Below are 72,089 nucleotides of genomic sequence, written 5' to 3'. Positions count from 1 at the left end.
CACTACTGAGCCTCATTTTGACTTGTTTTAAGGACATTACATCAAAGTTGTATCAGCCTGTAGTGTGGTTTTCCACTTTCATTTTGAGCGTGACGCCAAATCCAGACCTCCATGGGTTGATAAATTGGATTTCCATTGATTATTTTTGTGTGATTTTGTTGTCAACACATTCAACTATGTAAATAAAAAAGTATTTAATAAGATTATTTCTTTCATTCAGATCTAGGATGTGTTGTTTAAGTGTTCCCTTTATTTTTTTGAGCAGTATATATAAAAACATTTTAGAACCGGTACCGCTTACTTTCAGACAAGTCATGAGATGTCCGATTTTCAGGATGTCTCATGGTCTGACAAACACCTCTCCAAGCTCTGCCACCTTTCAGATGTGGAAGTGCGACAAAGGCGGATGCGGTTGATGCAAAAAAACAGATATCGCTAGCTTAAACTGACAGATTTTGATGGGGATTTTTATTATGTTACATCGACTCTGGCGGGTTGGTTAAGTTTCATTATGTCAGAAGTCTCTTAACATGAGTTTCTTCTCTAGGGGGTCCATTACTGTGGTGTGATAGTGTTGGCGACCATTTAAATTGATAATTTTTTTTACAAAATAAACACACCAGCCTTCTGTAGCACTGTTCCCAAAGACCAGCACTCCATTCATTGTGTTCTTTATGTTAGACCATAAAGAACACAATTGAACTAATTTTGCACTGGTGGCTGCGTTGGTTGATTTTGGAATTTTAAATGCTCCCTGATTTTCTAGTGATTATTAGCGAGCTGAACAGTCAAAAAGCTGCATGAATATAGGGCCATTATCATATCTACACAGTTTTAAATTGGTTTTTTAGTGATTTTAAAGTATATTGAGTTTGTTCCCACCACGGTCCGCATGTTTGATACCCCTGTGTTAGACTGTGAGAACGTCCCTAAGTGTCTCTACTGTATGGGCCTCTTTGTTGGACTTCATTAAAATGATTCCTGTAGAGACTGGACTGGTTTCATAAAGTTCTTGTTTAGAGAGGAGATGAGAAAGAGGAGAGGAAACAGAGGAGAGTAAAATGAACAAAGAGAGGCTGGTGAGAGACTGCACATGATTCTCTACTGACAGGGCCTCTTTCGAATAGCATCCATTACTTGTTTGACCATCAGGGCAAACGTCATCAGTGTAAAGTCATGTGAAGTTATGGTCATGTATTGGGGTCGGATTCACCTCTAATTAGTAAATTCAGAGGATGAATTGGAAATTGCCGGAATTAATTCAAAATGTGCACATTAGTTTCTATGAGGAATTTTCAACTAGTGATATTAATTTCAACTTACCTCCTAAATTGAGTGAATTGAGATGGAATTGACACACAACACTGGCAGATAACCTCAGATAACTTCACACTGAAACTTTTTAGAAAGAAAACAAAATCCTGGCTGTATGAACTCATACATTATTCAAGTCTTCTCAGCATAATGGGTAATGAAGTCAATTTGTGGTTGAATGTGAATCTCCCCAATGTCTCCCCATGCTCTACAGTAAACTACAGTACAAACGTAATGGACTCACATGGCCTCATATTCAGTTCCTTGTAGACAGAGGTCAGGGCTTGCCTAGAGTAGACCACAGAGGCCCTGTAGTAAACTTCTCATTGTCATGGCGATATCATATCATAACCTAATGGGACCACCTCATCTCTGTCTCACAGCTGGTCTGTACCACACACATGTAAACACAAACACTCTGACACACACTCAGAGACTCCACTCCCCGAGACGAGGTCGGTACTTTCTCAGTGTTTCTGTACACAATTTCTCTCTCTCTCTCTCTCTCTCTCTCTCTCTCTCTCTCTCTCTCTCTCTCTCTCTCTCTCTCTCTCTCTCTCTCTCTCTCTCTCTCTCTCTCTCTCTCTCTCTCTCTCTCTCTCTCTCTCTCTCTCTCTCTCTCTCTCTCTCTCTCTCTCTCTCTCTCTCTCTCTCTCTCTCTCTCTCTCATATTGGTAGACTCTGTGAGTGTCTGAATTCTGGTTCAGCAGGACTTCCAAGGCAACAGAGGCTAAAATTCCAACTCCTCTCCCTCCCTTTCTCTTTTCATGTCTTCTCTCTGGGTCCATCATCCCCTCAGCCTTCTGGCTCCAGGAGTCTGGCTGTCTGCTCCTTAAATAGAGCTGACCTCAGTTCAGACGCTGGAGCTGCTACTGTCTTTAACTCTGCGGAGGAACTGAAGGAGCTCAGTTTACACACACGTGTGTGTGTGTGTGTGTGTGTGTGTGTGTGTGTACGTGTGTTTATAGTATGTGTGTGTCTTGCTTATTTATATAACACACACCCCTCCCTGCATGCCTGGTAGTCTAATTGAAGTTGGACCTTTCCCTAGGTTTTGCATATTAGGTCCAAGGATAAACCAAAAGGTCATGTGAGCCCATATACAGTAAAGCTGCGGAGACATTAGGGATATTTACAAAGAACCAGAAATTCACTTCATTACCCAGCTTTCATATGCTGAGAAACCTTGAATAATGCATGAGATCACAATGAGATCACCATGGGGACAAAAACACACCAATAACAATACTAATGGTAGTGTTAGGATGGAACAAACAGACTCAGTAGAGGGAATATTCCTCTTCTCTTCTTTAAATTGGGGTTTGCATAATACCGTACGCTGCAGCACCTGGAGGTTGTTGTGGAAAGATTCTTACACCGGGACACTCAAAGTCAATCTTAAGTGAATCATTGTTGATTGTCAGCGCGCTGGAGAGGTTCCAACCAACTCAATGCACCATAGTACACATGTCAATCAGGAGCTCTCCCTGAGCAGACCCAGCAGTTGTCTTATATACGGCTATACACAGACAAGTTATATTTGCATGATTTAGCATAATTCATTAATCATTACCGTGTTTTTTCAGTCATGTGACAGACCAATACTGTTTCATAAAATGTGAAATACCAATACTCACGATGCTTCTTTTTCTCTAAGCTGAGACCTTGAAACTGAGATATCTTTCGTTTGTTCTCAAAACATGGTTGTTCGTTCTCAAAACACGGTCTGGGTGTACTGCCAAATTGCAGCTATTGATAGGTCATTTGTACAGTCAGCCACTTGCATGAACACAGAAATTGGTTCATAGAACAGCATATGAATATAACACAGAAATGTGTTAAGAAAAGCACAAACATTAAAATTCCCATTACATTCCATCCTCTTATGTGTGATAATAATCATTACATTTTAATGTAAGCATTTAGCTTTTAGCTTCTATATCAAAATATTCTACACTCTATTAAAGTAAGGGAAATCAACACAGAAAAAAAACCCAGACACTTCATAATTTCAATCCTTTATTCTGGGTTTTATGATCCACTTAGTATGGTAATACTAGAATATCTTTTTTTATTTTATACCTTTATTTAACTAGGCAAGTCAGTTAAGAGCAAATTCTTATTTTCAATGACAGCCTAGGAACAGTGGGTTAACTGCCTTGTTCAGGGAAACAACAGATTTGTACCTTGTCAGCTCAGGTATTCGAACTTGCAACCTTTTGGTTACTAGCCCAATGTTCTAACCACTAGGCTACCCTGCTGCCCCATCATAATGAAGGTTATACTTTATTAATGGGAGTGAGTATTTTAAAATACACAATAGATCAATGGATTCAGAGGTGAATAAATCTCTCGATGTTAACCATTGTTTCCATATTTCTTACCACAATCGGGATGCATTGACCTGTGTTTTCACTAAATGTCCCTGGGACATACACCTAGTCAAAATACAATTCTGCTAAAACTTTCAAAAGGTTGGTGCTGGCTCATCAGATCAGTGTTCCACTTAATGTAAACAGGTTAAGGCTTTAGATGTCCTTACCCTCAGCTTGTTAAAGGAAAAGAACAGGGGGAAATGGGAGCTCATCCAGAGTTGCTATCCTCTATAGGAGTAGAAAACAAGAGAGCTACTGAAATCTTATCAGCCAGAGAGGAACATCGCCTTACAGCATGTTTTTAATAACATTTCACAGGGAAGAGAAAGAGAACACGTTGTAACAGTTTCACACCAAACTTGATAAGAATGAGATTGGGGCAAGGTTTGTCCAAGCTACAATCTGGTCTCTCCTCCTTTTTTAGGGCACAGCTCTGTCTCTAGAAGCCTTGTCTTTCCAAATCATGCATTATAATTATTGATACGTCATCCAACCCAAATTTAGAATGACAGTCCTCAGTGCTTCACGTTGGTTCTATCACTGTAATTTAAGACCCTCACTTTTCTCATCACCTGTGGTAATGACAGATTGGTATTTCAATGCATTCTTAGTCTAAATTACTATATATTTTGCAATGTGCAGACATCCACAATCAACCTGATACCCCAACTGAACAATTTTGGACACGCCTAAATGAATTACTGGCATGGTTGACCACCCCCCCTTCACGGCACTCATTCTTCATGTTCTTCTTCAGAAAGAGTTTCAGTTTGTCCTTTTAATGGCACATGTTCAAAGTGGATGACCCTTGATAATGTCTCGCAACTGAGCCGCCGCTGTTCTTTACAGCCATTATGTCTTTGTCCATTTTCCTACCAGTACACCAGGAACATGAGAGAAGTTTGGACTGGATCTCTCTCCATGCTCACTCCATAAGCACCCCATGTCGCTCCTGAGAGAAAAAGCATGAGAGAAAAGGCAGTTGATAGCTTCGACTGCTGTGTACAGGTTTTTGGCTCGGACTCAGGCCTCACAGTAGAAGTAGTGAAGGACCATACTGAATGCCATTTTTGCCATTTTCAGCCAGTTAGAGGGGGTGTCGAGGTTCACACTGTTCTTGGCCGAATTATCTTCAATGCATCTAGATACCATCTGTGGTCACCATTCCATAACCCTGAGAGAGGACATACAAGAACAACAGTTTAGTTTAGAATAACAACACACAGCTGAAAATGGCAAAAATGGCATTCAGTATGTTTTTATATTTTCTATCAGAAAACCAGGGTCTGTAGTGACGCCTCTAGCAATGAGATGCATAGACCTGATAACATTATTTTGCATGACCTGCATTCTCTTTTTCAGCTCTAACAAAATGCAATTCCTTACTCAGGGTCTCCTTTATGTAAACTGTATCCTTTCCTGATACCAGTATGGCTGAATCATCAGCATAAAGCAGGAGTTTGCACTTTACTGTATCTGGCATATATATCATTAATGTATATAAGAAATAAGAGAGGCCCTAAAATTGATCCCTGCGGTACTCCACAGGATATTTCTTTGCCATCTGACAGAACATCACCAACATTACGTATTTATGTTCTGTTGGTCAGATAAGACCTAAACCAATTCACTGCTACATAATTTCGACCCATGCATTTCAGTTTCATCAGGAGAATATCATGGTCCACAGTGTCGAAAGCTTTCTGCAAGTCTAACTTGACCATACCTGTATAGTTCCCCTTCTCATTTTCCTGCTTAACCTGTTGGGTCTAGGGGGCAGCATTTGCACGTCTGGATAAAAAAAATGTACCCGATTTAATCTGGTTACTAATCCTACCCAGTAACTAGAATATGCATATACTTATTATATATGGATAGAAAACACTCTAAAGTTTCCAAAACTGTTTGAATGGTGTCTGTGAGTATAACAGAACTCATTTGGCAGGCAAAACCCTGAGACATTTTCTGACAGGAAGTGGATACCTGATGTGTTGTATTGACTTTAAACCTATCCCATTGAAAAACACAGGGGTTTAGGAATATTTTGGCACTTCCTATTGCTTCCACTAGATGTCACCAGCCTTTACAAAGTGTTTTGAGTCTTCTGGAGGGAGATCTGACCGAACAAGAGCCATGGAACGGTGATGTCCCATTAGACACCTGGCGCTACTTCATGTTGGGTACCCTCGTTCCAATACGTTATAAAAGGCTATGCATTCGTCCACCTTGAATATTATTCATGTTCTGGTTAAAAAGGCCCTAATGATTTATGCTATACAACGTTTGACATGTTTGAACGAACGGAAATATATTTTTTCCCCTCGTTCATGACGAGAAGTCCGGCTGGCTTACATCATGTGCTAACGAGACGGAGATTTTTGGACATAAATGATGAGCTTTTTTGAACAAAACTACATTCGTTATGGACCTGTGATACCTGGAAGTGACATCTGATGAAGAGAATCAAAGGTAATGGATTATTTACATAGTATTTTCGATTTTAGATCTCCCCAACATGACGTCTAGTCTGTATCGCAACGCGTATTTTTCTGGGCACAGTGCTCAGATTATTGCAAAGTGTGATTTCCCAGTAAGGTTATTTTTAAATCTGGCAAGTTGATTGCGTTCAAAAGATGTAAATCTATAATTCTTTAAATGACAATATAATATTTTACCAATGTTTTCTAATTTTAATTATTTAATTTGTGACGCTGACTTGACTGCCGGTTATTGGAGGGAAACGATTTCCTCAACATCAATGCCATAGTAAAACGCTGTTTTTGTATATAAATATGAACTTGATAGAACTAAAAATGCATGCATTGTCTAACATAATGTCCTAGGAGTGTCATCTGATGGAGATTGTAAAAGGTTAGTGTATCATTTTAGCTGGTTTTATGGTTTTGGTGACCCTGTCTTTGACTTGACAAAACATTACACACAACTCTTGTAAATGTACTGTCCTAACATACTCTAAATTTATGCTTTCGCCGTAAAACCTTTTTGAAATCGTAAAACGTGGTTAGATTAAGGAGATGTTTATCTTTCAAATGGTGTAACATAGTTGTATTTTTGAAAAATTTGAATTTTGACATTTATTTGGATTCAAATTTGCCGCTCTTGAAATGCACCTGCTGTTGATGGAGTGCACCACAGGTGGCACGCTAGCGTCCCACCTAGCCCCAAGAGGTTAATGTGGTCAAAAAGGTGGATAATGCAAGTATTAGTGGAATGAGCTGTTCTAAAGCCAGATTGTAGTTCATAAAGAAGTTTGCGCTTGAGAAGGTATCTCTCAAGTTGATTAAAAACTAATCTCTCAACAACTTTGGATAAGATGCTGAGGATCGACACAGGCCTGTAGTTTCCTACATTTGTTTTACTGCTCTTCTTGTGGAGCAGAACCACCTGGACTGTTTTGAGATCATTGGGAAATGTACGTTGGTATAAGTGCACAAGGCGAGACCCAGATGCAGACACGGGAGGCAGATAGTTTGAGTCTCTGATATTTATTATAATCCAAGGGGTAGGCAAGAGAATGGTCATGGACAGGCAAAAGATCAAAACCAGGTCAGAGTCCAGAAGGTACAGAGTGGCAGGCTGGCTCGAGGTCAGGGCAGGCAGATTGGTCAGGCAGGCGGGTTCAGAGTCCAGACAGGCAAGGGTCACAACCGGGAGGACTAGCAAAACAGAGAAGGAAAAACAGGATAACGGGAAAAAACCCGCTGGTTGACTTGACAAACAAGACGAACTGGCAACAGACAAGCATGGAACACAGGAATAAGTACCCAGGGACTAATGAGGAAAACAAGTGACACCTGGAGGTGGGTGGAGACAATCACAAAGACAGGTGAAAGATCAGGGTGTGACAGTTGGCAGAAATGCCTTCTGGAACAAGTTAACTTTCATGTGCCTTAATAACACACTTGTATGCCGTCTGTAAATACTTAGACAATTGTTAAATTACGAGCCTAGTTGGTTTAGCCAAGGAAAAAAACAGGAACCTTCCCGCTAGCCATGATTGGCTGAGATAATGGATGGGCTGGACATGCCGAGAGATGAGTTCAGATTGGTCTGCCATGTAGCACGCTTCTGTCTATAACATGAGCTGCTTAGTATCTGTAGCTAATCCTTTCTAAAGCTTATATTTTTTAAACATATCACAAAGAACTGCAAAAGTGTTGCTAAGTCTGTCCACTTTTTGGAGGACCGAGTTTTGAAATCAGTGGAATGCCCGGTGGAAGCAGAGTATAAAAGCTAAGGTAATGGAGAAAATTCAGGTGTTTGATTGAAAATGCGGAGGGAGTCAAAAAGAGAACACAGAAGGCTGTTGTATAAAACACTTGTCTCCCGATTACATCTTCAAACTAAGGACAAGCATAGCATCTGTGACAGAGATGGAGAAGTGTTGATCCATGTATACGGGTAAGAGTCTAGCTAGCTAGATTATCAGATACTATACGTTTCTAATTTTGTAAGAAAGTTGCTTCGATTGCAAAAGCATACTGTTAGCTAGCTAGCTAATGTTGCTGGCTGCCTCGCTAGCTAACGTTATGTGTATGATCTGTGTAGTAATATTATTGGTATCTCAGAGCCATTGGCATTGCTAGTTTTAGCCTAATGGTAGCTAGCTAGCTACCGTTGAACCTTGCTAGTTGGTTAGCTTTAGCTACCTGTAGACTCATGCAGGGTTACAATTATGGTTCATTGTTTAGCTAGCTAACTAGCTACATGTCTAAACAAAAGACTCCACTATGTAAGTAACCATTTCTGTGCATGTGATAAATAAACACAGATTTTATTTGATATAATGTGTGTTTACCGGAGATGGTAATGTGAAGAACAACATGATCTGCACCAAAGTCAAATTAGGATATAACGTTAGGCCAGAGACAGTGTCCAAGTTCTACAATTCTCTGGTAGAATGCCCTGCTTTTTTCCTCGTCACAATCACAACCGTAAGCTATTTTCTGTAATTAGCTTGCCAAAAACGTGTAAATAATGATCTTGTTGTGAATTTATTTCCCTGTAGTAATGAATACAAATTAGCTAAAGTTAAGATGTTGTCAGCTATATGATATGGTCATTATTTGAACTGGCTAGCCAGCTAAATTATCATTAGCTAGCAGAAAATATCTAGAAACAAACCAAAACATTGTTTAGAAAGTTGCTTTTAGTTGCCTAGTTTGCTAGATTGACATATACTAAATTCCTTTTTTAACCCGCTTGGCTTATTGGTGTTCAAATACACCAGTTATGCTATTTTGGACCACCAGGCTGCTGATGTCATGCATCCTGTTGTTTTTGTGTTTATACTGTCGCAGACCAGGGGGTTTGATTCATATGTTTACACAGGTCAGACACAAGTGTGATACCTCAGTTTCAAGGGTGTTTATTTAAAACAAGAAGGAAAAAAGAAACTGGTCTCCTCCAGGAGACCTCTTCCGGGTTACCACCTTCTGGGCTCCGGGAAATGTTATCTTCTCTGAGGTTGCAGACCGTGAGGACCTCTATCCGGTAGCAACCTCTCACAACCTCCAAACTCTCCTGTTTGGTGTCCTCCTGGCAGCTTTACGGGCCCCGTACGGTTGGTGAGCAATCAGACCCTTGATTACTCACCAGCCTCAATTAGTCCTGGCCGGAGGACCCGTCGAGACCTGGCGTGTCCAGCAGAGGGTGCCACCGCTGCGTGATGTAGACTCCGTCTGTCACCTAGGCCTCGATGAGTCTCCCGCTGGTGGCATGTCTGCGGTACACTACAATACTTTTTCACAACGACAATGACAAGTTTGATGTCGGATGACAATAGAATGTTAATGATGTCACTGCGGTAACTGTATACAGATATGTCCATTGACGTAGTATAAACCTGCCTTCAGTCTTTGGTTGTACAGTACACTACTGTAATCACTGTTTAGCTCATGGCCTCACATGTGAATCCTTAAAGAGATGGGTGGGGCTAAGGCTTAACCTGTTAGGGCTAGGGGGCAGCATTTGCACGTCTGGATAAAAAAAATGTACCCGATTTAATCTGGTTACTAATCCTACCCAGTAACTAGAATATGCATATACTTATTATATATGGATAGAAAACACTCTAAAGTTTCTAAAACTGTTTGAATGGTGTCTGTGAGTATAACAGAACTCATTTGGCAGGCAAAACCCTGAGACATTTTCTGACAGGAAGTGGATACCTGATGTGTTGTATTACCTTTAAACCTATCCCATTGAAAAGCACAGGGGCTGAGGAATATTTTGGCACTTCCTATTGCTTCCACTAGATGTCACCAGCCTTTACAAAGTGTTTTGAGTCTTCTGGAGGGAGATCTGACCGAACAAGAGCCATGGAACGATGATGTCCCATTAGACACCTGGCGCGCGAGTTCATGTTGGGTACCCTCGTTCCAATACGTTATAAAAGAGTATGCATTCGTCCACCTTGAATATTATTCATGTTCTGGTTAAAAAGGCCCTAATGATTTATGCTATACAACGTTTGACATGTTTGAACGAACGTAAATATATTTTTTCCCCTCGTTCATGACGAGAAGTCCGGCTGGCTTAGATCATGTGCTAACAAGACGGAGATTTTTGGACATAAATGATGAGCTTTTTTGAACAAAACTACATTCGTTATGGACCTGTGATACCTGGAAGTGACATCTGATGAAGAGAATCAAAGGTAATGGATTATTTACATAGTATTTTCGATTTTAGATCTCCCCAACATGACGTCTAGTCTGTATCGCAACGCGTATTTTTCTGGGCGCAGTGCTCAGATTATTGCAAAGTGTGATTTCCCAGTAAGGTTATTTTTAAATCTGGCAAGTTGATTGCGTTCAAAAGATGTAAATCTATAATTCTTTAAATGACAATATAATATTTTACCAATGTTTTCTAATTTTAATTATTTAATTTGTGACGCTGACTTGACTGCCGGTTATTGGAGGGAAACGATTTCCTCAACATCAATGCCATAGTAAAATGCTGTTTTTGGATATAAATATGAACTTGATAGAACTAAAAATGCATGCATTGTCTAACATAATGTCCTAGGAGTGTCATCTGATGGAGATTGTAAAAGGTTAGTGCATCATTTTAGCTGGTTTTATGGTTTTGGTGACCCTGTCTTTGAATCGACAAAACATTACACACAACTCTTGTAAATGTACTGTCCTAACATACTCTAAATTTATGCTTTCGCCGTAAAACCTTTTTGAAATCGTAAAACGTGGTTAGATTAAGGAGATGTTTATCTTTCAAAGGGTGTAAAATAGTTGTATGTTTGAAAAATTTGAATTTTGACATTTATTTGGATTCAAATTTGCCGCTCTTGAAATGCACCTGCTGTTGATGGAGTGCACCACGGGGGGGACGCTAGCGTCCCACCTAGCCCATAGAGGTTAAGAGGGTGTGAACAATGCTGAATGGGTGTAGACAAAGAAGAGCTCTCCAGTAGCTGTACCAAAACATTCCAGGGCCATTTTCTCAAAAGGGGGGTTACAAGTTTATCAACTTTCAAAGCATAATTATTTTCCCATTGTTCCTCAACTGCAGTGTATGATATACCATTTTCTGCCTCTGAGTCTCTACTTTTATCCAATGTAAAAAACACCCTTTCAAATGTTGCTACAAGACCGAATTTAGCCGGTCAGTGACATATTAAGCTAGACTGATGTTGTAGTATAATATAAAATTGTGGAATAGATATTGCTAGCTATTGTACATAAGTACTGTATATAATGTTTGATAAAATGTTTTATATCATGTTTTTTACAAGTGTACTGACAAGTAACTAAATTATTCCAGCTGCATCAGAAACCAATAAAGTGTTGACTTCAACTTCTGGATCAATTCATTTATGAAATGTATTTGGAAGTAAATAGCTAGAATCTTATTGCTAAAACAAAAAATGCAGGGAGTTGGTGTATAATTTCTACTTTCATTTGTTGGCAAGTAAACATGTTTCATTAAAACAGTAGCTATAGGAAATAAGCTTGTATTCAAGACAAAGATTATTTGCTCTGGAGACGAAGGTGAGTTTACATAGAAGTATGCAGTTATAGCAACGTATGACATACTGTATGTACAGCAGAAGAATAATATACTACTAACGCCTATAATAAATACTACAGCTCTACAAAAGGAACATTTGCATATGGTGTGTTTGGGGGGTGAAGTGAGTTATTCGGAGTCACTTTGATACAAGGGGAGATAGTTGTTATGCGACCTTTCACATCTCTTTTTGAGAGTCATCAATAAAAATGTTATCCAACATACTGTCTATCGTGTGAGGGATAAATTGCTATGGCCTCAACAACACCCCCAGGCAAGGGGATTCGGTGTCCTCTGCGTAGCTTCTCGCCACGTAGAACTCACTCCAAAAATAATCTGTAGGCCACCAACCGTTATTGTCTGTAAGAAAATAACAAAAACACTATTAGACTTTTACGGGCAATCGTTGTGTACTGTCTGTATTTCTACTGTAGCAGCACGATACAGAATATGACACTGACACAAGTTAGCTAGCTAGCTAGCAACAACACACAGGTATAGTTACTCCAAGACTATAGTTACTCCAAGACCATATAGTTACTCATTATCATCAAAACCTTTCTCCAGTTTTGGTCCTAATGAGATGCACTGAGGCTATCTTGCTAACATTAGCAAGCTAGCTTTGACGTAAGAATACAGTATATTTTGGGTAACGTTATAGCAAACAAAGCTAACTAGCTCAACTTGGCTAACTTGGCTTGTAGTTGTACTTGCAAGCCTCGTTATGTCTGAATCAATTACGAAATTCTACTGTACTGAACAACACTGCCTCGTGGGAAAATATAGCTTATATTTCTAGCTAACTACCGACAGCAAATCAACGTACTTGTTAATCATATGCCCTCCTGGTCCAGCTTGTCTAGGCTGCCGCTGCCAGTTGATATGGGAGGTTCTGAAGAACATCTCCAGCACCCCTGTATCTATATGTAACACCAATGGTCTGTCACATACACATGATCCATGGGGTCTGCATTGAGCCTCTCCAGTTAGAACTGTCCGCGATGTAATTTGTTGCAGCACAGACATTCCTCTTCTGTTGGCATGGCTGGACAGCACCCGCATAGGCACCACCAGTCGGAGTCTGACCGTCTGTGTCTCCACAGGATCGGGAGCAGCGGTAGCGGCTGCAGCTGTCGCCGCTTGCAGGTCTCGCAATTCTTGTTCTTGCTGTCCCAAATCCTCAGCAGTGTATTCCTATGTAAAAAAAAATATATATTGAAAAGAGGAATCATCATAAGCAGCCATTATAATTATTTAGCAATCTCGGATAGACAGTGCACAGTAACATAGCTTTCGTGAACCTGTATAAACTAGTAAAGCGTCTTTTTTGAAAAGCCCACCTTTGAGGGTGGGAACACAATTGGACAAGGAAGTAGGGCTTCCGTCAGACTGCAATATTTACAAAGCCAGAGAAAATGAGTAAAACTAGATATCCTGCAATGTCGTGGCAGATAGGAACATCGTTGAGACAAATCCAATGGCTCTATTGAACAACCATATTTTCTAGCTACTAACGCGATCGTGAAATCTGCAAAACACAAAGGCCACAATAATTGCTTCCAAACATGACTCCATACATTTTTTGATCAGACAGCAGGCTCAATCAAACCGTGATGTCATTGGTTGATGAGAAAACTCACAGTTCATATCCCTTTCAGTCTCTTGATAATTGCCTTCGATGCATGGGAGCAAGTCCCTGAAAGCAGAGGAAGGTTCTACTGAAATTTAGACAGACAGAGAGAGAGAGAGAAAGGGAGAGAGAGAGGTAAAAAGAAAGGGAGTGAGCTAAACAGTGTACAGAAAGTTCAAGCGGAGTGGATTCTCTGAGTGTGTGTCAGAGAGTGTGTTTACGTGACTGTGTGTGGCGCAGTCCAGCTGAGAGAGGCAAAAAGAAAGGGAGTAATTAAAAACAGTTTAAAAGGGCCTTCCCCAAACTGTTGCCACAAAGTTGGAAGCACAGAATCATCTAGAATGTTATTGTATGCTGTAGCGTTAAGATTTCCCTTCACTGGAACTAAGGGGCCTGAACCATGACAAACAGCCCCAAACCATTATTCCTCCTCTACCAAACGTTACAGTTGGCACTATGATTGGGGCAGGTAGCTTTCTCCTGGCATCCGCCAAACCCAGATTTGTCCTCTCGACTGCCAGATGGTGAAGCGTGATTCATCACTCCAGAGAATGCATTTCCACTTCTCCAGAGTCCAATGGCGGCGAGCTTTACACCACTCCAGCTGACACTTGCGCATGGTGATCCTAGGCTTGTGCGCGGCTGCTCGGCCATGGAAACCCATTTCATGAAGCCCCCGACGAACAGTTCTGTGCTGACGTTGATTCCAGAGGCAGTTTGGAACTCGGTAGTGAGTGTTGCAACCGAGGACAGACGATTTTTACGTGTTATGTGCTTCAGCATTCACCGGTCACGTTCTATGAGCTTGTGTGGCCTACCACTTCGCGGCTGAGCCGTTGATGCTCCTAGACGTTTCCACTTCACAATAACAGCACTTACAGTTGACAGAGGCAGCTCTAGCAGGGCAGAAATTTGATGAACTGACTTTGATGGTGCCACATTGAAAGTCACTGAGCTCTTCATTAAGGTTATTCTACTGACAATGTTTGTGTATGGAGATTGCATTGCCGTGTGCTCCATTTTAGGAGTGTGGCTGAAATAGCCGAATCCACTAATTTGAAGGTTTGTTCACATACTTTGTATATATAGTTTGTGTGTATATACAGTACCAGTCAAAAGTTTGTACACACCTACAGTACTCATTCCAGGGTTTTTCTTTATTTTTTACAATTTTCTACATTGTAGAACAATAGTGAAGATATCAAAAATATGAAATAATACAATTGGAATCATGTAGTAACAAAAAAAGTGTTAAATAAATCAAAATATATTTTAGATTTTTCAAAGTAGCCACCCTTTGCCTTGATGGCAGCTTTGCACACACTTGGCAAAGCTAGGTTAAACTCTTAGACCTAGCGACTAGACGATTCACATTATTTCAGGCAACTATTAAGCCTCGTTTGTCATATCCAACCAGCACGACTCTTCATCGCTACACAACAGTTTTACTTTCTACTAAGCTACCTGCTACTTCCTATTCTACAGCAGATGCTCGCAGCCCTCAGACAAGGCAGTCCCCTTCCTCGTTGATGTTTTACGAGGCGGGCTTCTTACTGGTTTTCTATGGTTTCCTTCTAATGGCCAGTTCACAACTCCATCTATCACTTTCATTCTTTCACGTGATTTAGGTTTTTCTGATCTGGTCTTTTCACCCTAATCCCTATAGCCTCACTCTTAAGCATTCTAAATTGTGTTCCTGGAGTACTATTATAATAGCTCACACTTACACTCCATTATTATGCTTTATGCTAATATACTGTATCTTCACACTCGACCCCGCTCTGCTCCTTTCTCAAGTAAAATAAAGGTGTTATCTTTCACCTCAATGCTAAACTGGTCACTCATTCTGAACTGGAGCTGCAACCAACTAGGTTGCTGGTCACGCTCTGCCGACACCTCTACGTTAGTCCCAATCTATTGTCCATCCTTTCAGCAATGGTCCTTTTTACCATGTCTACCAATAGATACATTAGTTAGCGAGTATCCAATTACACTCATCCCATAGTGGCGGCAGTCATTCATTATTTCACCCGGCATTTGGTCATGATTTCACTTTCTCATATTGTAACATTGCGAGGCACTCAGTAGGTCACTTTTGGAAGGCGGGCCTATCTTCCCACATTTCAGCATGCACTATTGGGGTCAACGTTCAGCTAGAATTTCACGTAATTATACATATTGTATTATGGCATGCACTATTGGGTTCAACGCTCAGCTAGCGTTTCATGTTAATCATACGTATCTCATTATGGCATGCGTGTTTGGGTACACATACAGGCAGACATCAAATTTCAACCAGACACATTTAATGATGTTGAATCTTGCGCTCAGCACACCTTGCATCAATAATTATTTTAAATAATATTTTCCATTGCAGCATAATTGCACTTTTGTTCTAATTCTTCGCCTGCATCTCTGTTACATCTAATGATCACTGCTTTCACCAACTGTTGCGTCCATTCGCCCTGGTGAGTAAGTTATTATTTTTTGAGGGTGGGGGGGGGGGTTGATGCCAGCAGCCCAGCAAAGGCCTACCAGTAATTTTTTTATATATATTTTTTTTATTGAACCTTTATTTAACTAGGCATTTAACTATTTAACTAAGTCAGTTAAAAACAAATTCTTATTTACAATGACAGCCTACCCTGGCCAAAGCCTAACCCAGATGACTCTGGGCCAATTGTCCACCATCCTATGGGACTTCCAATCATGGCCGGTTGTGATACAGCCTGGAATCAAACCAGGGTCTGTGGTGACGCATCTAGCACTGAGATGCAGTGCCTTAGACTGCTGCGCCACTCTGGAGTCATCAGCATCATCCTCGGAGATGAGGCCATACCCAAAACTATTTAATACAATTCCATATTGCGTCTCTAATGGCCATTCAGTTAAGCCTGTACTCAATTGAAATGCTGCTGTCATGGAATGGCAAGCTTTGAGCACTACCGATGAAAAATTTATGCCATATTTTGCATTTGCAAAATGCCTATTGTTAAATGTTTGGTTGGTGACACAGAATTAGGAATTAGAATAGCAAAATAATTTTATAGGATATGTAGGCGTGACATTGATATCTCGATTAATTTGCAGCTCTTGAAGTATATACAAAGTGTGCGAGTTTAAGCATATCAAAAGTTTTAGAGTTGATGTCCCTTATGCCTTTGGACATTTTTGGGGAATCAGCACAAATTAGATTAAAAGCCCTACTTGCGGTCTTCGTAAAACCTCTTAAGGATCCGCCCCTTTTTTAAATTTTCGCCTAAAATGACATACCCAAATCTAACTGCCTATAGCTCAGGACCTGGACCAAGGATATGCATATTCTTGATACCATTTGAAAGGAAACACTTTGAAGTTCGTGGAAATGTGAAATTAATGTAGGAGTATACAACACATTAGATATGGTAAAAGATAATACCATCATCTTTGAAATGCAAGAGAAAGGCCATAATGTATTATTGCAGCCCAGGCACAATTTAGATTTTGGCCACTAGATGGCAGCTTCGTATGTGCACAGTTTTAGACTGATCCAATTAACCATTGCATATCTGTTCAGAATGTTGTATCAAGACTGCCCAAATGTGCCTTATTGGTTTATTAATACATTGTCAAGTTCATAATTGTGCACTCTCCTCAAACAATAGCATGGTATTCTTTCACTGTAATAGCTACTCTAAATTGGACAGCGCAGTTAGATTAACAAGAATTTAAGCTTTCTGACCATATCAGATATGTCTATGTCCTGGGAAATGTTCATGTTTCTTACAACCTCATGCTAATCACATTAGCCTACGTTAGCTTAACCGTCCCGTGGGGGTGAATCCGATCCAGTAGAGGTTAAATCAAACTTGTTTTTTACAGTATGTGTGGAGCACAATACCACAGAGGAGTTTATATGGTAGGATCTTAAATTTGTATTCCACAGGCTGGGATCCGCACCATGTAGCTGTTGCGAGAGCACATTTTTCACTGGCTGTCAATGGGTCGCATTAACAATGTTTGATAGGCAGCTGAGTCTACACAACTTCAATTCAACCATTAATGGGGTAAAATACACCTATACATTTGTGAACAGCCATCCATAACAACTACAATCCAGAAGATGAGAATAATTGAGAGAGCAGCAGTGTGATTCACATAATTTATATATAGATATCAATAATAGGGCTAATTGATATCTGAATCACCCGTAGCCTACATCACTAATGTCGTCCGTGCATTTTTTTCAAGTTGGTCGTATAATCTTTGATGTCGACAGCAGTCGCAAGCATTGGAAGATATTACTGTAGCTTGCACTGAGTCTATTAAACACATATTCCTGCTCTTTTCCCACGATCCATCAATTGTATTTGGTGTCATCATAGTGGTCTCTGACTTGTGGTCAGACTCGCTCAGTCAAAAAAATGTGTTTTACTTGTGCCTTTTTTCAGTACTGATTTGAATGTCATTGAGAAAACAGAAAGATGTGGAAATATTTTTTGCAAACATCCTTCATGAATTTGAAAATAATCATAAAAGTAATCATCTAGTTTTTCAAAAGTATCTGTAATCTGATTACAATATTTCTGCTGGTAAAGTAACAGATTAAAGTTAATTTTGGGGGGTAATCAATTACATATTACTCCCCAACCCTGTGGGACACCAATACAGAAAATGTGTCCTCTCCAAAATAATAAATTGTTCTTGAGTCCGAAGACTATATAGAATACATAAGAACTGTTTTGTAAACCACCAGTCTGGAGTCTAAAATAAGGTTTCTTCTCTTAGGGCCACACAACAACAGAAAACTCAGTTTTCTCATAAATCATCCAAATACTAAATTCTATCCCGCTTTGCTCTCTACTTTCTCTGTAAGACACAACATTTATCTATCCATTACTCCAGGATGTAGCTATAACATCATTATAACTTCTGCTCCAGAAAACACAAAGTGAGGTATCTCTGCAAAGCTCAGTGTATTACAATACATATTATGCCACTTTTATTGATTTATGAAACTTTGGAGGATAACGTATGATTTAAATACGAGATTCAAATGGATCTCTAGATAGGCAAAAAAGGCACATGATCAATGTGTGGGATCAGCACAAGCATTTCACCTGTGTTATTATGTTGGAAGGTGGAATATTGTGATGAAAAAAAAAGCGCAGGGGATATAATTGTGTCAAATTGGTGCCTGCTTTAAGCCCCCATTTCAGTGTCTGCTAAATCACCTTGGAGTGTTTCTCCACCATCAACACACGGTGCTCTATTTTCACAGTGGCAGTCTTATACTTGACGAATAATGAATAAAAAATTGGACAAAGACAAACAAACAAAAACGCATCACCGCCACTGAAATGTCAAACACACTGTATCAGTGCAACATAACAGCTCCTGGATTGCCATTAAGCTGTTGTCTCTTCCGCAGAGTGTTCCCTAACAACCTGTTTTCTAAAATGTCCGCCTCGGCTAAGAGATGCCTCAGCTCGATTGCCTTTTAATGGCGTCTTGTTTTTGCTGCGGCTCCAACTAAGCCTACAAAGCGCTTGTCATCTGAGCGTGTCATTACGACTGCACCTGGAGAGATAGAGATGCTCCAGCCGGGTGTCATGAAATAATAATGATAATCTTTGTTTGCTTTGTTGTGCTATGTCTGAGCCAGTCACAGTTTCATGGTAGATTAACAAAGTGCATCGGTTGGAGTGCTTGCAAAGTTTTTGTTCGCGATATAAGGATACATGACTCATATGACATTTCTTGTAGTAGTCATAACTTTTTCTGGCCACTCTTTACGTTCGATGAATGTAATGCTCAATGAATTTTAGATTATACAATTGTTTTCTGTCTTTAGGGGTGTTCTTAAAGAGTCTGAAAGTCTGAAACTCAGCTCCTCAAGTGAACTTTCCTCCATTCAACGTTCTGCTGAGCATGAGCTGTCTGGCTATGGCTGTGTGTGTCTGTGTGTGTGTGTGTGTGTGTGTGTGTCTGAACCAATTATATTATTTTGGGGACAGGTCGAAAAACATTAAACATGTATGGAAATTTAGCTAGCTTGCAGTTGCTAGCTAATTTGTCCTATTTAGATAGCTAACTTGCTGTTGCTAGCTAATTTGTCCTGGGGCATACACATTGAGTTGTTATTTTACCTGAAATACACAAGGTCATCTACTCCGACAATTAATCCATACATAAAACGGTCAACCGAATTGTTTCTAGTCATCTCTCCTCCAGGCTTTTTCTTCTTTGGACTTTATATAGTGATTGGCAACTAATTTTCATAGTAAGGTGTTACCATAACCGACCTCAGTTCGTCTTTCAATCACCCATGTGGGTATAACCAATGAGGAGATGGCAAATGGGCATATGCTTCTAAAAGCCAATGAGGAGATGGGAGAGGCAGGACTTGCAATGCCACAAATAGAATCAACTTCTATTTTTGCGCATGGCAACGCAGACGCTCGTTGGCGCTCGCGAGCAGTGTGGGTGCAATGATTCAATAACATGTATGTGTACATTTATTTTGCAACGCTCGCACATGCAAACTGACCGGTGTGGTTGGCATGTAAACCTCCTAAGCTTCATTCAACATATTTGCTGCGGTTGATGATATTTTGATGAAAAACTAAGGATTCAAAGTGAATATATTCACAGTATATAAGTAGTCTGGGTGCACCCCACTAGACCATGGCAGCCGAGTATTCACAGGCAATTTGGCATTTAGGGTAGACCCTAATTACATTTCAGAGTTGTTACTCACCAACATACACAAGGTGCTTATTCAGCAAAACCCTGGAGGAAGGTGACTTTACCTCCCCGGAGCAGAAGGAAGTGCTCTGAAACTGAACATGGGACCTAAATCAAAATGGTGTCAGAGTTTGTGTTATCACATGAACAAAATAACATTTGGGTGATCCCCAATGTACTCGCAACCAATGAAGCAGTCCAAAGTATTAATGGTGAAGGTAAGGGGGTTGAAGAGGACTTTTTTAGGTCACTTATGAAGAGGAAATTAATAACATTAGGCTGACATTGCTTCATGTACAGTTCCAGTTCATTCTACCAAATGACAGCATTACTCATGGGCAAACAGTTAAATCGCAATCACTTCAGTTGACAAAGAAGTTAACTGTTATGTCATAGCGTATGCCAGCCATGGAGATGTCAGACCTCCACCAATGAGAGAGAGGCTGGACTGATTGATAGGGCTGGAGGCTGGCCGCCTGTTCACCCACAGAGCAGCAGACACAGAGACTGCCCCTGGAGAGGAGGAGCACACCAGGGAAGCCCCACAGCTCAGTGAAAAGGGCCACATTTATATATAACCATCTACCTGTCAATGGGCCAGATTCACTCAGTCTCTCAAAGTGAATCAGCAAGTAATACAATTTTGTAGACGGCAATAAACATTTTGAAGAGGTATATCAAATCAAATTTTATTTGTCACATACACATGGTTAGCAATGTTAAGTGAGAGGTGTGGTGTCAGGAAAACAACTCTGAGTGCCCACACCTCCTCCCTGTAGACTTTCTCGTCGTAGTTGGTAATCAAGCCCACTACTATTGTGTCGTCTGCAAACTTGATGATTGAGTTGGAGGCGTGCATGGCCATGCAGTCATGGGTGAACAGGGAGTATAGGAGGGAGCTGAGCAGCCACCCTTGTTGGGCCCCAGTGTTGACGATCAGCGAAGTGGAGATGTTGTTTCCTACCTTCACCACCTGGGGGCGGCCCATCAGAAAGTCCAGGACCCGATTGCACAGAGAAGGGTTGAGACCCAGGGCCTTAAGCTTAATGATGAGCTTGGAGGGTACTATGGTGTTGAATGCTGAACTGTAGTCAATGAACAGCATTCTTACATAGGTATTCCTCTTGTCCAGATGGGATAGGGCAGTGTATAGTGTGATGGCAATTGCACCATCTGTGAATCTGTTGGGGCAGTAAGCAAACTGAAGTGGGTCTAGGGTGGCAGGTAAGGTGTAGGTGATATGATCCTTGACTAGTCTCTCAAAGCACTTCATGATGACAGAAGTGAGTGCTACAGGGTGATAGTCATTTAGTTCACTTTGCTTTCTTTGGTACAGGAACAATGGTGGCCATCTTAAAGCATGTGGGGACAGCAGACTGGGATAGGGAGCAATTGAATATGTCCGTAAACACACCAGCCAGCTGGTCTGCATATGACCTGAGGATGCGCCTAGGGATGCCGTCTGGCCCAGCAGCCTTGCGAGGGTTAACATGTTTAAATGTCTTATTCACGTCGGCCACGGAGAAGGAGAGGGGGGGCCCGCTGTCCTTGGCAGCGTGTCGCGGTCAGTGGCACTGTATTATCCTCAAAGCAGGCAAAGAAGGTGTTTAGCTTGTCTGGAAGCAAGACGTCGGTGTCCGTGACGTGGGTGGTTCTCTTTTTATAGTCCGTAATTGCCTATAGACCCTGCCACATACGTCTCGTGTCTGGGCCATTGAATTGCGACTCCATTTTGTCCCTATACCGACATTTTGTTTGTTTGATTGCCTTGTGGAGGGAATAACTACACTGTTTATATTCAGCCATGTTCCCTGACCTCTTTCCATGGTTGAATGCAATGGTTCGCACTTTCAGTTTTGCGTGAATGCCGTCGTCTATCCACGGTTTCTGGTTGAGGTAGGTTTTAATAGTCACAGTGGGTACAACATCTCCAATGCACTTCTTAATAAACTCAATCATAGAGTCAGCGTATAAATTTGATGTTATTGGCTGAGGCTTCCCGGAACATTTTCCAGTCCACATGATCAAAACAATATTAAAGAGTGGATTCCGATTGGTCAGACCAGCGTTGAATGGTTCTAGTCACGGATACATCTTGTTTGAGTTTCTACCTATAGGACGATACGAGCAAGATGGAGTCGTGGTCAGATTTGCCCGAAGGGAGGGCGGGGGAGGGCCTTGTATGCATCGCGGATGTTAGAGTAGCAGTGGTCCACTGTTTTGCTAGAGTGGGTACTACAGTCAATGTGCTGGAAGAATTTAGGTAGCCTTGTTCTCAAATTAACTTAGTTAAAATCCCAAGCTACAATGAATGCAGCCTCAGGATATGGTTTCCAGTTTACATAGAGTCCAGTGAAGTTCTTTCAGGAGCGTCGAGGTATCTGCTTGGGGGGGGATATACACGACTGTGACTATAATTGAAGATAATTACCGACTCTGACAATATATCATGAGTGAGCCAAGTTTCCATGAAACAGAGTCTCTTACAATCTCTGATGTCTCTCTGGAAGACAACTCATGTCCTAATTTTGTCCACCTTGTTGTCTAGAGACTGGACATTGGCGACTAATATGCTCAGAAGTGGTGGGCGCTGTGCTCGCCTTCGAAGTCTGATATATTGTTTAACTAGTTACTGGGCACTGATTCAGTTCTAAATATTATTGTGCACAATGGAGTTCTTGAAACAAATAGCATTAGTTTGCCTGGTGAGTGGTGGAAAGCAAAAAATATATTAAACTATATTTGTGTAATTGGTTACCATGACATGACACCTACTATAACGACACAGGACGAGACCCAAATACAGACACAGGAGGCAGATGGTTTGAGTCTCTGATGTTTATTAAAAGACAAGGGGCAGGCAAGACGCAGGTTGAGGACAAGCAGAAGTTTGTAAACCAGGTCAGAGTCAGTTGGGTACAGGACGGCAGGCAGGCTCGACGTCAGGGCAGGCAGAAAAGGTCGGAACTGGGAGGACTAGAGAAACAGGAGTATGGAAAATTATGCTGGTAGGCTTGTCGAGACAAGACGAATTGGCAACAGACAAACAGAAACCACAGGTATAAATATACAGGGGATAATGGGAACAAATGGGAGATAGCTGGTGGGGGGTGGAGACAAGCACAAGATAGGTGAAACATATCAGGGTGTGACATTATCCCCCCTCTAGGTGCACCACCTGGCATCCTACCTAGGGGCATACCTTGTTGAACGGGATGCCGGTGGTTGACCGGGTCCAGGATGTCCTTAGCAGGGACCCAGCACCTCTCCTCCGGCCATAACCCTCCCAGTAACCAGGTACTGGAAACCCCTGCCCTGAGGTCGAACACTCAGGAGGCATCTCACCTTGTATGCTGGATGGTCATCGATGAGACGGGGAGGGTGGGCCTGGAAACAGGAGACAAAGGGCTGTGAGACAAAGGTTTAATCTTATACACATGAAACGCGGAATGTATACGGAGGCTGCGGGGAAACAGAAGACACACAGCAGTGGGACTAAGGATTTTAGAGATGCATGTGTGGAGATACCCAGCTCAGAAACTAGAGTAGTTTCCACAAAGCTCTTGTCAGCCCCAGAGTCAATGATCATCCGGAGAGATTTAGACCGATCACCCCATAGCAGGATAACATGGAAAGGGGTATGAGTAATAGGCACTAGAAGACTCCCAGCATACTCGTACCTATTGAACAGGACAGGTGGATATGTAATGCCCTGTAGCGCCACAATACAGGCAACTGTGGGAGCTCAGCCTGCATAATCGTTCCTTAGGTGTCAATCTAGCCCTGTCCAGTTGCATAGGCTCTGGAGTAAACGGGTCGCCCGTCCCCAATGATTCCTAGGGGGCTCGGGTGACGTCGGATCCTCTCGGGAATGTAGGCGTCGGGGAATTAAGGGGTTCTTCGGAGGTGAGAAAGCAGCTATGGAAGAGTGAGTGTGGCCAAGAACAGACCTCCTCTCCCTACTGCGTTCCCATAGGGCCCATTGATCCTCATGGTTAAAGCTATGAGGGAGTCTAGGTGCAAGGGTAACTCCCGAGCTGTGAGCTCGTCTTTAATCTCTTCCGATAATCCATGAGGGAAGGTGTCGAACAGGGACACGGGTTTCCAGGCACTCCGGAGGTGGTAAGTGGAGTTCTCGGGAAGCCGGGGTAGACTGGACAAAATCGCCACTGGTAGGGGGAATTACTGAGTGTCCGGGAGGTATCCGTCAAGGTATGCTGCCTGATAGATAGTCCACGGAATTGCTCCAGTAATGCTTTGAAACCCTGGCCATGGCGTTCCACCAAAGTATAGAGTCCTTTCATAAGGTTCTGGAGTATCTCCTCATGTCTTACAATGGTGGCTCCATACAGGGAGACAATGTTGCGGAGCTGGTCTGAGTCTGCTGGGTCAGTCATGGCCAGTTCATACTCTAACGACACAGGACGAGACCCAAATGCCGACACAGGAGGTGGATGGTTCGAGTCTCTGATATTCATTAATAGACAAGGGGCAGGCAAGAGGCAGGTCGAGGACAGGCAGAAGTTCGTAAACCAGTTCAGAGTCAGATGGGTACAGGACAGCAGGCAGGCTCGAGGTCAGGGCAGGCAGAATGGTATGGCAGGCAGGCTCAGGGTCAGGGCATGCTGACAAGGTCAGAACCGGGAGGACTAGAAAAACAGTAATATGGAAAACCACGATGGTAGGCTTGACGAGACAAGACGAACTGGCAACAGACAAACAGAAACCACTGGTGTAAATACACAGGGGATAATAGGAACAAATGGGAGACACCTAGTGAGAGTGGATACAAGCATAAGACAGGTGAAACAGATCAGGGTGTGACACATTCAATGCCTTCAGAAGGTATCCACACTAAAGGTCTTCATGGATTTACTTGTACCCAAATACCCGAGACCTGATCCGGGACCCGAGTCAGTCTGGATCCAGAATTCTAAATAATGTCACGGGTCTGGGTTGGATCTGATTGTCACTGGCCTCAGATATGTGTAATGTTAACTGACTTGTCCTTGAAGGGCACGTACAGAGAGATATCTAATCAATGGAAGACAAAATAACAAAATGTAGACCTGTTAAATAGCTTAACTTGAACCCATTTGCCACCCACATTGTTCCAAGTAATTGCATGGCTTCAATAGCATTCACACTGCTATAGGGGATAGGTCTACTGTAAATTGCATTATGGCTGAGCATGGACATGCCAAACATTGCCAATAAACAATATTAAATTAACTATTAATAAGGCCTAAAAATAGAACTAATAATTTTTATCAAATTATGAAAAAAATGTAACATCTTGTTTAAAATAGGCTGTCACACAATTACATGCACCATCATTTCTCTCCGTGGCCGATGGTATATATTAAAACAACGCAGACTATGTAGGGTTTTATGCACATACAAACTTTTCACAGTAGCTGGACAAAGATCCAATAGAAATAGAAAGGGAGAATGTCCACTCATCGTTATACTGCTCCCAAATAAAATTAAAATTAAAATTAAACGAAAAACAAGCAATCATTTTTTTTTTAAACAACAACATTAAATAAATGCAAAATACAATGAATGATATCATAAAATCACCAAGATAAGGCTGTTGAACCAGCCTTCCTTATAATAAGCCTAAGGGAGGGATAGGGTTTTGAAAATATAAAACGGAAAACAAGCAATTTTTACAGGTTAGAGAGGTTAAACGGTATCTCTCGTTTCATGATAGGCATGAACACATAGCCTACATCAAGGAAGTCCAAAACTGGACCTGCAAGGCTAAAATAATGTCGGCCTGCCTACGATGCATAGATAAAAAGGGAATGTCAGCTCACTGTTTTACTCCTCTCAAACTTGATATTTTAATAAAGCTTTGGTGATTAAGATTTATTTCCAAGCGGTCTCAGGAGCCAAACCCTTATCGACAGTCTTGACTACTTCGCGATTGCATTGGGCAGACAAAAAAAAGCTTTAATTGAGAGGGGAGGCTATGCTTGGTTTTTAATCAAATACAACGAAATGGGAAAAAAAAAGTTTTTTATGTTTCTAAATACAAAGTATACAGGCACCAAAAGCACATTAGGCTACTTTTGTTCCATGCGCATATGGGCAGTGTGCATCACAGCTGGATTGGCTGTGTCAAAATTCATACCATAACCAACTGTCTTACAGTACCTCTAAAACAAGCTTTTGTTTGGTCTTAAATATCCATATGAGTGCTGCCTGAAATTAGCACTTTGGATCATCTTTTTAAGGACACACCTCAAAAATGTCCATGCCGCCCATCTGAGCGATAGCTGATACAAAACAGGTAAATTGCCTAACCTGGCATTAGGGCTGGAAAATGCCATTGTGCCAGTTTTTATGTGACAAAATTGCAAACTAACATGTGTTTGACACTAGAGCTGCATTCACGCCAGCCGAAAATAGAGCCCCAGGAGTCAGAGCAGATCAAAGTTCCTCATACAGAGAGACATCAACTCAATTAACTTTTAATACGCCGCTCAGCACATCACTAATTAGACCAGGGCTGGAAACACTCTTTAGGAACATTCTGATTCTGTTTGTTAATGCTGGATTTTGCAAACAGTTTTTCGGGACATGAGACACTTTGGGAAGGTAGGGTCAATGCATTGTGCTAGGCAGTCCCCAATTAAAATGTACCTTGAAGGGATTAGTAGAAGGTACTGTGGGTACTGTATATATTTTTCCACAATTTAATATATAAGGTTCAGGGTAGGGGTCAATTCAGTTTTCAACTCAGGGAGTCAATTCAAAGAAAATCGATGGGCAATTTTCAGTCCATGAATTCAATTCAATCCACTTTCTGAAATGAAAAATGAAAAAGGAGCCTGAATATCTGAAATAGAAGTAACCAGCGTTGTTACCTTGATCCATGTTGACAGACTGCACATGATCTGGGCTGTGGAGAAGAAGCCTCCCTCCCGGTCTTCACGTGGCTATACTCACTTATAAAACCGTCCACTCTCCCAACTGGATTGAGTCTCTCTAGGGAAGAGGAAACCCCTCAGGCCGAAAGGTAGAGAGATGCATAAGTGTTAGAGAATCTGGAGATCCGCTGGGTGGAAAATATTTGGATCAGAGGAAGTCTTGATGAGGGGCAATGCTAATGCCAGTGCCTGCTAATACTGCCACTGATCTAATTACCCTTGACAAATCCTCCCTCTCCAGAGCAGACAGCAGCTGCTGAGAAATTTTAGGAACCTGACAAGTCAACAGTCATAACAGTCATCAGTCCTGACGAGGTCCAGACCAAATAGAGAGGAGGTGTTTCTGAACCATCTGCTACCAGACGGTCATTGCCAAGCCAGCATCCTCAACCTCCCAACGTATCAGGTTTCAAGGTAAGAACAAGATGCAGACAATGTCGAATTAACAACATTTTATTAATCCAACAGGGGCAGGCAAAAGAAAGGTCAAGGGCAGGCAGGGGTCAGTAATCCAGATAGGTGGGGCTAAGGTACAGGACGGCATGCAGGGTCAGGGCAGGCAGAAAAGTTCAAAACCGGGAAAATTTGAACAAACGAGAGACAGGAACAGAGAGAACAGAGAGAAAAACTCTGGTAGGCTTGAAACAAAACAAACTGGCAACAGACAAACAGAGAACACAGGTAAAATACACATGGGATAATGGGGAAGATGGGTGACACCTGGAGAGGGGTGGAGACAGGTGAAACACGTCACTTATTTTTTAATTGGAAGCCAAAATGTGGTATTTAATATGATTTTGTTGGCTGTTTCTGTATACCCTTTCTGACCTGGTGTACTGGTTCATTCATTCACATCTGCTGATGTGTTGGATTCTATCCTCAGAGTTCTTCTACTTCTTCTACTTCCTGTTTATATGAAGTGACATTCCCTCCAAAAATAAGGAGACAGTGATGCCTTACCACAGCTGTGTCCATGCTTACTCTAAATCACCTAGACGACAGCAGATTAATGACAGTCATCAGGTTGGGTAATTAACTCATTAATAACAGTGTAATAAAGTATTCTGCATTTGTAGTGGCTTTCTGTCTCCATTCTCTCTGGTTAAACACTTTCTTTCTTTCCAGGAGAAAATATTAACTAAAACCTTATCTCTGAATTCTCTCAACACGCATCATGAGAAATACTTATAAAGCACAGTAAACACCATCTCCACATTTGTGAAGAGAATACAGAGTGGAACCAAATCCAAGTCCAGAAACTCAGAGAAAAATGTGTGTTCTTCAGTGAAAAATACAACGGCAGGAATAGAAACTCAGAGACTTTTACAACTCAGAGATGATTTAGTTGAGAAACTGTGTTTATTGTCCAACTTGATGTTTTAATTGCGTTTTGTGTCTATTGGAAAATATGAAAATGCATGAGGAAATATATAGGCATAACTCCTCTTTGATTAAACTTCTAATGATGGACACATCTGAGTGTTGTGTTTATGATGGAACTTGGCACTGGAGAACCAACCTATCAGGTTCAAGAGCTTGAGTGGGCTGTCCAATTATGCTCAACCATAATCCTCATCAGGCACTTATGAATTCTGGGAATGTAATCAACAAAACAAGTAAAAAAAAATTATAATATCAACCACGAACAATGGAATACATGTGTGTCCTACCTCGGCTTAAATTAAGTATGGGTAACTAGCATTATCGCATTGATACATTTCTGTCAGAGGAATGGCATTGTTTTACCTTCTCATGCCTGTTTTACACTATATGGCTAACCCAAACCGTACTGTGCTAGCTCAGATATTTATTTCCACATTGTCCTTTCCAGGATTTGTTACCATGCCAGCCCAGTATAGCTCAGCTTGGCACTGTTGTGTGAAAATTGTATAAAAATGGCCATGCATGACAGAGGTGTCATTGGACCGAGCGCTCTGCGATTTCACCAAGGACCTTCTTTCCCATCAGCCATCAGCTTGTCCTGCGTTAGATAACACGAAGTCATCACTGGGAGGCGGACGGCTACTGTAATTCAATCAGTATGATAGCACAGTGTGGTGGGATGTCACAGCTGCCCTTGATGAGGAAGTGCGTGGCATCATATATTTAAATGCCCAACATTTTATACTCGCATTCTCTAAATGTTTCCTGACCATATGGGGAAGGTCAGAAGGTCAGACCTTCAACAGTGACTTTCAAAAACATTTTTTTTTTTTTAAGTGCATTATAAAAGTTAAGTCCAATGCAGCATCTTTGCAGTGCCAAGGCAGTAGGCACAACGGCTATTTGATGTGCTGCTAGTGGTACTAATGCAATGCAAAGGGCACACATTTTCTTGTAGCTGAGACCATGTTATATGAGTAATGTTTGGAATAATAGGGTATTTGCAAGAGACAGAAGGGACATTTAAACACAGTGAATCCTAGTTAATACCAATGCTGCAGGATTCAGATTGCAAATATATTTTGGTTATTGCCAGTGTCCAAAGTTCTGCTGTGTCCAATAATACGATACAGGACCAAGCATCTCATTTTATTAGACTTCTCTTGCAGGGTGATTCATGAGCCCAGGTGCTACACTATGTTGTCTGATATGATTTCCACACTCTGTCCTCTTCTTAATATATTCCCTCAAAACTAATCAAACCGGTATTCTGCGTGTTCTTATTTGTGTAAAAACAAATCAGTAAGAATGTTGATACAAAAAATATATAAATCAAACAGGCTTACAGCAGCTATATCCATAAAGACCATTACCAAAAGCCAACAAAGCTAGCCCTAAGAGGAATGTTTGATAGATATGTTCCATATATTTAATATAGTACATTTTCATATGCAAAGAAAAACACATATCACCCCTGAGACATCAATGTACCAGATCCGCCCAATAAAAACAGACAAAATGAGTAAAATTACTCTGTTTTGTCGATTTCTCCTTTCTAGATTTTGCTCCCCAAGGTCACCGGCCTGATTCGTTCTTGTCAAACTGATTTATCAATTTCAAGCCTGCTGCTAGCTTCTATTTGTGTACAGAATCCATTCACCCTGTGCTATTAGGAGCAGCCTTTCTAAGTTGGTCCAATTTGAACTGGTGGTTGTTGCTGGAATACTCTGTAATATCCACTCTGTTAAGGGGAAATTATAGCTTTATCGAATATAGTACAGGCGTGAGGAGCAGCAAGATGGAGGAATCATGGCGCGGAATGGGGCTGGAAACAACAACACCACACAGCCAGTCGTCTGTCAGTTCAATAAACCTAGAGACCTGTAATCGTTATAACAACCTAATGCATTTTCTATACGACAATATTTCAAAGTGTGAAACCAACGCTTTCTATACGGTGTCCATATTAGGACATCCTCAGTACTCTGTATGGTCTAATATTAACCAAATGGTTGACAGAGACATTTTCGTAGTAAGAGTGCTCTCTTTAATGACATATCACCCACCTCAAGTAGAACCCTATTCCCTATAGTGCACTACTTTTGACCAGAACCCCATTAGGAATAGGGTACAATTTGGGATGCAACCTAGGAACATACGGTGTTCTCCTAAGTCGACTTCTAATTAAACCTATAAACCGTCCATTTTCTCTCCCTCCAGTGCACATAGGCAGACATTTGTTCTTGTTTTAAAGAGTGTTTATGTGTTGACAGATGACAGGTGAAACTGTGCTCATGGAAAGCGTTTGCATTTGGCTTTTCCTGGAAATAGTCATTATCATGGTGTTGTATTCTGTTAACCTTGCCTTTCTCTCCAGATTGCATTAACATGATAATTAGCATATTAACCAGGGAACCCAGCAATCTGTCACTACTACTAAGATACTTGGACAATCCTGATGAATTTTCCATAACTGAATAAATTCTATCCATGTCTCCATTTGTGCTCCGGAGTAGGGAGTAGGGAATAAGATGGTGCCGGAGAAGATGGCAGACGTATTACGTGCCCCCAGCCGATTGTGTTTTTTTGTTTGCTTATTTGCGTTGTTTGTAACTTATTTAACTTATTTTGTACATGATTTTGCCGCTACCGTCTCTTACGGCCGAAAATAACTTCTAGACATCAGGACTTCGATTACTCACCACGGACTAGCAGAATCCTCTTTTTCCTTTCACGACTCTCCCGACGGCGGAAGGATATGCTGATTCCTCAGGAACAGGCACCGATCCCCGTGATCTACGTCAAGAAGAGGCGGAGAAAGAGGGGCCGAAGGTCTGGCTGCCTTCTGAGAATTTGCATACGATCGAATAAACTCACACTTCCTTCCATTCTGCTAGCAAACGTGCAATCTTTGGAAAATAAAATCGATGAGTTACTTGGAAGATTAAACTACCAACGGGATATTAAAAACTGTAACATCTTGTGCTTAATGGAGTCGTGGCTGAACGATGACAACATCGACATACAGCTGGCTGGTTATACGATGTACCGGCAGGATAGAACAGCGGCATCTGGTAAGACAAAGGGCTGCGGTCTATGTATTTTTGTAAACAACAGCTGGTGCACGATATCTAAAGAAATCTCGAGCTATTGCTCACCTGAGGTAGAGTTCCTCATGATAAGCTGTAGACCACACTACCTACCGAGAGAGTTTTCATCTGTATTCTTGTAGCTGTTTACATACTACCACAGCCAGAGGCTGGCACAAAGACAGCATTGAATAAGCTGTATTCTGCCATGAGCAAACAAGAAAACGCTCACCCAGAGGCAGTGCTCCTAGTAGCCGGGGACTTTGGGTAGGGGGCAGTATTTTGAATTTTGGATGTATGAGGTGCCCAATGTAAACTGCCTGTTACTCAGGCCCAGAAGCTAGGATATGCATATACATGGTAGTATTGGATAGAAAACACTCTAAAGTTTCCAAAACTGTTAAAGTAATATCTGTGAGTATAACAGAACTGATATGGCTGGCAAAAACCTGAGGAAAATCCATCCAGGAAGTGACATTCTTTTGAATTGAGTGTTTTTCCATTGAAAGCCTATCCACCATATAAATGGATGGGACCTAGATTGCAGTTCCTATGGCTTCCACTAGATGTCAACAGTCTTTAGACATTGTTTCAGGCTTTTATTCTGAAAAATGACTAAGAATGACTACATTTTCTGAGTGGTCGGTCGAATGAACCAGAGCTTTTTGCACGTGCGACCGGGAGTGCACCCTCCGTTCTTTTTCCTTTGTATTGAATACGCTATTGTCCTGTTGAAATATTATCAATTATAAAGACAATAGACAACCTGAGGATTAATAAAAAACATCGTTTGACATGTTTCGACAAACTTTACCGGTACTATTTGGATCTATTCGTCTGCCTGTTGTGACCCCCTTTGAGCCAGTGGATTACTGAGCAAAACGTGCCAACAAAACAGAGTTTTTTGGGATATAAAGAGGGACATTATCGAACAAAACGAACATTTATTGTGTAACAGGGAGTCTTGTGAGTGCAACCATATGAAGATCAAAGGTAAGTGATGAATTTTATTGCTATTTCTGACTTTCATGACTAATCTACTTGGCTGGAAAATGTTTGTATGCTTTTGTAAGCGGGGCGCTGTCCTCAGATAATCGCATGGTATGCTTTCGCCATAAAGCTTATTTGAAATCTGACACAGCGGCTGGGTTAACAAGAAGTTCATCTTTAAGCCGATGTATAACACTTGTATGTTTTATGAATGTTTATTATGAGTATTTCTGTATTTTGAATTTCGCCCTCTGCAATTTCACTGGATGTTGTCGACGCTACCGTCCCACCTGCCCATAAGAAGTTAACCTGTTAGGGCTAGGGGGCAGTATTGACACGGCCGGATAAAAAACGTACCCGATTTAATCTGGTTACTACTCCTGCCCAGTAACTAGAATATGCATATAATTATTGGCTTTGGATAGAAAACACCCTAAAGTTTCTAAAACTGTTTGAATGGTGTCTGTGAGTATAACAGAACTCATATGGCAGGCCAAAACCTGAGAAGATTCCATGCAGGAAGTGGCCTGTCTGACAAGTTGTTGTTCATCTTGGCTCTTTTTATTGAAGACTGAGGATCTTTGCTGTAACGTGACACTTCCTACGGCTCCCATAGGCTCTCAGAGCCCGGGAAAAAGCTGAATGATATCGAGGCAGCCTCTGGCTGAAACACATTATCGCGTTTGGCAAGTGGCCGATCAGAGGACAATGGGCTTAGGCGCGTGCACGAGTCGACCCCGTGCTTTATTTTATTTCCTCTTTTTACCTAAACGCAGATTCCCGGTTGGAATATTATCGCTTTTTTACAAGAAAAATGGCATAAAAATTGATTTTAAACAGCGGTTGACATGCTTCGAAGTACGGTAATGGAATATTTAGATTTTTTTTGTCACGAAATGCGCCATGCTCGTCACCCTTATTTACCCTTTCCGATAGTGTCTTGAACGCACGAACAAAACGCCGCTATTTGGATATAACAATGGATTATGTGGGACCAAACCAACATTTGTTATTGAAGTAGAAGTCCTGGGAGTGCATTCTGACGAAGAACAGCAAAGGTAATAACATTTTTCTTATAGTAAATGTGACTTTGCTGAGTGCTAAACTTGCTGGGTGTCTAAATAGCTAGCCCTGTGATGCCGGGCTATCTACTGAGAATATTGCAAAATGTGCTTTCACCGAAAAGCTATTTTACATATCGAGTGCATAGAGGAGTTCTGTATCTATAATTCTTAAAATAATTGTTATGTTTTTTGTGAACGTTTATCGTGAGTAATTTAGTAAATTCACCGGCAGTGTTCGGTGGGAATGCTAGTCACATGCTAGTCACATGCTAATGTAAAAAGCTGGTTTTTGATATAAATATGAACTTGATTGAACAAAACATGCATGTATTGTATAACATAATGTCCTAGGGTTGTCATCTGATGAAGATCATCAAAGGTTAGTGCTGCATTTAGCTGTGGTTTGGGTTTATGTGACATTATATGCTAGCTTGAAAAATGGGTCTGATTATTTCTGGCTGGGTACTCTGCTGACATAATCTAATGTTTCGCTTTCGTTGTAAAGCCTTTTTGAAATCGGACAGTGAGGTTAGATTAACGAGAGTCTTGTCTTTAAAATGGTGTAAAATAGTCATATGTTTGAAAAATTGAAGTTTTTGCATTTTTGAGGTATTTGAATATCGCGCCACGGGATTACACTGGCAGCGTCCCACCTAGCCCATAGAGGTTAAAGCAGGAAGCACCAGTGACTAGATCAATAAAAAAGGGGCCAGATAAAGCAGATGCTAAGCTACAGGACTGTTTTGCTAGCACAGACTGGAATATGTTCTGGGATTCCTCCGATGGCATTGAGGAGTACACCACATCAGTCAGTGGCTTCATCAATAAGTGCATCAATGACGTCGTCCCCACAGTGACCGTACGTACAGTACATACCTCAACCAGAAGCCATGGATTACAGGCAGCATCCGCACTGAGCTAAAGGGTAGAGCTGCCGCTTTCACTCTAAACCGGAAGCTTATAAGATATCCCACTATGCCCTCCGACGAACCATCAAACAGGCAAAGCGTCAATACAGGACTAATATCGAATCCTACTACACTGGCTCTGACGCTCATTGGATGTGGCAGGGCTTGCAAACCACTACAGACTACAAGGGTAAGCACAGCCGAGAGCTGCCCAGTGACACGAGCCTACCATACGAGCTAAACTACTTCTATGCTCGCTTCGAGGCAAATAACACTGAAACATGCATGAGAGCACCAGCTGTTCTGGAAGACTGTAATCACACTCTCTGCAGTCGATGTGAGTAAGACCTTTAAACAGGTCAACATTCACAAGGCCGCAGGGCCAGATGGATTACCAGGACGTGTACTGTGAGCATGCGCTGACCAACTGGCAATTGTCTTCACTGACATTTTCAACCTCTTCCTGTCCGAGTCTGTAATACCAACATGTTTTAAGCAGACCACCGTAGTCCCTGGGCCCAAGAACACTAAGGTAACCTGTCTAAACGACTAATGACCCGTAGCACTCATGTCTGTAGCCATGAAGTGCATTGAAAGGCTGGTCATGGCTCACATCAACACCATCATCCCAGAAACCCTAGACCCACTCCAATTTGCATACCGCCCCAACAGATCTACAGATGATGCATTCTCCATTGCAATCCACACTGCCCTTTCCCACCTGGAAAAAAGGAACACCTACAGTTGAAGTCGGAAGTTTACATACACTTAGATTGGAGTCATTGAAACTCGTTTTTCAACCACTCCACACATTTCTTGTTAACAAACTATAGCTTTTGCAAGTCAGTTAGGACATCTACTTTGTGCATGACACAAGTCATTTTCCAACAATTGTTTACAGACAGATTATTTCACTTATAATTCACTGTATCACAATTCTAGTGGGTCAGAAGTTTACATAGACTAAGTTGACTGTGCCTTTAAACAGCTTGGAAAATTCCAGAAAATTATGTCATGGCTTTAGAAGCTTCTGATAGGCTAATTGACATCATTTGAGTCAATTGGAAGTGTACCTGTGGATGTATTTCAAGGCCTACCTTCAAACTCAGTGCCTCTTTGCTTGACGTCATAGGAACATCAAAAGAAATCAGCCAAGACCTCAGAAAAAAATTGTAGACCTCCACAAGTCTGGAAATTGCTCCCAAGGATGAACCAAATGCCTGAAGGTACCACGTTCATCTGTACAAACAATAGCACACAAGTATAAACACCATGGGACCAAGCAGCTGTCATACCGCTCAGGAAGGAGATGCGTTGTGTCCTAGAGATGAACGTACTTTGGTGCAAAAAGTGCAAATCAATCCCAGAACAACAGCAAAGGACCTTGTGAAGATGCTGGAGGAAACAGGTACAAAAGTATCTATATCCACAGTAAAACCGCAAAATAAAGCCTGACTATGGTTTGCAACTGCACATGGGGGCAAAAATCATACTTTTCGGAGAAATGTCCTTTGGTCTGATGAAACAAAAATAGAACTGTTTGGCCATAATGACCATCGTTATGTTTGGAGGAAAAAGGGGGAGGCTTGCAAGACGAAGAACACCATCTGAAAAGTGAAGCACAGGGGTGGCAGCATCATGTTGTGGGGGTGCTTTGCTGCAGGAGGGACTGGTGCACCTCACAAAATAGATGGCATCATGAGGTAGGAAAATTATGTGGATATATTGAAGCAACATCTCAAGACATCAGTAAGGAAGTTAAAGCTTGGTCGCAAATGGTTCTTCCAAATGGACAATGTCCCCAAGCATACTTCCAAAGTTGTGGCAAAATGGCTTAAGGACAACAAAGTCAATTTATTGGAGTGGGCATCACAAAGCCTTGACCTCAATCCCATAGAAAATTTGTGGCCAGAACTGAAAAATTGTGTGCGAGCAAGGAGGCCTACAAACCTGACTCAGTTACATCAGCTCTGTCAGGAGGAATGGGCCAAAATTCACCCAACTTATTGTGGGAAGCTTGTGGAAGGCTACCCAAAACGTTTGACCCAAGTTAAACAATTTAAGGCAATGCTACCAAATAATTGAGTGTATTTTAACTTCTGACCCACTGGGAATGTGATGAAAGAAATACATCTGAAATAAATCATTCTCTACTATTATTCTGACATTTCACATTCTTAAAATAAAGTGGTGATCCTGACTGACCTAAGACAGGGAATTTGTACTTGGATTAAATGTCAGGAATTGTGAAAAACTGAGTTTAAATGTATTTGGCTAAGGTGTATGTAAACTTCTGACTTCATCTGTATGTGAGAATACTATTCATTGACTACAGCTCAGCGTTCAACACCATAGTGCCCTCAAAGCTCATCAATAAGCTAAGGACTCTGGGACTGCACACCTCCCTCTGCAACTGGATCCTGGACTTCCTGTCGGGCCACCCCTAGGTGGTAAGGGTAGGTAACAACACATCCGCCACGCTGATCCTCAACACAGGGGCCGCTCAGGGGTGCGTGCTCAGTCCCGTCCTGTACTCCCTGTTCACTCATGACTGCACGGCCAGGCATGACTCTAAAACCATCATTAAATTTGCCAATGACACAACAGTGGTAGGCCTGATCACCGACAACAACGAGACAGCCTATAGGGAGGAGGTCAGAGACCTAGCCGTTTGGTGCCAGGACAACAACCTCTCCCTCAACGTGATCAAGACAAAGGAGATGATTGTGGACTACAGGAAAAAGAGGACCGAGCACTCCCCCATTGTCATCGACGGGGCTGTGGTGGAGCAGGTTGAGAGCTTCAAGTTCCTTGGTGTGCACACCACCAGCAAACTAACATGGTCCAAGCACACCAAGCCAATCATGAAGAGGGCACGACAACACCTATTCCCCCTCAGGAGACTGAAAAGATTTGGCATCGGCCCCCAGATCCTCAAATGGTTCTACAGCTGCACCATCGAGAGCATCCTGACTGGTTGCATCACTGCCTGGTATGGCAACCGCTCGGCCTTCGACCGCAAGGCACTACAGAGGGTAATGCAAACGGCCCAACACATCACTGGGGCCAAGCTTCCTGCCATCCAGGACCTCTAGTCCAGGCGGTGTCAGAGGAAGGCCGTAAAAATTGTCAAAGACTCCAGTCACCCTAGTCATAGACTGTTCTCTCTGCTACTGCACGGCAAGCGGTACCAGAGTGCCAAGTCTAGGTCCAAGAGGCTTCTAAACAGCTTCTACCCCCAAGCCATAAGACTTCTGAACATCTAGTCAAATGGCTACCCAGACTATTAGCAGTGCCCCCCCACCCCCTCTTTACACCACTGCTACTCTCTTTTGTCATCTATGCATAGTCACTTTAATAACTACCTACATGTACATAGTACCTCAAATAACCGGTGCCCCCACACATTGACTCTGTATCGGTACCCCCCTGTATGTAGTCTCACTATTGTTATTTCACTGCTACTATTTAATTACTTGTTACTTTTATCTCGTATTCTTATCTGTATTTTTTTAAACTGCATTGTTGGTTAGGGGCTCTTAAGTAAGCATTTCACTGTAAGGTCTACACCTGTCGTATTCGGCGCATGTGACAAATAACATTTTATTTTATTTGAGTGGCGTAGCGGTCTAATGCACTGCATCTTAGTACTTGAGGCTGTATCACAACCGGCTGTTACTGGGAGTCCCATAGGGCAGCACACAGTTGGCCCAGCGTCGTCTGGTTTGGCCGTTGTAGGCCGTCATTGTAAGTAAGAATTTGTTCTCTACTGACTTGCCAAGTTAAATTAAAAACGCAATTTGGTAAATGTCATAAAATATAGGAATTTGTGTCATTGACTCACACTAATGTTAAGTGAGATGTTAGATTCAAGATTAGGCCATCAATGTGTTTACCAAATTCTCAACAAATTCTCCTGAGAATAATATGACAATGTCAATATCTGCAAAGCACTGACTACTCGAAATTGACAATTTCACATTTAATAAAAAAACGAAAAAAACTCTGTCAATATGGTCAAGACTGTCAAAAAGCAGCCTGCATGTGGCTACATATAGTAGAGAGGCAAAGTTGGTCCTCTAAACATACATTTTAGTTATCACTGATCACCAGAAGATTTAGCATTAGATCAATTTGGCCCTATGGGTGTGACATTGACCTCGGCACTGCTAATATTGTAGGAATGAGTGGCTAGACGTTGCCACACAGACATGACACCAATGACCTTTGCGTGTTGTCGTGGCTGTTGCCGTGGGTGACTGATGATGGCCAGGTTGTCACCGCCAGCAACCAGCCTCCTCCTCGGGTCATAAATTACATGGTTGTCAGGGGAGACAGGGTGGCCCACGACGACAAACAATCCCTCCGGATACCGGTGGAGAAGACAGGGAGAAGACACTGACAACATTGATTATCTAGTTGACGCAGACATGTTGACTGGACCACACGGCAGAGTCTTTCTCCTACCTCCCTTGAGTATTGGCTCACACACATACAGTCTCGTCCTTCACTCTTCCCCTGTCGACAAGTAGACAGATAACCTTTGGCTAACAGATGAGGTTGAAGCTAGCCACGTACACATACCCAACACTTCTTTGCAAGCAACATCCCAAATAGATTCCATCCACTCTCTGTTGCTAACTACACTTAGCAATAGCATGGTTCTACCTACAAAACATCTGTTAACACAGTAGTCTGGGGCTATTTTTCCCTATTCAAAATGGCTGCCACGAATTCAATGACAAATATCGGGGCTTCCCATGATGAACACCTCCCTATTTGTGTTTGAATTTGCTGGCAAATAAGACGGTGTAGGGTGAGCCAAAGGAGGTAATTAGCTAGCTATCTTGGTCAAAAAAGAGCAATTTCCCCCTTATTGGAAAGGATAACATTGATTAATAGGCTCACTTCACAATAACTGTGCTATCTGAAGCGGCGGTAAATTCGCTTTCAGGGGAAGTAACTCAAACTGGTGTGTAATGGGCCTACAAGTGGACATTTAAATAGCTGTATAATTTAAAATCTAATGAATTTAATTTTTCTTTCTTTTTGGGCCTGAAAGGATTTCATCTATGAACATTTGAACATCTTGGCCATGTTCTGTTATAATCTCCACCCGGCACAGCCAGAAGAGGACTGGCCACCCCTCATAGCCTTGTTCCTCTCTAGGTTTCTTCATAGGTTTCGGCCTTTCTAAGGAGTTTTTCCTAGCCACCGTGCTTCTGCACCTGCATTGCTTGCTGTTTGGGGTTTTAGGCTGGATTTCTGTACAGCACTTTGTGACATCAGCTGATGTAAGAAGGGCTTTATAAATACATTTGATTGATTGAAATAGAAGAGGTTGAGAGTTCATTGATCCCAAAACATTGAAGTAAATTCAAGCATGTGTAAGTGCTTTTCTCTTTTTTTCTCAGTCGCTTATGATTGTCCAGGAAGTTAAAAATGTTCACATTGAACGCCTCACTTGCCTTCATTTAAGTCACATAGTTAGAAGAGTGAGGAATATAAGGCTCGGCTGGTGATGGTAACTACATCGGTGTCCACTCTTAGTGTGACAGTCCTATGTAGAGCTTAACTATTACTGACACTTTTACTACGATTACAGTACCTCCCTCCTCTTCGCTTGCAACTGTTAAGAACTTTTGCTTCTGCTACTGCCGCTGCTACTACCACTATTATGTAAAACTACTAGCAACATTGCCTAAATGTATCTCCAATATACAATCACGGTATATTTCTATCTCATGGCCTTCTTTTACATTAGAACCTCTGTGCAGCACAGAGTAACCCACTGACACCTTAAAATGTGCCTCTTTTTGAGAGATGGCTCCTCCCCCTTAAGCAAGGCGCTTGCAACGCCACGATAGTGGGTTTGATTCCTGGGACCTCCCATATGGAAAATGTATGCACGCATGACTGTAAGCTTTGGATAAAAGCATCTGCAAAATGTCATATATAATTGTATATTATTCCCCCACTAGAGCTAGAGTGGACAAGCAGAGGATGGTCAAAATGCATTAACAGCCTCCTCTCCCAGTCCGGTCATGATTGATGTTTGATGTGAAGATGAGAATACAGAAACACACACACATGCACTCTTGTACAGCCAACCTTGTGGGACACACAATTCAGTCCCATTCATAATCCTATTTTCCATAAACCTAACCCTAACCTGTTCTCTTACCCTATCCCTAACCCTAACCTTAACACAAAAACCGTAACCCTAAACTTAACCCAAAAACTTTAACCCTAAACCTAACCCTAGCTCCTAGCCCTAACCCTAAAACTAACCCTAGCTCCTAACCCTAAACCTCATTTTAACCTTAACACCCCTAGAAATACATTGACAGGTATCATAGAACTCTGAAACTATTGGACCACTTTGACTATTCATCTGATTACCAAATCCTCCAGATGGGAACCCAAATCACAGACAATATCAGCACCCATTAGGAAACTCATTAAAATCAACACACAAATCAGAGAATTCCATACTGCCCCCATAACCTCACAACAGAGCATCGCACTAGAAGAAAGACAAGCCATAGCTAAATTAGGGAGACAAAGGTTCAAAGATAATTATTATGGACAACCAACAGTACTCTTTGAAGTCCACTGCCAACTCTCTAACACACAACACTATACTCCTATCCCTGCTTCTACACAGATACAAATACAAATCAGACAGATAATATCAGATCTCTATGGAAAGAAATACATTACAGATAGACAAAATAAATATCTTGACGGACCAGACTTACCCAGACAGAGACTCTATCTCCTCCCGAAGATCCATCAAGCACCAGATGCATGGACAGTCCTTTTTGAGGTCCCGAAGGGAAGACCTATTGTGTCAGACTGTGGGAGTGAGTCCTCGCCAGCAGCCGAATTCATTGACTACAATCCCATCTCACAAAGGCACCCTATCTACCTTAAGAACACATACCATGTCATAGGCACACTTCACACTATTCCAGTCCCAGCACATGCATACCTATTCACTATAGATATAGATTCTCTCTACACCAACATGGACATCTTGTCAGGTTTAGCAGTGGAATTAGCACTCCGGATATATCCAGATGCAGATAGACCAGACTCACACCTCCTACAGCTTCCAGAACTTGGCTTAAGAAACAATGATTTCACATTTAATCATAAACACTACCTACAGATTCATGGGACGGTTATGGGTAAAAAGTTTGCCCCGGCTTATGGTAATATTTATACGGCGGACTGGGAGTTGACAGCCTTGGCTAAATGCCCATTGCGTCCCATGTTTATAGACGATACCTGGATGATATCTTTGGAGTGTGGAAACATGATCCGGTACGTGTCACAACATTCGTTGAAATCCTCAATAACCATCATCCTACCATAACAGTAAAATATGTCATCTACCCAGATACAATCAACTTCTTGGACACTTGGTATGAATTTTAAAGAGTAGTATAAAGCATAGACAGTTAGAGTTAGTGAGGGCCTGATTAAGACAGCGACACGAGGAGGAAGTTCAATGAAAAATAATGTGTTTATTTGCTCAATCTGGTTTTGTCTTTTTTAGATTTTATATTGAATTTTTTTATATCAACTATTATAATGTAAGCACATTTTTGGAGTACTTAATCCCTTCCTCTCTTGCGGGGGATTTCCAATTATGTACTTATTTACAGGTTTATTTAATTATTTAATTGATCCAGTTTGCATGTTTTATTATGATTTCATTATATACAATTTCGTTTAAAGTTCAACATTTTTACCCTCAGCACTTTATTTTATTTCTCCTGTTGTTGAACTGTTGTGGGAGCTCTCAGTCTTTCATGTTCTCCCACCCTCTTCAGACCGGTCGGATGTACAGTAGAATATAGAAACAGAAAGAAAGAAAGAAGCAGAAAGTTGCAATAGGCCCGTGCAACCCACGATTTGATACCAGCATAAACAGAAACCCTCTTAAACCTAAACACCCTAGAAATAGCATTTGATATTGTGGGGACCAACAAAATGTCCCCATTTGGTCAACAACAACAAAAAGTTTTCTATTCTTGTGTGACTTCTGTTCCTTACAAGCATACTTAAACACATCCACACTCACACACTATCATCCCCCACACACACAGGATGGTGTGCAGGCTCTAAATCTAACCCTGTGTCCCTTATTCCCAGACCCATCTCCCTCACGGCGCTTCAGGCTGAGGACTTTCACTCACTCCCCAGCAGACCCACTCAGAGCCACAGGCTGAGTGCTGGAGCTTTTTATGCTGCCTGTCAGAGCAGTGTGTGTGTGTGTGTGTGTGTGTGTGTGTGTGAGAGAGAGAGGAGAGTAGAGTAGGGACTGATGGGAATGGAGACACCAGGGTGGTAATGGAACCAGGATAACAACGCTAGCCTCCCAGGCCCAAGGAGTGTGTGTGTGTGTGTGTGTGTGTGTGTGTGTGTGTGTGTGTGTGTGTTGGAAACAACTCTGCGGTGCAGCGAAGAGCAGCTAACACCATCCCCACATTCCGTAAGAGCCTTCATTACATTTTTAGCTTCATACATCAGACCATATCAGAACAGAGGTCCGTTCTGTTGAAAGTGCTTGTTGTAAAACTTGACATATGTTGCACTAATGGGGTGTAAAATGGAGCTCTTGTATGAGATGAAATATGACATGTCTGTGTGACCTACATTTCCATATCATTCAATGCAGGGAGATATGAAAATAATAGTTTCCAGCTTTGGTTGAAAAGGAAATTTGACTGAAAATGGCCTCTTAGTTTGTTTTTGGAGATGGTTTCATTTTAGATTCTGATAAACACACAGACGTGAGGTTTCTGTGATGTTTCTCTATAATAGCAACGACACTTCAATGACAAGTTACGGGTAGGTACTAGCTATTGTGTAGAACAAGAGCTTTACTCAGTTACAATGACATGCTAGGCTCCAATAGATCCCCAGTTAAGGATGCTACACCTTGCAAGTACAGTATATGTGTTGTACAACCTACACAATACCTACAGTATGATGCTTTTCCAACCCACTTAGGTTATATACTGATCCACTTGGGAATCAAACAGCGACTTACTGAGTGGACTTGTTGACTAGTTGTCCGTACAGCACAGCCAGGAAGGTCAAAACACTGCTCATGTAATCTTTATGGTACTCAAAGGGAGAGAAAAAACGAATAATTGCCTTTCAAATGGCACCCTATTCCCTATTTAGTGCACTACTTTTGACCATAGCCCTACTGTATGGTCTCTGGTTAAAATCGGAGCACTATAGAGAATAGGGTGCCATATTCCCTATTTAGTGCACTACTTTTGACCATAGCCCTACTGTATGGTCTCTGGTTAAAATCGGAGCACTATAGAGAATAGGGTGCCATTTGGGATGAAACCATATTTTTCTGCAGAGAGGGTGTTGGAAATATAATTCCATTTGTATTCATTTGGTTTGCCGAGTAAAATTTCGTGCCATTGCATCATCCTGTAACAGTGTACAGACACAAAGATGGATAGTGCTTAATGCTTCTAATTTTATATAGCCTATATCACGCCTCTCTGTCATATGGAGTGTGGTGTTGAATAAATTCTGTGACTAAGCTGAGCATGCATAAATGATATGTTATACCACATAATAACCATTAGAACCGATCTACATATTAGTCTATTTGACAAATTTCGCTTTTGAATTTCACCATTTCAGTAGTTCATATTTCCTTCTGTTTTCATATTTTTGGTAATTCAGTAGATATAATTACCTAAACTCAAACCTTACATTTATTCTGTGATGCAGTACACTTCTGTTTAAATCAGCAAACACAAACTCAATTAAACAAACATAATTCACCAACAAAAGATTCACAAACAAACATAATCTATCTTCCAGCCCGCCAGAACACACTCACATCAATCACACTCTCAGAGGGGCAGCTTTATGATATTTCTCGTGAAACATGTTTAAAGGTACTTCTATGAGGTTCTATGAAACACCTGCTGTGTAGGAAGGAAGTCAGCAAACCTCTGAGCTGCACAGCCTGTTGGAAGTGATATCACTCACAGGACGGCTTCAAGCACAGTTGACTAATACAGTACAGGAATGGAAATGCAGAATAATAGCACTGCAAGGGATTACTTTATGAACGCATCTGATTCATGATATGAATGCATTTAATTCAGGAGCTGATCGTGGACTACAGGAAAAGGCTGGCCGTCGATGTTAATGGGCGCACCCATTAACATCGACGGGCTGTAGTAGATCAGGTCGAGAGTTTGAAGTTCCTTGGTGTCCACATCACCAACGAACTATCATGGTCCAAACATACCAAGACAGTCATGAAGAGGGCACGACAAAACCCTTTCCCCCTCAGGAGACTTGGCATGGGTTCCCAGATCCTCAAAAGGTTCGACAGCTGCACCTGCACCACCAGCTGCACCATCGAGAGCATCCTGACTGATTGCATCACCGCCTGGTATGGCAACTGCTCGGCATCTGACCGTAAGGCGCTACAGAGGGTAGTGCGAACAGCCCAGTACATCACTGGGGCCAAGCTTCCTCCCATCCAGGACCTATATAATAGGCGGTGTCAGAGGAAAGCCCATAAAATTGTCAGAGACTCCAGTCACCCAAGTTATAGACTGTTTTCTCTGCTACCGCACGGCAAGCGATACCGGAGTGCCAAGTCTAGAACCAAAAGGCTCCTCAATAGACATTTACATTTTAGTCATTTAGCAGACGCTCTTATCCAGAGCGACTTACAGTAGTGAATGCATACATTTCATACATTTTTTTTCTCCGTACTGGTCCCCCGTGGGAATTGAACCCACAACCCTGGTGTTGTAAACACCATGCTCTACCAACTGAGCCACACAGGACCAATGGAAATGCAGAATAATAGCACTGCAAGGGATTACTTTATGAACGCATCTGATTCATACCCCCAAGACATAAGACTGAACAATTCATAAAATCGCCGCAGACAATTTACATTGACCCCCCCCTCCCTTTTGTACACTGCTGTTACTCGCTGTTTGTTTGTAATCTATGCATAGTCACTGTGCACCCACCTAAATGTACAGATTACCTCAACTAGCCTGTACCCCCGCACACTGACTCAGTACCGGGGCCCCTATATATAGCTTCGTTATTCTTATTGTGTTACTTTTAATTATTACTTTTATTTTAGTCTACTTGGTAAATATTTTCTTCTTCTTGAACTGCATTTCACGGTAAAGTCTACACTTGTATTGTATTCGGCGCATGTGACAAATAAAGTTTGATTTGATAAGACAGTTTAAGGAAGGTCGGAGACAATTGGGTAATAAATTCATTGACACACACTTGCACACATGCTTGTACATACACTCGTACACACACACATAAACACACGTACACACACGCGCACACACAGGGTCGATGCATAATGACATGCTTAATGATTCCCATGTTACCTTATGTCTCTGTGTACATTGCACCCAGTGATTAATATCGGCCAATTGTGTTCCATTCGATGGGAGCTACGCATGCTAATTATCCAGTCAGGTGTTTCTGTCTCGAGTGGCAGAGCTCAGGGTCTCACTAGTGAGTAATGACTTTCTAATGGCAACATTAGCCCACTGAATGGACTGAGAATTGCTTAACGTTTCCTATGATTAAGGCTGGCAAGTCATGATGTCAGAGGTCAGCCTCTCCGTTTGATTGGTGGAATTACTGAGTCAAATGCGGAAATGAGGGAGGAGATTCGAGGCGAGCGGTGGGTCAGTGCAAATTGAGTAAATCTAGCTGAGCTCTGGCATTAACTTCAGTTGGCACGTTCTGAATGTTTACATTTACTCTCCCTCCGCGAGGCTACATTCAACTAATTAATTTGTACCATTACCAGTCGTGCTTGTTGCCACGAGCACACTAATCTCTCCCACCAATTTTGCACATGCCAGGAAACATTAGCGAGTTGGTGATTTATCAGGCTCTTCCAGGGTATTGATATAATGTGACAAAACAAATAATGTTCATGTGTTGCCTGATTATTATAGCAATTTTATTTATTTCCCCTACCTGGGAGGTATATGCTAAGTATTAACATTTGACATTGATATACCCAGCCCTTTGGGAAAGTAAGTGAATAGGCCTAAACAACGGTAATTCCTTAACATACAGTGGTGTTTGAAATTCCAATGGTCGTCCATGCGAATGCACTCCCTGAATGAAAATATAGAGTTTTTTTGGAGGCAGTGAAGAGGAATTGAAATTCAAGAGTGCAAATTGCTATCAGCTCTTCTTTATTTCGACGCTAGTGTGAGTAGATACAATGACCGTGGGTTGCATTTTAAATAACATAAACAAATCAATTGAATGTCTTGCTTCGTGTGTCTTCCTGCTTCTTCGGGAGCATCGCCTCAGACTCATTTCATCTTTCGCACAAAGGTCAGTAAAAGGAATATAATCGGAAAGAGACTTTGTTATCCCAAACTAAAATGCATTTCGAGAAATGACATTCATATATACAAGTTGAAAAAAAAAAAAAAAATCGGTATTTGTTTTGGTCATGAGAAGATGATATTGGTGTATTCCTGGACTATTCAGCAGGAGCTGTGGTATAGGTAGTCAAATCTGCCTCCACGGGTGTTACTGAGTTGGACGAAAAGCTCCTTTGAAAAACAACCATAGCTGTAGCTTACTATTAGATCCAATAGCCTTAAAGCATTGCAGCTCAGTAACATCAGCCACACATTTGTTATTAGGACTTAGGAACAATATATTGTATCAAAACCGCATCTTGATTACATCGCAATCACCTTTCTGTGGGAGGGTATAACCTTTTCTGAGATAATAATACCAATATGTCACACACTCTGTATACCTTAATTTAAATATTTTTATTCAGTGAGATGCACCATAACTTTTGATGACAAGAGAAAACTACTCATACTGTAAAACACAGAATGTACTGTACTAATAATGATTGATTAATGGTAGGTCAGAGCTAGTGTACTATATAGGGAATAGGGTGCCATTTGGGATGCTTGCAGAGATTCAGCTCAGCAGCAGAGGCTGTTTGGTAAACAAGAGGACAAAATCACTGAATTATTAAAATTGTGGTGTGGCTACTACACTATATGGTCAGTATGTCATGATGCCTTTCCCTAGTTCTGTTTTGGTGCAGCGATATACATTCTGTAGCATCTACGTAAATGGTTTCAGCAATCTTTCTTTCTTTCTTAGTTTCTTAGTTTCTTTCTATTTCTACGTTCTCTCTATTATAGTTCTCCCTTTATTTCTCACTCTCTCTATTTCCCCTCTTCCTCTCTCTCTCTCTCGCTCTCCCTTTTGCTCTTTTCTCTGTAAGTGGTTTTTCAAATTAAAGGTTTTCTATTTGGAGAGCCTATAATTATCTTCTTCCTCTACATGTGAGCCTAGGCTTTGCTCCACATGGCAGATTGTAGGGGGTCACAGACTAGCAGTACTCCCTGGCCGTCTGAAATCTGTCTTGCCTACTACTTACTAAAACTACATACTGTGTACTAATTGTCCTACATACGTGTTTAGCAAGGAAGAACGCAGCAGGCAACAATCATCAACATTGGAATTATTCCAGACATTCGTTAATTTTTACAACATGTCACCTTATGCGGTTGTTGAGTGGGTCTTAAAAGACGATCGTCTTCCTCAATAGTGTGCAGCAAATTGTACTATACTGAACAAAAATATAAATGGAACATGCAACAATTTCAAAGATTTTACTGAGTTACAGTTCATATAAGGAAATCAGTCAATTTAAATAAATAAATTAGGCCCTAATTTATGGATTTCACATGCCTGGGAATACAGGTATGCTGCTGTTGGTCACAGATACCTTGAAAAAAGGTATGGGCGTGGGTCAGAAAACCAGTCAGTATCTGGTATGACCACCTTTTGCCTCGTTCAGCTTGACAGATCTCCTTCGCGTAGAGTTGATCAGGCTGTTGATTGTGGCCTGTGGAATGTTGTCCCATTCTTCAATGGCTGTGCAAATTTTCTCGATATTGGCGGGAACTGGAACACGCTGTCATACAAGTCGACAGAGAGCATCCCAAACTTGCTCAATGGGTGACATGTCTGGTGAGTATGCAGGCCATGGAAAAACTGGAAAATGTTCAGCTTCCAGGAATTGTGTACAGATCCTTACCCACATGGGATTGTGCATTATCATGAGGTGATGGCTTTGGATGAATTGCACGCCAAGGGGCCTCCGAATCTTATCACGGTATCTCTGTGCATTCAAATTGTCATCGATAAAATGCAATTGTGTTCGTTGTTCGTAGCTTATGCTCCAGACCCTGGTGAGGACGACAAGCACGCAGATGAGCTTCCCTGAGATGGTTTCTGACAGTTTGTGCAAGCCCACAGTTTCATCAGCTGTCTGGGTGGCTGGTCTCAGACAATCTGGTGTGGTTACATGTGGTCTGTGGTTGTGAGGCCGGTTTGACGTACTGCCAAATTCTCTAAAACGATGTTGGAGGTGGCTTATGGTAGATAAATTGACATTACATTCTCTGGCAATAGCTCTGGTGGACATTCCTGCAGTCAGCATGCCAATTGCACGCTCCCTCAAAATTTGAGACATCTGTGGCATTGTGTTGTGTGACAAAACTGCACATTTTAGTGCCCTTTTTTTGTCCTCAGCAGAAGGTAGACATGTGTAATGATCATGCAATTTAATCAGCTTCTTGATATGTGTGATAGGAAAATTCTGTATTTACCTGATCTATTTGATATTAATGGTTAACAGTTAATATTTAACTAATATTAAGACACTTCTGTCCTACTAGTGTTTGTGTTTTTATAGTCTGCACTCTAGTTCCCTGCAGCTAATCTGGGCATATGGCCACTAGAGATGGCTTGAGCTGACAAATTAGTTAAATACTGCATTACATAGATATGTGTTTTACTAGAGATAGTTTAGGAGTAGAACAATCCCTCATTGTCTCAAAATCATCCTTGCAACTGGGAAACTAAGCCAGGGTTGGGTTAAGACAACAACCCTGTGTAGATAACAGGATGAACCCAGAGTTGGCTTATGATGCTTCTTGGTCTGCATGGGAGGGGTTGAACCAACCATGACTAAGCATTTTTAGCATCAGCTATATATAGTACTCTGCATTTGTGTAAAGGTTAGGTTACTCAGTCCAACACTCAAGGGTGTGGGGTCGACCAGCCTCATTATTGCAATAATTAATGAGGCTGGTCGACAAGATGATTGTTTGAAGAAATGACAAAGTCTCTCTCAGTATGAATGTCCACGAAATATGACACACCTGTCAGGTGGATGGATTATCTTGGCAAAGGAGAAATGCTCACTAACAGGGATGTAAACAAATTTGTGCACAAAATTTGAGAGAAATATGCTTTTTGTGCGTATGGAAAATGTCTGGGATATTTTATTTCAGCTCATGAAACATGGGACCAACACTTTACATGTTGCATTTATAGTTTTGTTCAGTGTAGATGAAAAGCTGAAATGAGTCTGGTAGAAAGGTCAGCCCATTGCTCTCTCTTTCTCGTTCTCTCTACCTCTCTCTCTCTCTCTTTACTCAGCTGTCACAGTATCCAACGAAGTTGCGCCCCTCCTCGGTCGGGCGGCGCTCGGCGGTCGTTGTCGCGTTCATGTTAATTGAGTTGTGAAATCACAACTGTGATACTTTTTTATCCTTAGTATGCCTGTTGAGCTCCTTCATGCCATTTTCAATAAAGCCCCTGAACTACAATATCAAATTCACTAGGTTTCTCCGATGCGTGGTTGTCAAGAACAATGTGTGGGCGATTGACATGGTGTTTTACAGTGTACTTGTATAAACGTTAGATTAATCTCGAAAGGGAAGGTTGTAGTTTGCATTTCAAACAGTTTATGTGTTGTATTTCTCAGATTTGGAGGTTTTAAACAGTGATGTTATTATAACCCTAATATAGTACATCCAATGTCAGTCAGCAAGAATCCATTCAATCGCAGCAAAACTGAGGCTGTTCTAATAATATTATACATCTTACATATTTTGGGCAACTTCTTGTATATTGGACTACTTCCTTGGTGACACTGCCAAAGAAAGCCAGTGGCAACACTTTTTTTTGCAGTGAAAGTATAGTTTAGTGCAGGGGTGCTCAAATCTAAGCCTCGAGGTCTGGGGTGCTGCTGTTTTCTTGATTAATGTCACTGATTGACCAGAGAGTTCTCACATGGTGTCCTAAGTCTGAATCGGTCCCTGATCAGAAAATAGAAGCTGAAAATGGAAAGCAGCAGTGCTTCTGGCCTTGAGATCTGAATTTATAGTGTAACAGCATGTCATTCCAATACTTTTGTCACTGTGCGTACAAGAATAATTCCAAAATTCTAAGTAAAGTTTAACCAATACTTTATCCTTGCGCCATGTTTGCATCAGTCTGAATAACTTCTCACAAACTCAGTTATACATTCATATATACAGTATATCACAAAAGTGAGTACACCCCTCACATTTCTGTAAATATTTGAGTAAATCTTTTCATGTGACAACACTGAAGAAATGACACTTTGCTACAATGTTAAGTAGTGAGTGTACAGCTTGTTTAACAGTGTAAATTTGCTGTCCCCTCAAAATAACTCAACACACAGCCATTAATGTCTAAACCGCTGGCAACAAAAGTGAGTACACCCCTAAGTGAAAATATCCAAATTGGGCCCAAAGTGTCAATATTTTGTGTGGCCACCATCATTTTCCAGCACTGCCTTAACCCTCTAGGGCATGGAGTTCACCAGAGCTTCACAGGTTGCCACAGGAGTCCTCTTCCACTCCTCCACAACGACATCACGGAGCTGGTGGATGTTAGAGACCTTGCACTCCTCCACCTTCCGTTTGAGGATGCCCCACAGATGCTCAATAGGGTTTAGGTCTGGAGACATGCTTGGCCAGTCCATCACCTTTACCCTCAGCTTCTTTAGCAAGGCAGTGGTCGTCTTGGATGTGTGTTTGGGGTCATTATCATGTTGGATTACTGCCCTGCGGCCCAGTCTCCGAAGGGAGGAGATCATGCTCTGCTTCAGTATGTCACAGTACATGTTGGCATTCATGGTTCCCTCAATGAACTGTAGCTCCCCAGTGCCGGCAGCACTCATACAGCCCCAGACCATGACACTCCCACCACCATGCTTGACTGTAGGCAAGACACACTTGTCTTTGTACTCCTCACCTGGTTGCCGCCACACACGCTTGACACCATCTGAACCAAATAAGTTTATCTTGGTCTCATCAGACCACAGGACATGGTTCCAGTAATCCATGGCCTTAGTCTGCTTGTCTTCAGCAAACTGTTTGCGGGCTTTCTTGTGTATCATCTTTAGACGAGGCTTCCTTCTGGGACGACAGCCATGCAGACCAATTTGATGCAGTGTGCGGCGTATGGTCTGAGCACTGACAGGCTGACCCCCCCACCCCTTCAACCTCTGCAGCAATGCTGGCAGCACTCATACGTCTATTTCCCAAAGACAACCTCTGGATATGACGCTGAGCATGTGCACTTAACTTCTTTGGTCGACCATGGCGAGGCCTGTTCTGAGTGGAACCTGTCCTATTAAATCGCTGTATGGTCTTGGCCACCGTGCTGCAGCTCAGTTTCAGGGTCTTGGAAATCTTCTTATAGCCCAGGCCATCTTTATGTAGTGCAACAATTCTTTTTTTCAGATCCTCAGAGAGTTATTTGCCATGAGGTGCCATGTTGAACTTCCAGTGACCAGTCAGTATAAGAGAGTGTGCGAGCGATGACACCAAATTTAACACACCTGCTCCTCATTCACACCTGAGACCTTGTAACACTAACGAGTCACATGACACCGGGGAGGGAAAATGGCTAATTGGGCCCAATTTGGATATTTTCACTTAGGGGTGTACTCACTTTTGTTGCCAGCGGTTTAGACATTAATGGCTGTGTGTTGAGTTATTTTGAGGGGACAGCAAATTTACACTGTTATACAAGCTGTACACTCACTACTTTACATTGTAGCAAAGTGTCATTCCTTCAGTGTTGTCACATGAAAAGATATACTCAAATATTTACAAAAATGTGAGGGGTGTACTCACTTTTGTGAGATAATATATATATATATATATATATATATATATATATATATAATAAACTCTGCAAATCTATAACACTGATTTAGTGGAAAACATCTGGAGAACATATAACATTTCTCATGTGTTGGCTGCAACAGAGGCACCCAGGTAATGTCAGAGTGACAAACAGAGAGAGAGGACTAGATTAATAATTCATAGGATGCTCTTTCTCTCTGTATACTGCTACTGCTGCTACTCTACTCTGGCTGCTTCTCACTGACTCCTGCTCTCTGTAGCCTGCATGGAGGCTCAAGAACATCAGAGTCACATACATATCCCTCCCGTGGCTTGCAAGTGACTAACTCCACAGGGCTGGGGAGTCTCATCTGATGGTTGAATAAATATTAACATGTGGGTCCCCTCTGTTCTTCTGTGTTTGTGCTGATAGGTGCTGTGGCGCTCTCTCTTTCTCTCTCTCCATGAATAAACATGCAGACGAAAGGTGTCTCACTCAAGCCGAAGCTACAGTTTGTGTGTGTGTGTGTGTGTGTTAAAATGTGTTGTTTTTCCAGGCCACAAAACCATCATTACGAAATCAGTAGCAGTTCATTTTTAATTTAACGTATGGAGTAGCGGAAAAGTGGAAGCGGAAGAAAAACTGAGATTGTAAACTTTTCTCATGTCATATTTATTACCCTGCCTCAATGGAATAGGCCATTGTCAACCCAGACCCAAGACATTTTTTTTTTCACTGCCATCATTTAAAATGCTGAACTCCACTGATACCCTTTCCCACTGTATAATGAATGTTTATGAATGACAGTGTTTTTGTTGTGATTTCAGGAGGGGATGTGATTTCCTGTACCCGGCCGTTCACTCTTCTGAGGTTCTTCGTAAGCTGTACTCCCAAAAGGTACAAATTTAATCATTTAATAATTCCTCTCCCCGAATTTAATGAGGTGTTTTAACTTGGCGCACGGCTGTCGCTTGCATAGGTCAATTAGATAATTAATTAGTTAAGTAATCTTAATGGGCTTAAGTAATGCATGCTAATTGAAGGGGCTGCTAACGTGATGTTTTGTTGTGTGCTCTCTTCCTACCTGTTAGGCGAACAAAGTAGCATGATTGTTACATTCATCAGACATAATGGCGAGGGCTGGCTATGAGCACATTCATTTTTTTATTGTCGAGACAAGAAGTAATATTTCACGTGATGTGTTTATACAGGTTCACCAGGAAGTCATGTAAGTTTGTTATGCAGATTGATCGACATTGATGCATGTACACTACGGATGCACACGCACACACACATTTACATTTTCTTCATTTAGCAGACACTCTTATCCAGATCAACTTACAGGAGCAATTGGGGTTAATTGCCTTGCTCAACGGCACATCGACAGATTTTTTACCTATTTGGCTCAGGGCTTGGTTACTGGCCCTCCGCTCTTAACTGCAAGGGTACATGCCACCCACCCACCCACACTCACACAAAGACACACACACACTCCTTCCCTCTGGAGATATCAGTTTGGTGTAATTACATACCTTGCCATTTGAGTATTTCTCACAGCTTCTTCTCTGAAAAGGATGCACTCATAAAATGAGACTAGTGTTTACCAGTCAATACTGCAAATAAACCCAGTACTCAAACTGCACTCCACTAAAGAACTTAGTTGACAACATATTGGAAATAGATAAAACATTGGTAAATGAATGTGTTTTGACAGCGGTGTACATTCTGTACACACGTTCTCCCTCTCTCTGCATCTCCCAGTGCTGTTGCAGCGTCGTCAATATAAGAACAGTACCATGTTAACATGCAACTACCTAAAACGAATGCAATACTGGTTTGATTGAATGTAGTTCTTACTGTTCCTCTGTTTCAGAATAGCTTTGATTTATTTAACAGAGTGTGAAGGCATTCACAGGCAGTTTGGGCCGAGAGCTCAGCGAAAAAATCTCCATGAATCTTCATAACAGACAACTGACAATAATTACCTATATTAGATTATCTCCCCAGTCACAAATCCCCCACAGAGTAAAAATAGATGAGCAGCCTAATCTCTTATGACGTTTTTCCATTATTTTTCTCTAAATCCTTATTTTCCACCGTATTGTTAGATATTACAGCACTGTTGGAGCTAGGAACACAAGCACTTCACTACACCCTCAATAGCTAAATATGTGTATGTGATCAATACAACTTGATTTGATTATGTTTTGTAGTGACTCCTCACATTTCTGAGTACTGCTGCGTCATCCAATATAAGTTGTGGGTCGATCCATCTGCTGGACTGTAAACAGGGATCAGCTCTCTGTGTCTCGTCTCTGTTCTTTTTGAGAATCCTGTATTGACAGACAAGGTTTCACACTGTGGTCTGGGCCTGGTTGGTGATCGATTACTCTTCCCTTATCCTCCAGCAGTGGGAGGGAGTGAGGGAGAGAGGGAGGAAGCAGACTGAGTTAGTGCTCATGGAGATCCGCTCCTCAGACTCCAAGAAGACTGCAGTAGTAGGAAACACATCACACACACACACTGTATACCACAGGAGGTTGGTGGCACCTTCATTGTGGAGGAAGGACTTGTGGTAATGGCTGGAGCAGAATTAGGGGAATGGTGTCAAATCCATCACACACATGGTTTCCACGTGTTTGATGCAATTCCATTAGCTCCATTCCGGTCATTATTATGAGTGGTCCTCCCCTCAGCAGCCTCCTGTGCTGTATACACACTAAACACATGCCTAAACAAAGAGACAGGTGCAAATTCACACATACATTCTCTTTCTTATTCACACCCTTAATCCCTCCTTCATACACAAACCTGCCTAACAATAAAATACCAGCATGCTCAAGTATCCAGTATCCACTTTATAGCAACTTGTAGCAGGACTTATACATGCAGTATCTATTTATTAGACATTTTCCAGGAGGAAATTTCAAGACTGTCCAAATGAAAAATACTAAACAAACAATACTTAGACATAAGAATAATATGTAAATGACTGTCAAATAATACTAACAATGATTTAATATTAACAATACAAATAAAATAAAACGGCATAAAAAAGCTATTGTACAACTACTAATAGGCCACAAACATCCACGGTTTGCCACCACAGTTTTGTCATTTTAGCAGACACTCTAATCCAGAGCAATTTACAGTAGTGAGTGCATACATTTTCATACTGGCCCCATATGGAAATCGAACCCACACCCCTTGCATTGCAAGCGCCATGCCGCACCAACTGAATCACACAGGACCTTGAGTTGCAGCACTTTGACAGAGGTTTATTGTGTGTAAAATTAGTCCATTTGGAGGACGCCCCGTTCAACCATGTCGCGGCTCCACTACAAATCACATTAATGGAGAAAAAGACATGACTAATTGTTTGGACAGTCCGAGCCATTACCTGTTCCCAGTGAACAATTGGGAGTAAAGTGAATTAGAGTGTAGCGGTGAATGCATAACTTTCATAGCGGAGTTGGAGGGTCTATCAACATGCCCTGTCCATTTGGTGAAAAGGAAAGTGTTACTCAATTGAAGGGGTTTAAAAGGGCAATTCCTGTACTTTTCAACCTGATATTCATTATATCCAGCCTCATACCAATGTCTACATATGTGAAAACGTCTCTCTTCTATGATCCGTGGTTAAAAAGATAAGAAGAAAGGTAAAAAAAAAAAGCTTCTCCGTGACATCAAAGGATAGGATTAAAAGAAAGAAAAAAACGGTGATCTTCTAGATCTGCAACTGGTTTTTAGCCAGAGGTAGGGTATTTTCTTGCTCCCCAATGTCACCACGAATCTCATACTGTTTGAAAATCACTGTTTTAAAATGTTTAAACTTTTGTTGATGGCATCGGTTAGAGCTTTTTTACTTTCTCTTGTTTCTACAAAATGTAGAAATGTGCGGATTTCACATATGAAAACGGAACATTTTCATTTTTTTTGTAGACACTGATATTGTGGTATTGTTCTGGACATAATGAAAATGAGATTGGAATGGTCCTTTAATTCATACTGTACATACAGTGGCAAGAAAAAGTATGTGAACCCTTTGGAATTACCCAGACTTCTGCATAAATTGTTCATAAAATTTGATCTGATCTTTATCTAAGTCACAACAATAGACAAGCACAGTCTGCTTAAACTAATAACACACAAACAATTATACGTTCTCATGTCTTTATTGAACACACCTTGTAAACATTCACAGTGCTGGGTGGAAAAAGTATGTGAACCCTTGGTTTTTATAACTGGTTGACCCTACTTTGGCAGCAATAACCTCAACCAAACGTTTTCTTCTGTTGAAGCCATTCTGTTGTTGATTTACTTCTGTGTTTTGGGTCGTTGTCCTGTTGGACACCCAACTTCTGTTGAGCTTCAATTGACGGACAGATAGCCTTACATTCTCCTGCAAAATGTATTGATAAACTTGGGAATACATTTTTCCATCAATGATAGCAAACTGTCCAGGCCCTGAGGCAGCAAAGCAGCTCCAAAGCATGATGCTCCCTTCACCATACTTTACAGTTTGGATGAGATTTTGATGTGGTGTGCTGAGCCTTTTTTTCTCCACACATAGTGTTGTGTGTTCCTTCCAAACAACTCAACTGTAGTTTCATCTGTCCACAGAATATTTTGCTAGTAGTGCTGTGGAACATCCAGATGCTCTTTTGCTAAATTCAGACGTGCAGCAAAGTTTTTTGTTGGACAGCAGTGGCTTCTTCCGTGGTGTCCTCCCATGAACACCATTCTTGTTTAGTGTTTTACGTATAGTAGACTCGTCAGCAGAGATGTTAGCATGTTCCAGAGAATCCTTTAAGTCTTTAGATGACACTCGAAGATTCTTCTTAACGTCATTGAGCATTCTGCGCTGTGCTCTTGCAGTCATCTTTGCAGGACGGCCACTCCTAGGGAGAGTAACAACAGCGCTGAACTTTCTCCATTTATGGACAATTTGTCGTATCGTGGACTGATGAATATCAATGCTTTTAAAGATACTTTTGTAACCCTTTCCAGCTTTATGCAAGTCAACAATTCTTAATCTTGGGTCTTCTGAGATCTCTTTTTTAAGAGGCATAGTTCACATCAGGTAATGCTTCTTGTGAATAGTAAACACAAATTTTGTGAGTGTTTTTTATAGGGCAGGGCAGCTCTAACCAACATCTCCAATCGTGTCTCAATGACTGTACTCCAGGTTAGCTGACTCCTGACTCCAATTAGCTTTTGGAGAAGTTATTAGCCTAGGGGTTCACATACTTTTTCCAACCTACAATGTGAATGTTTAAATGATGTATTCAATATAGACTAGAAAAATACATTAATTTGTGTGTTATTAGTTTAAGCAGACAGGGTTTGTCTGTTGTTGTCACTTAGATGAAGATCAGATGTAATTGTATGACCAATTTATGCAGAAATCCAGACAATTGCAAAGGGTTCACATACTTTTTCTTGCCATTGGATTGGATTTGAGGTGATAATCTGTGAGGTGATAACATTTTATTTGCTTTGTGATTTGTCAAAAACTGTAAATGACTGTATACTGTAACAAGCACATTGAAGATTTATAATATGCTGCAAAGTGGCTAACCTAAGTTGATCTTATTCGGGCAATGGGCGCAGCCATCTTTGACTTTGTTTATTTGCATTTTATAGTTAATGGCATTCTGGGATTAGAGAGTTTTCACTTGTCAAACATGAACAAACATGGCTGCCATAATAAATAATTTAGCCGCTGTTAGCGTAGCTGACACATATTTATTTTCGAAAAACATTTATCCCTTGTGTTCACCAGAGATGTGGCACATTGTAAACAAGTCTAGCTGTTAAGTCGCTAACTTCTGTTTTGTTTTTTTGACAGCGCCACCTGCTATTTAGACTGGTTTATGGAATGATTTTGGCTGTGGATGTGTTCCGTGTGATGCTTGGATGATGAACTTCTTTATCTTTTACAATGAAAGGTGAAATTGAGGGATAAAGTTGTGAAAACATTTGTTTTCCATCAGTACAAAATATTATTTAGATGCTTTTCAGACAACAATGCTGTTTAGACGCGTTTGTTGCATCATACGTTCTGTTGCTACTGTTCCAATCACATATTTGCAGGGACCACTCAACAATGATCACAAATATGTGATCGTAAGTGTCAAAGGGTTAAAAGTAGCTAAAGGTGTTTGTACAGTAATGGAACTTTGATCAAAGTAAGCTGAAGATCCATTTGCAGTACTGTAATGTAGTAAGTTTAAGTGACAGACATGTTCCACAGTCTAATTGACTCAGAGACTGTCCCACTGTAGTGACAGTTTCTTGAGGTTCCAGAGTAAGGAGCTACTGTCCAGCCTTCCATGCAGTATGTCTGTTTCTGTTTGTTGAGGGTTGGTAAAGACTTACTGTCCAGCCTTGCTAGTGTCTCATCACATTCTGTCAGGGTGGCCATGCTTCTTCCAGTGCATTGAACCTGCCTGTCCCCGGAATAATTTGGGACCTCAGACCCCTCTGTGACTGGCAGCCCTTTAACACGCACATCAGACAGAGAGACAGATAATTATTAAGAATGGCAGAAGAGGTAGAAGATGAAGAGACACTGATGAGAGAGACAAAGAGAGAGAGAGCATGGAAGACACCTTGCCCCTAGAGTCAGATGTCGTCCATGGGTTAAAGGTCATAGCCCCTAATGGTAGTGGGGGTTCAGACAGTTAATTGTGTGTACCCAGCTGAGTTGCACAACACTCAAAAATATGGATAAAGAATGAACCAGCCATTACCCAGAAGCAGGTAAAATAAAATAACTGCCCAAATAAATGAAACACTGAGAGACACAAAGTATATTGAACGCAGGTGCTTCCAAACAGGTGTGGTTCATGAATCAATTAACATCCCATCATGCTTAGAGTCATGTATAAAAATGTCCAGTTGCTCATTATTCTGGTTACCATGGCTAGAAGAGATCTCATTCACTTTGAAAGAGGGGTCTTAAAGGAGCATAGGAGGTTTAAAGTGTGTGTCTGTCTCAGTCTCCAGATCTCAACCCAATTGAACACTTACGTGAGATTCTTGAGTGGCGCCTGAGACAGCGGTTTCCACCAACATCAACAAACCACCAAATTATGGAATTTCTCATAGAGGAATGGTTTCCCATTCCTCCAATATAGTTCCAGACACTTGTAGAATGTATGCCAAGGCTCATTGAAGCTGTTACCTGTAGTACAAAAGTATACAAAAAAAAACAGAGGGGGAAAAGCTTCGTAATATTGCGTTGCACCCTCTTTTACATTCAGACCAGTGATTAGAGACAGCCTGGCTCCACAGGAGCAGCCGGTGATCAGGTCCCTTAATGTAGGAAATCACAGAGAGCAGGAGGAGTCTCCACATTCACTGAGGTTTTCTCTAGACAATAGACTAGAGTATATTAGAGTTGTACTTTAATCTTTGTAGTTTATCTTTAATTACTGTGGCTTTGATACTAAGGAATGCATGCATATACACTGAGTGTAACATTAAGAAAGAATATTGAGTTGCACCCGCTTTTGCCCTCAGAACAGCCTAAATTTGTCGAGGCATGGACTCTATAAGCTGTCGAAAGCATTCCACAGGGATGCTGGCCCACGTTGACTCCAATGCTGATTTCCTGATACACACAGGAAACTGTTGAGTGTAAAAAACCCACTCAAATCGGTGCGCCTGGCACCTACTACAATACCCCATTCAAAGGCACGTAAATCTTTTGTCTTGCCAATTCACCCTCTGAATGGCACACATACACAATCTATGTCTCAATTGCCTCAAGGCTTAAAAGTCCTTCTTTAACCCGTCTCCTCCCCTTCATCTTCACTGATTGAAGTGGATTTAACAGGTGAGATCAATAAGGGATCATAGCTTTCACCTGGTCAGTCTATGTCACGGAAATAGCAGGTGTTTGTAATGTTTTGTACACTCAATTTATGTATAATGGCTGTGTTACGTAGCACAGTTGCAACATTGCTGAGCTATCATGTGGCTGTGAATTGATCTCTTGCTAGATCCTTTTGAGCCTTCAGTGTGTTTTCAGAGAGCTCTAATAAAGCTGTATGGCTGCTGCTGCTTCTCTTTCAGTAGGACCCTGAAGAGATGTGTAGGGACTCATTAAAAGTCCCCTGAACAGGAGCAAACATCAGGAAAAAGTTCAGCTCACTTTCAGCCTCTGTCTCTATTATCTCCACAAACTTGTTCACTTCCCTTCACTGATTTGAAAGGAAATGACTGGTATAAGAAACATGGAAACTCCATCTAGCCCATGCCTCCAACGATCCAATGCTTTTAGATGTGTAGTGAACAAGTGTACACTTCAGGAGAAAGCATCTATTATTGGAACGCAACCCTCAATCTCTCATGTTCCCCAACACTGTCACCATGCAGAGGAGTGAATGTCTGACGAGCCTCAGGGCATTTGATGACGTCAACACAACACCTACTCTTGTAAATGACACAACAAACCATTAGAGACGCGCTCCTACTATATGCAAAAGTGTCATTCTGTAAGTGTGTTAAGTTATATTGTAACGCGTGGGAAGTCTTTTTGACACTGTCATTAAATTCATATATTTGCCTTCACAGATTAAATACTTTAGGTCAGCAGCTTTTTCATCAGGCATATCTAAAGGCACATTGCACATGTCATGGAAGACTAAATAGATATCAAGGAGGCAGTATTCTATTTGATTACTCCTTCTACAAATCATTCCTTCTCAGGCTCCCCCATGGTTACTTCATTTAGTTTCAACAGGCACTGAACATATATTATTTTGTCTTGGTCAAAATGTTGACTTGAGAGATCAAAAATGTACGTTCAACTCAAGAACAGATGGATTAAAAACAGTGTTGATAAAACATGATGTCAATCACACTAGCAGCAATCATCCACCAACATACATCAGTCAACAAGAGACAGAAACCGAGCCTAATATTATGTTTTCACTATTTTAAGAGTTATGTTTCATCTTTCCCATTCAGTGGACATCAAAGTCACAAGTTTCTTTTGTCATTTTTCAAAATGTGGTCTTCAATCAAATATTCCCAATTAATCCAACTTTTTTTCTCAACACGTTCAAATGTTTTCTTTTGTCTTCAACTTCAAGGTGTTTGAAAATGTGTTGTTGGGCCCAACTTAGTTTCTTCCTTGTTCTTTTTATTATTGATTTATTCAGCATATGCCACACAGGTATGAGTGTGAAGGCACAATATCATCAATGAATCAATCAAAAAATCTAGCAACCAATCAATTAAGGCAGTGGGTATTGGTTTGAAAAGGTGCAAAACGATGCAATTCTTGAATAGAAAGGGAGCATGGGGCCATCACTGACATGTCATAGGCCCTGGAAAAACAGCTACCAGTGAATTGAAAATAGGGCAATGCTTGTTCTCTATTAGCTCCAAGACCTTTGCTTCGGGATGATTTATGGTTGTAGTGGATGGAGCCTCAGATTGGTGCTGGAAGTTGGCAGCGAGACACACAGCAACGACCTCAGGAGGAAACAGCGGGGAAATGGTTCTGAAATAATCATGATTTCATTACATTTTGAGATTCATTAATTCTGGCAGGCTCGGTTATTTCCAGTAGCTGCGAAATTAAATAAATTAAGTCATCTGTTCTCGGCACTGCCAACCCAACCCAAGCCAATGCTTCTGTTTTTTTTGGCTCTGAGACACAGACAGAAAAGGTGTAAAGGAGGCTACAAATATGTGTTTGACATTTAAACGTCCATTAACGCTCATTTGTAACATCCAAAGTCTATAAAACTATTTCGTCTATAAGGCCCACGAGGGATGAGTAAAGTACCTTGGAATCACCAGCTCAGCGGCTTATGGGGTTGGTGAAGTTAATTATACATGGGCACTGTTTGGCAATGAACTTTGCCAATGTAGTTAACTACTCGGGAGAACGATTATGGGACTTCACTTCCAGATGCCTGTTTTATACACCACCCTGGTGGAACCATCTAAGTGTAGTGGGGGGATTCAAAGTGAAAAAGGCTGAACTGATATTCTAAAAGCCTTTTTTTAACTAGTAATAATCTGCAAATCCACAATGGGAATGATTCATATGTGAAAACGTTGGACTGAATGTTTTTGGTGCTGGAGGTATCAAGAGCTCAATTTTCTGTTTGTTAAATGTCGATAAAATAACTTAATTTCTATGCAGCAAGAGTTTTAAGGCTCTAAAGCGATGTCTCCTTTGGTCTTCAAAGTACTTTAGAGGAAAGGGAGAAACAGGGTTACCCCTGGTGTGACTCCTGGTAATCTACAACTGTGCAGAAACAACAGTGTATTATCTCAAATGGGTCTGTCAACTTTATGGATGTGTTATTGCACTCGAGAATGACTTTGTTAACTCTAAAAGTCCCTTTGAATATCAATTACACCTTTCAAAATGTAGTATGCCTCTTTCAAATCACCAGGGAACACTGTCTGAATTGTCCAAAGAATGATCCAGCTGCGTTGGAATTGTTTATCCTTTATTTTACAGTCCAACATTTACTTAGCATTTACCGGTGCTAAGAAATGAGAAGACAATGTCATTGTATTATATTTACCTAAAGTTTAGTTGAGATGAATTGAAAGAAGCAGCAGTTTGTGTTATCTGGTATAGGTAGTTGCCAACAGTAATGGATTATGTGAAGTACTACCAAAAGGCATTTCATTTTGAAGGAGGGGGTTTGTGAAGGGACGCCCTTCACTGTGGACTATTGTCGCGTTTTCTAGTCGGAACTAGGACACTCTGAAATGTCCAACTTGCTAACTGGTTGTAGTTATACTCGGAGTTTCTTAGTTTCGACTAGCATGTGAACGTGGCATAAATGACCATTCCGACTAGCACGTGAACGCGACATCAATGACTATTTTGAAACATATTTATTCAAAGCATTTATTGACATGTTAAACTTTAGCTTATTGTAAAAGCAATGTGTTTACTTTGCACTTTAATTCGTCATTCATTTCATCTATAGCCAACGCTGTCGTCTGTGTCAAACAGTTCCAGTTAATTGCGTTGCTCATTGTAGTGGCTGATTGGTGGGAGTGGCTATTGGCACAGGTGCCTGTCTTTTGTAATCAGGGCCTGTGTGAGTTTGAAAATGTGTGTATTCCTGTCTGTTTGAGAGAGCCGTTGTTTTAGCCACCAGCCAAAACACAATGTATAACTCTTCATTTCTCAGTAGTTATTTTAATCCTTAAGGCATATGCCAGCTCTGTCACGGGGTTTTATTTAGAAGGAGGTTTGACAGGCAGGTCATCTTTATTTAATCTCTGGATCATACCTGATGGCATCTCTACAAAAAAAACGCCAGAAGCATGATGAAAAACAAATTCACTGATGCCTTGGCCATTATCAATGTACATTATACTCGGGCAAGAAAAACCATTCCAGAGTACGGTATCAACCCCATATGTATTTATTCCATACACCTTTGCTCTTCGAGGGACTAACAGTCTAACTTGATTTAGGTGAACCAAGCACACCAACAAGCACACGCACACAGGTGATGGAGGGCACTCCCACATGCAGACTCCACTGTCATTATTATTTATCACTGAGTCCATTTCTAACACGCTAATCCAGAATCATGCAGGCAGACCATGGATTCTCTGAACCATCCCCGTAGAGCATATTCTGATAGAACATATAGGCCTACCATCATGCTATTTTCCACATCAAAGGGCCACCTGTAACACATTTGACGCACATCTGTAATTTCTTAATCATTCAGAAGTGATGGAAGGAATGCAATTAGCCTGAGCGTAACACATGTTGAGTTCCTCGGTATGGAAATCTATGCTAATTTAGATTTCGACCCTTTTCTACCTCTTCAAAACCGACTCTGTTAGAAGGTTGAGAGATGTGGATGTTCGTCTGGAATTAGATTTCTGATCAGCTTCTCTTTCAACCGCTTGGCGGCTAACTGTCAAGATTAACAGACAAATGGTAATTCCGAGCGACACAGCGCACCTTTGAGAAGCTCTTTGAAGAAAGTGAAGGATCTTAGATCAGGACTGGCCAGTCCAAAGAAATTAGCTAAGAAATAAAAAATAAAATAAGGGAAATGAGAAAAGACCAATTCCCTTCACGTATCTTGACAGCGGTTCCTTTTGGTATATCGACCGTGGTTTTAGTGCATGTCTCGACTCATGACAGCATAAAGCATGCTTAATGTATATACATTCTATACATTCTGGGTTATATTCATGGGATGTATCTGTACTGTAGGATGAAATAATGAAATGTCTTGTAGGCTTAATGTATAGAACAGGCATACATCAGGATTTATTTGCCAAACATTAATTCAGAACCTTACATTTCTCTGAGCATATTTAGTGTAACACGCTGCATAAAAACAACAACATAATGTTACATTTTTTTTAACCTGTTAGGGCTAGGGGGCAGTATTGACACGGCCGGATAAAAAACGTACCCGATTTAATCTGGTTACTACTCCTGCCCAGTAACTAGAATATGCATATAATTATTGGCTTTGGATAGAAAATACCCTAAAGTTTCTAAAACTGTTTGAATGGTGTCTGTGAGTATAACAGAACTCATATGGCAGGCCAAAACCTGAGAAGATTCCATGCAGGAAGTGGCCTGTCTGACAATTTCTTGCCCTTCTTGATTATCTCTATCCATTACAGAGGATCTCTGCTGTTACGTGACACTTCCTACGGCTCCCATGGGCTCTCAGAAGGCGGCAAAAAGCTGAATCGTGGCTTTGCAGGCTCTGGCTGAAAAAAAGTAGCGCGTTTGGGTAGTGGCTGGTTACAGTACTGTGAGACTCAGGCTCGTGCCCGCGTCGACCTCATGCTTTGTTTTCTTTCCTCTGTTTACCTAAACGCAGATTCCCGGTCGGAATATTATCGCTTTTTTACGAGAAAAATGGCATAAAAATTGATTTTAAACAGCGGTTGACATGCTTCGAAGTACGGTAATGGAATATTTAGATTTTTTTTGTCACGAATTGCGCCATGCTCGTGACCCTTATTTACACTTCGGATAGTGTCTTGAACGCTATTTGGATATAACGATGGATTATTTTGGACCAAACCAACATTTGTTATTGAAGTAGCAGTCCTGGGAGTGCATTCTGACGAAGAACATCAAAGGTAATCAAACTTTTGTAATAGTAAATCAGAGTTTGGTCAGGGCTAAACTTGGTGGGTGTCTAAATAGCTAGCCGTGATGGCTGGGCTATGTACTCAGAATATTGAAAAATGTGCTTTCACCGAAAAGCTATTTTAAAATCGGACACCTCGATTGCACAAAGGAGTTCTGTATCTATAATTCTTAAAATAATTGTTATGTTTTTTGTGAACTTTTATCGTGAATAATTTAGTAAATTCACCGGAGGTTTGCGGGGGGTATGCTAGTTCTGAACGTCACATGCTAATGTAAAAAGCTGTTTTTTGATATAAATATGAACTTGATTGAACAAAACATGCATGTATTGTTTAACATAATGTCCTAGGTGTGTCATCTGATGAAGATCATCAAAGGTTAGTGCTGCATTTAGCTGTCTTCTGGGTTTTTGTGACATTATATACTAGCTTGAAAAATGGGTGTCTGATTATTTCTGGCTGGGTACTCTGCTGACATAATCTAATGTTTTGCTTTCGTTGTAAAGCCTTTTTGAAATCGGACAGTGTGGTTAGATTAACCTCTATGGGCTAGGTGGGACGCTTGCGTCCCACCTACGTAACAGCCACTGCCAGCCTGTGGCGCGATTTTCAAAACCTTAAAAATCCTATTACTTCAATTTCTCAAACATATGACTATTTTACAGCCATTTAAAGACAAGACTCTCGTTAATCTAACCACACTGTCCGATTTCAAAAAGGCTTTACAACGAAAGCAAAACATTAGATTATGTCAGCAGAGTACCAAGCCAGAAATAATCAGCCACCCATTTTTCAAGCCAGCATATAATGTCACCAAAACCCAGAAGACAGCTAAATGCAGCACTCACCTTTGATGATCTTCATCAGATGACAACCCTAGGACATTATGTTATACAATACATGCATGTTTTGTTCAATCAAGTTCATATTTATATCAAAAACCAGCTTTTTACATTAACATGTGACGTTCAGAACTAGCATACTTCCGGGGAATTCGCTAACATTTTACTAAATTACTCACGATAAACGTTCACAAAAAGCATAACAATTATTTTAAGAATTATAGATACAGACCTCCTCTATGCACTCGATATGTCCGATTTTAAAATAGCTTTTGGTGAAAGCACATTTTGCAATATTCTAAGTACATAGCCCAGGCATCACGGGCTCGCTATTTAGACACCCGGCAAGTTTAGCACTCACCATAATCATATTTACTATTATAAAAGTTTGATTACCTTTTGTTGTCTTCGTCAGAATGCACACCCAGGACTGCTACTTCAATAACAAATGTTGGTTTGGTCCAAAATAATCCATCGTTATATCCGAATAGCGGCGTTTTGTTCTTGCGTTCCAGACACTATCCGAAATAGTAAAGAAGTGTCGCGCGCATGGCGCAATTCGTGACAATAAAATTCTAAATATTCCATTACCGTACTTCGAAGCATGTCAACCGCTGTTTAAAATCAATTTTTACGACATTTTTCTCGTAGAAAAGCGATAATATTCCGACAGGGAATCTCCTTTTCGGCAAACAGAAAAAAAATCCCAAAGGCGGGGGCGGTCGGGGTCACGCGCATAAGCCCAGTGTCCCTTGATCGGCCACTTGAGAAAGGCGATAATGTGTTTCAGCCTGGGGCTGGAATGACGACATTCTGTTTTTTCCCGGGCTCTGAGAGCCTATGGAAGACGTGGGAAGTGTCACGTTAGAGCAGAGATCCTTAGTAAATGATAGAGATGGAAAAGAAGTTCAAGAAATGGTCAGACAGGCCACTTCCTGTAAAGGAATCTCTCAGGTTTTGACCTGCCATTTGAGTTCTGTTATACTCACAGACACCATTCAAACAGTTTTAGAAAATTTAGGATGTTTTCTATCCATATGTAATAAGTATATGCATATTCTAGTTACTGGGTAGGAGTGGTAACCAGATTAAATCGGGTATGTTTTTTATCCAGCCGTGTCAATACTGCCCCCTAGCCCTAACAGGTTAACGAGAGTCTTGTCTTTAAAATGGTGTAAAATAGTCATATGTTTGAGAAATTGAAGTAATAGCATTTTTCTAAGGTATTTGAAAATCGCGCCACGGGATTACACTGGCTGTTGCGTAGGTGGGACGATTTCGTCCCGCCTAGCCCAGAGAGGATAAAGCAGATGCATTGTTTTTACCATGATTAAACAGATCCCAGAGGTTGACAGACTGCGTCTTTCTACGAGGTGAAAAGGGACATATGGTATCATCATCAATGTATTCATCTGTCCAAGATGTGGGCCAACGTTATTTACCCAAAGCCTATATCGAAACTAATCCTTGGGGGAAAAGATGAGTTGGATTTCTCAGAGCAGAGATCAGAACGTTTCCACCTCTCCACCTTTTTCCCATCACAGTCATCCTTTAAAATCACCTCTTTTGACAAAGCGGCTTATAAAAACCTTCCAGAATGTACTGTATGATCTCACCCATGGAGCTTCTCTCTTTTTCATCTTCCCCTCTATCGTTTTCATTCGTTTTCTCCCACCCTCTCTGTACTTTCCTCTCGAGCTGCTCCTCCTTCGCATTTCAAAGGCTATGCTTTTTATTCATTTTCTTCCTTCCTCTCTCTTTCCATTCTATATCCCTCCTACTGTATTTCCGTCCTTCCCCCCTTTTCTGTTTGTACATTTCCCACCACCATCACTCCCCCATTCTCTTTTACCATCACCGCAATAAAAACTTCAGCAAACAAGATCTTGAAGGGATGGTGCAGGAAATAGCAACCAGGAACAGGTTGCTGTTGGGGAGACTTGATAACTGCGGGGTCACTGCAGAGACCAAAAAGAGAAGATGGGCAAGAGTGGCCAGGTCTGTCTCTGCCGTTGGGGGTATGGCAAGGGACAGTGACACCTTAAAAAGAAGTGGCCCGACATCAGGTCGGCTGCTAAGAAGAAGAGCTGAGAGACCATTCATGTGGACCAGCTGGAGGAGAAGGTGTCATCCATGATAGGAGAGACGGTGGTAGAGGGACTGCGCGACCGGTAAGTTAGCTAGCTAGCTAACGAGTAACAACATTATAACCAACCTAGCTAATGGAGTTGACGTTAGCTAAGTTAGCCAAGTTCTTCTTTGCCAATTGACGAGATAGTCATTAGTTTTCTACCCCCCTATGTGTACCTTTATCTCAGTCTCTGCCTCCAACTTCTTTCCCTCATTCTCTCCCCATTCCCCCAATGCCAATCCCCCTCTTCTCCCCACCGCACTCTCTTTCTGCCCCCCACCATTCCCCCACTCCCCCCACTTTCTTTCCATCTTTTCCCATTCCTCCCTCCACCATTCCCCCTCTTCCTCCCCCCCACCACACCCTCTTTCTTTCTGTCTATTTCTTGCTGAACATCATCATCTATTTTTAGCGGTGGCGCATAAAAGCCATCATCTCATTTGCATGGCAATGCACTTTGGCAATATTTCCCACGAGTTCTCAATAATTCATGAATAGGAATTGACGCGCTTCTTGACATTTTCATGCACAGATTACAATGGGCTCTACTGGAAGGAGTTTACTGAACGGATTTACTGGGAATCATCTTATAATATGGTGTTGCTTAGTATCTCTGAAACAAATGATTTGGGAGATGTGACTATTGTGAGAAATACAGGGTAAGCTGAAAACAGTAGATAGTACTGAAGACATTACAGACAACGTTTGAGCACGCAACACCTATCCACAGGATGAAACCTATTTTTTTTAACGTGACCATATGTAAAAAGTGAAGTGCATTTGTTCTGAAATCTTATGTGATTACATGTCACCATGTGTTAATGTAGCCCTTTCATAGGACCTTTTAAAAAAAATCCCTTCACCTTTTCATCGTATTCCACAAGCATCTAAAAAAAACACAAACCAGGCTGGATCAGTCCATCATTGTCAGTTTTCATCAGTGTCACACGTCAACAGGTGTCTACACCAGACAAGAGAAGCTATACTATCAAAAGTGGTTCCTATCAAAGCAGTTCCTTAGCTCTCGTTTGAGCCGCGTCACGGCTTGATGTTCCGGTGCAGTGATGCTGTTAGTCCACTGAGGCCCTCATCAGCCATGGCCTGCTGATGATGTAAAGCAATGCAAGTGCATTTAATATCCTTTGATGTGAAATGGAACTAATGGGGTCCATCTACAGCAAGAGTAATAACTAATCGGTCACCAATGACTTCGCAGACTGATGTTGTCTGAATAATTCACAAAGGCATCTGAAATTAATCAGCTCACATATCGTCAGATGATGTCTGCTTAAACAGGAATAGTACACGAATGGTGGAGAATCAGTTGTTGGTAATTATGTAACTCAAAAGGTGTCTTTTTTAATATATATTGTATTATGCTGAGTCATATCTGGACTATCAACAATGATGATGGTAATGAGGTTTCTGGGACTAACGAAGCATCTTAAATGTTCATTTCCATTTGTGAGAAGTAATTGCCATTATCGTTATCGGTTTGGAAGGTTTTTACTTACGATGACTGTGATGTGGTTGTTTTACCTTAGTTGAATGCACTGTTTGTTGTAAGTCACAGTGGATAAGAGCATTTGCTAAATCATCATCATCATGTATTGAATTTATGTAGTCAACTCCTGCCCCATTTCTGTGCTTTTCTATCATCCAATGCCTTTGTGGGTTGAGGAATTGTTCCACGCAGGCAAAGTGTACACATACAGTGCCTTCAGAAAGTATTCATATCCCTTGACTTGTTCCACATTTTGTTGTGTTACAGCCTGAATTCAAAATCCTTTAAATATGTTTTTTTCTCATCCCTCTACCCGCAATACCCCATAATGAGAAAGTGAAAACATGTTTTAAAAAATTGGTATAAATATATTGAAATTAAACACAGAAATGTCTAATTTACATAAGTATTCACACCCTTGAGTCAATACATGTTAGTTTCACCTTTGGCATCAATTACAGCTGTGTGTAATCCTGGATTGTACAATATTTGCACATGATTCTTTAAAACATTCTTCAGTCTTTGTCAAGTTGGTGTTGATCATTGCTAAAACACAATTTTCAAGTCTTGCCATAGATTATCAATACAATTTAAGTCAAAACTGTAACTAGGCCTCTCAGGAACATTCAATGTCGTCTTGGTAAGCAACTTCAGTATATATTTGTCCTTGTGTTTTAGGTTATTGTCCTGCTGAAAGGTGAATTTGTTTCCTAGTGTCTGGTGGAAGGCAGACTGAACCAGGCTTTTTGTTTTATGTATTGCCATCTACCAATAGGTGCTTGTCTTTGTGAGGCGTTGAAAAACCTCCCTGTTCTTTGTGGTTGAATCTGTGTTTGAAATTCCCTGCTCGACTGAGGGACCTTACAATTATCTGTATGTGTGGGGTACAGAGATAAGGTAGTCTTTCAAAAAGCATGAGTCCATGCAATGTATTATATGACTTGTTAAGCACAGTTCTATTCCTGAATGTATTGCCATAACAAAAGGGTTGAATACTTATTGACTCAAGACATTTCAGCTTTTCATTTTTAATTAGTAAAAGTTTCTAAAAACATATTTACACTTTGACATTATGGGATATTGTTTGTAGGCCAGTGACACAACAGCTACATTCAATCAATTTTAAATTCAGGCTGTAACAAAACAACATGGAAAAGTCAAGGGGTGCGAGTACTTTCTGAAGGCGCTGTAGAAAACATAACATTCTCCCTTTCTGAAACCCCTCTCTCTGGAATTACCGTCCATCACTTCCTCTTAGTTAATGCCTCTCGCTCCTGCTTGAACAACACAACACAGATATAACAGTAGCACATGTTCATTTCAAACAGCCGGCACCAATATCCACATTAGCTGCATCGCTCAGTGCATCACTATGGTAAAAGGTTAACTAAACTGTACGAGGCATATACGCTTCGTGGTAATGCAGGTTGAGGTTTCTATCGTTTAGGAGCTGAGATCAGTTTGGTGTTTTAGCTCCCCAGTGGTTGAGGTTTAGATTCGGCTGGGATAAACTGATGCCAGATCTGTATATACAGTAGATGTAAACCCTGCCTGTGGTGGAGGGAGGATGACTAAGGAAAGAAGTATATCTGCAGTGGAAAGGAGTCGTGACTGCTGCTCTTGTCTTTTATGAACAAAAACATAGAAGCAAAACTAAATATTGATGCCTATGTGAGAGTAGAGGCCAAAGACAATTTCTAAACAGAACTAGGGGGCAGATGAGTCACTCCTCCTTGACAAGTGTCGTTACCATAAGCTAGCGAACTGATGTTAACTCAGAGGTTCAAGAGTACACAGAGGTTCGATATCATCGAGACCAAGGTTGACACCTGCGGGACTCAAGCATCGTTGACACACAATGTCTCTACCATTCTCAAGCCACCGAAAGCCGTGGGCATGTTTGTCAAATGAACAGCGCTTGCCCCAGTGTGAGAGACTGGGTCTGGAGGAAAGGG

The 72,089-nt window shown here is 41.3% G+C and overlaps 2 long non-coding RNA genes and 1 other non-coding gene across 3 annotated transcripts; all 3 read right to left on the bottom strand.

The window, feature by feature from the left end:
- Window positions 1-3,748: 3,748 nt before the first annotated feature.
- LOC106602634 (uncharacterized) lies at window positions 3,749-12,930 on the bottom strand. Its single transcript, XR_001328256.2, has 3 exons — window positions 12,568-12,930; window positions 11,967-12,101; window positions 3,749-4,863 (listed from the first exon to the last, which is right to left on the bottom strand). It is a non-coding gene; the product is annotated as an uncharacterized lncRNA (long non-coding RNA).
- Window positions 12,931-22,920: 9,990 nt separating this feature from the next.
- Window positions 22,921-27,257, bottom strand: LOC106602635 (uncharacterized). The gene is made up of 3 exons (XR_001328257.1): window positions 26,973-27,257; window positions 23,300-23,484; window positions 22,921-23,073 (listed from the first exon to the last, which is right to left on the bottom strand). It is a non-coding gene; the product is annotated as an uncharacterized lncRNA (long non-coding RNA).
- Window positions 27,258-45,248: 17,991 nt separating this feature from the next.
- On the bottom strand, window positions 45,249-45,324 carry trnav-uac (transfer RNA valine (anticodon UAC)). The gene has a single exon. It is a non-coding gene; the product is annotated as a tRNA-Val (tRNA).
- Window positions 45,325-72,089: the final 26,765 nt, after the last annotated feature.

Source organism: Salmo salar, chromosome ssa04, assembly GCF_905237065.1.
Source record: "Salmo salar chromosome ssa04, Ssal_v3.1, whole genome shotgun sequence".
In the NCBI taxonomy this organism is placed as follows: Eukaryota; Metazoa; Chordata; class Actinopteri; order Salmoniformes; family Salmonidae; genus Salmo; species Salmo salar.
Note: the sequence above shows the minus strand (reverse complement) of the source record. Positions and strands in the feature narration are given on the sequence as shown.